A 71072-nucleotide genomic window follows, 5' to 3' on the forward strand; every position below is an offset into this window, starting at 1 on the left:
AAGATACTCTTAGATATTATTATAATTTCCTAATTTCTTTGATTATACAATACTGTACACCTATATTTGTCTCTGAGTATATCTCTCTCTGAAGCTCTCTTTCTCGATCACATATATCTTAAGGCCCTTATAGTAGTTCAGAGTACAATCTGAATGTGGTGGTACACACCTGCAGGTAGTCCCACTCAGAAGACTGAGATAGTTGAGTTGCTTGAGAACACAAGCTCACGAACAGCGTGATCAACATAATAGTACTGCTCCATCTAAAAGAAAAAGAGCCAGGCAGTGGTAGTGCACGCCTTTATTTTTATTTTTTTGATTTTTCAAGACAGGGTTTCTCCATAGCTTTTTGGTTCCTGTCCTGGAACTAGTTCTTTTTTTTTTTTTTTTTTTTTTTTGGTTTTTCGAGACAGGGTTTCTCTGTGGTTTTTTGGAGCCTGTCCTGCCTGTCCTGGAACTAGCTCTGTAGACCAGGCTGGTCTCGAACTCACAGAGATCCGCCTGCCTCTGCCTCCCAAGTGCTGGGATTAAAGGCGTGCGCCATCACCGCCCGGCCTGGAACTAGTTCTTGTAGACCAGGCTGACCTCGAACTCACAGAGATCCGCTTGCCTCTGCCTCCCGAGTGCTGGGATTAAAGGCGTGCGCCTGGAGACAGAGGCAGGCGGATCCCTGTCTTGAAAAACAAACAAAAAGAAGAAACAGCTGGAGAGAGGTGCCTCAGTTAAGCACACTGACTGCTCTTGCAGAGAACTCAGATTCGATTCCCACATCCACGTGACAACACACAACTGTTTGTAACTCCAGTTCCAGGGAATCCAGTGCCCTCCAAAGACACAAACCTATCTATATTCAGGCAAAACATCTGAATACATAAAATAAAATAATGATAATAATAAATTTTTAAGAATTTTCCATGGTAGAGAGATAGTAAATGGTTCACAAATCATGGAGAAGAGGGGGATAGAGGTGAGAAGGAAATGGAGTCTAGAGGTATTTGGGAGTTGGGCATGGTGGCTCCTGTCTGTAAACACAGTACTTGGGAGTTAGAGGCAGGAGGATCAGGAGTTTATCAAGATCATCCTTGGATATATAGCAAGTGAGACCGCATGTTAAACAAATAAACAAGCAAACAGCCCCAATCAAAGATCAAATAAACAATGACAAAAGATACTGTATACCTATTTTGGAATTTTACAGACCAAAATTAAAAGGAGGCCTAGGGGTTGGTAGTGAGTTTGGGGCCGAGCATCTGTTTAGTGTGTATGAGACCCTATGTTCAGGGCCCTAGGTTTCATTCCTACCACTAAAGCACAGTGGCGTTCTCATGCACTTTATCTACAGAATATATGGGGGTGTTATTGGGAGCCCAGCCAAGACCTCAAGTTATTGCTCTGCACACATTCTACTCCAGCCCTCTCTCCCAGGTGCCTGGGTGAGGCCAAGCCAGCTTTCAGCACAAGGCCAGATCCCTGTTGCTTCCAAATTCTGAAGCCTTCAGTGCCCAGTCTTTGATTGGTCCCCAATAAGACTTGAATCTTGGAAAGGAACTTATTTCCTAAACACTTTTCTGTGTGAGGAACAACATCCGAAACTTTCATAGGTAGAATTTTAGGGGACAAAGATAGTTGTAGGTTTGAATCCTGGCTCTGTCACTTTCTAGTTATGTGACTTGCGCTTGAGTTTCCTTCTCTTCATCTGCAAGACAGAGATAATACTACTTCATAGCACCTGGCCCTTAAAGAAAGGCAGACATCATTACCGCTAATTTTCCGAAGTAATGAAATTGTTATTTAAGTTCTTTTTTTTTTAAAGATTTATTTATTTATTATGTATACAACATTCTGCCTCCATGTATGCCCACACACCAGAGGAGGGCACCAGATCTCATTACAGATGGTTGTGAGCCACCATGTGGTTGCTGGGAATTGAACTCAGGACCTCTAGAAGAGCAGACAGTGCTCTTAACCACTGAGCCATCTCTCCAGCCCCCTATTTAAGTTCTTTTTATGAACAAGAAAATCAAGAATCAGGAACGTGTGGTACTCGGCAGATCTCCGTGAGTGAATACCTTCTGCTCCAGGAAGGCATGCCTTTGTGTTTCCACATGCTCACAAACTTCCTGGTGTGTAGTATGATTTTCACAAATAGGAATTCGTGGACACAGTCTCACTGACTTAAAAGAGTGTGCAGTTTCCTTTTGCCCAGTGATGTGTCTGGGCTAAGGGCATTAGAGAAGACTGTGGGAAGACTGGGTGGTGCTGAGACCAAAAGCCTGATGTTCTTTACCACTTATTGAGCTCCTCCAGGTAGAAAAGTCAAACTGTCTTTAGCTGAGGAACAGCAAACTCGCCAACCTTAATTTGACTCATGTTTCTCCGGCCTAGTTCCTCTTTATAGTGTCATTATACACTGTATCTTGCTTTATAGCTCAGGTTGGCCTAAAACTCAAAATCCTCCTTATTTAGCCTCCTAGGTGATAGAATTGCTGGCAGAGCCACTTTTAAAAAAGTTTTTTTTAACCACTTGAATCTTTTTTTTTTTTTTTTTTTTTGATTTTCAAGACAGGGTTTCTCTGTAGCTTTGGTGCCTGTTCTGGAACTAGCTCTTGTAGACCAGGCTGGCCTCGAACTCACAGAGATCCGCCTGCCTCTACCTCTCGAGTGTGGGGATTAAAGGCGTGCGCCACCACCGCCTGGCTAACCACTTGAATCTTTAAAACCTTTTAAATACACTTGTTCATCTTTCTGAGTGCATATATACCACACATTGAGTTGTGCATGTTGAGGTCAGCGGAAAACTTATGGGAGTTGGTTCTTTCTTTCCATCTTGTGGGCCCTGGGGTATTGAACTCAGGTTGTCAGGCTTGGTGGCAATTGCTTTTACTGAGCCATCTCTCTGCTCTGGAATCTTTTTTTAAAATCACATTTATTAATTATTTGTGTGCATTTTGTGTCTGGGCATGTTTGTGCCACACTATGCATATAGAGGTCAGTTCTGTCCTTCTGCCACATGGGTCCTGGGGATCAAAATTGAGTTATTGGGATCAAAATTGAGTTATTAGGCTTGATAGGAAGTGCCATGACACCATCTCACCAGCCTTGAACCTTTAAAAAAAATTTGGACTATTTATTTATTATTTTTATTTTACATGTGTGAGTGTTTTGCCTGCCTGCATGTATGTGCACTGTGTGCATGCCTGGTGCCCTCAGAAGCCAGAAGAGGGCACCAGATCTTCCTGAAATTGGAGTTGAGGATGTTTGTGAACTGCCATGTGGGTGCTGAAAATAGAACCCAGATCGCTGCAAGAACAGCAAGTGTTCTCAATTGCTGAGCCATCTCGCCAGCCCCCCGCCCATCCTTGAATCTTAATATTACCTTAAATACTTATCCTTACTTGACTTATGAGTAAATTTACCAAAGCAGGGCAAATGATTGGAAAAACATTTGACCAGGAATCTGCAACTTCTGCAACACTGGCAAGTTATTAAATCTTCCTAGAACTTGATTCCTCTTCCACAGAATGGAAATTTGACTTACATCTTTCCCAAGGCTATTGCCGGGTGTATTGGCTCATGCCTGTAATCACATCTCTTAGGTGGCAGAGGATCTTTCTGAGTTTGAGGCCAGCCATATTTGTATAGTGAGTTTCAGGCCAGCTAGGGCTATGTAGTCAGACCCAGTCTCAAAAACTAAACAAAGCCGGGCGGTGGTGGCGCACGCCTTTAATCCCAGCACTTGGGAGGCAGAGGCAGGTGGATCTCTGTGAGTTCGAGACCAGCCTGGTCTACAAGAGCTAGTTCCAGGACAGGCTCCAAAACCACAGAGAAACCCTGTCTCGAAAAACCAAAAAAACAAAACAAAACAAAACAAAACAAAAAAACCAAAAAACTAAACAAATCCCCAAACAACAAATGAAAAAAATATGAAATGTTAGCTGGGCAGAAGGGTTATTCTTTTTGTTTTGAGACAGGCTCTTGAAGCTCTGGCTGGCCTGGAACTTGGTGTGTAGTCCAGGTTGGCCTGAGAAATCAGTTCTTCTTCCTCAATTTAGGATTGCTGTCAGGAGCCATCACACTTCGACAACAGTGAGATCTTCATTGAGCTTTACTTTGTAATGACGTGCTGATTCTAAGAAACAAAAGATAAAAGTGGGTGGTGGTGGTGCACACCTTTAATCCCAGTACTTGGGAGGCAGAGGCAGGCAGATCTCAGTTGGAGGCCAGCCTGGTCTACAAAGTGAGTTCCAGAACAGCCAGTGCTGCTACACAGAGAAACCCAGTCTCAAAAAACAAAACAAAACAAAACAAAACAAAAAAAAAACAACTACCAAATAACTGGGGGACTGCTATGCACCAGGTACTGTAGGCAGGCATTTTCATCTTCATTTCAGCTTCAGGTAGGACTAGAAATAGCAGAGCTAGAGAGATGAGAAGGCAGGTCTGTGGGACTGCAGGGTGCACTTCCCGCTCAGTACCCTACTCCTTCTGCTAGGATGACCGAAGCTTAGTCCTGAAGTAGAATCTACTTAGTTTGTCTCTGTATATAATTAGGAGCAGTTCACAAGAGGAGGAACAACACTCCTCCTCCTCTTCAGACACTTTCAAGCTATGGTAGAGGCTTTATAGTATACAAGAAATGTTGCAGAGAGTGTAATTATTTTCAGTCAATATGAGCTACCAGTTATAAAACGCATTCATTTTTCTTTTGTTTACTCAACATGTATTGCTTACTATACAAGGTACAAAGGGTCTCTGTGCTTAATTAATTCAGTCCGATGTGAGAATATAAATTTAGTTAGCATGTGCACAGGTCCTCAAACAGTGGACACACAATCTGTGCATATAGGTACAGACCTGATGAATAATTTAGATGATCACCAAATACAGATATATGTCACCCCCTCCCAAGAACTTTTTTGTTTGTGGTGTTATGATTTGAATCCAGGGCCCTGCATATGCTAGACAAATGTCTACCACTGAGCTGAAGTTCCAAAGTACTGGTTCAATACATAGTTGTCACCAATGAACCTATGGAGAAACAGCTTAGGGAACCTGCACACGGTACATGTACATGTAGCAGGTACCACAATAATTATAACCTCTATGTATGTAAATGTTTGAAAAGCAGTACACTACAGGCTCACAAATTGGCAAATTGGCAAACAGGTGTTTTGCACAGACGTCACTGGTAGGTGATGGATAAAATGCATAAAATATAAAAACGGGTTGGGGAGATGGTTCAGTGGTTAAGAGCCCTTGCTACTCTTGCAGAGGAACTACATTCCATTTCCAGCACCCATGTGGTGGGTCTCAATCATCCATAACTCCAGTTCCAGGGAATTGGATGTCCTCTTCTGACCTCCACTGGTACCAGGCACACATGTGGTGCATAGACATGGAATAAACAAAAATGTAAACATCCAGGCCTTTTTTTTTTTGGTAGCAGTAGTTGCCACGAAAGTATATACACACATACACACTTAGTGTTTATACATTTACAATGCATACAGAACAGCTGAAAGCATTAATTAAAATGCTGATGGCCAATGATACTGGGGTAAGCATAATGTATTTTTACTCTAAGCGGGACCAAAGCGTCTAAAAATCCACATTCTCTATGGAGTAAGGAGTTTCCTGTTTTCCTTTAAAAACAAAACAACAACAACAAAAAACCCAGAGGTGTAAGTCAGCTAAGTCTTCCCCAAGCAGCGGGCACACAGAATGCGGGGTGTGGGTGTGTGTGTGTGTGGGGGGGGGAAGACGGGAGGGGGCGGAGATTCCTAGAAAACGCCGCCTTGCGTGGCGTGGTTCTCACAGAAAGACCTGGGAGAAGAAGCAAAGGACATAGGGGAGGAGCTGAAAGCCTGCTTGCGAACTAGGGTGTGTGCGTGCGCGTGCGCGAATGGTTGCGAGCTCGCATGGGCGCGTACCAGTTCGTGGGCCACTATCTATGAATACGAGCTCCTCTTCCGGTTTGTCTAGAGACTGCGCATGCGCATCACTGGCCTTTAAACGTGCACCGCCGGTCCATCCGGTAAAAGGATCCGGCCTACAAATTACGAGTTTGTTCCTCCGCCACCGAGAGGAACTATTTTCTCTCAGTCTGGTAAATACTTTTAACTAACCACCTTCAAATAAGGAGCATATACCACCCGATTTATCTCAGTCACCACATAATGAAAGCTTCTTAGGGTTTATTCTCGCTCAAAGTAGACAAAAGTCGGAGAGACACCTCGCGGAGGGATCCGATTTGTTGTGGTGAGGTGCAGAGGTTGGGGGAGGAGACGCTGACAAACCAAGATGGCGGTGGCGGCGATGAAACCTGCGGCGACCGGGACTTAACTGTAGTAGCAAAGGCTGCAGTAGTCGGTAGGCAGCGGCAGGGTGTGGAAGAAACGGAACAGGATTAAGGGTCGGTAATAGAAACCTCAGCCTGAGACTTTTAGAGTACGGCACCCGCCCCCCTAGGCCCTGACGGGCGGTGGCCGTCCTGCTTAGGGCCTAGACTCCGAGAAGTGCCTCGGTTTCAGACAGCGGCGGCGCCATGAGTCCTTAAGGGCGGTCTGAGCCCTCCCGATCTCTGGCCCAGCCCTCGGGCCCACCATGGAGCTGGGGTCCGACGATTTCCTACCGCCGCCGGAGTGCCCGGTGTTCGAGCCTAGCTGGGCCGAGTTCCGAGACCCTCTTGGCTACATCGCGAAAATCAGACCCATCGCCGAGAAGTCCGGCATTTGCAAGATCCGCCCACCTGCGGTAAGGCCGGGAGCTGATGGTCGCCAGCGGCGAGCTTGTGGGTGGATCCGGGTAGCCCGTGGTTAAGTCCCGAGCGGAGGGCAGCAGGTGTGGGAAGATGGATTGACTGGGATCTTGTGGGTGCCTTGCTCATCGTAGAAAGGGTGCTGGAGTTAGGGGTTCTCCCGTTTTGTGGCATGCCAGAGACCTGGGGTCTCAGCCCACTCCCACCCACCCTGCTCTTGAGATGCTAGTGGGCTGGGGAGAGTTCGCTGGGAGGCACGGAAAATACATCTGGTAGTTTGTGTCCTCTACATCAAGACTATGCTCAGTAATGACTACTGTGTCATTTTCTTTAAGGCAGGCTGTGTGGTGTAGTGGAAAGATCACACTCTTAAATTCAGGGAGACAGAATTTAAAACTACTTAGAAGGTTAACATCTGTATGACCTTGGGCATGTAAGGTAATCTCTGAGCCTGTGAAATTGTGTACTGGGGAATAATGAGATTAAACTAGGTAACATAGTACACTCTGGTAAGTGGTAATTACCATGACTCTGGAGGTGCTTGATGTGGTCATTGGTTTGCTCCTGTGTGTGTTGACTCATGTTTACTCACACCCTGTCAGGCCAATTCATCTATGATAATATCCTGGCCTGATGGGTCAGTGAGGAAATCATTCTCACACTGGGTGCTTTTTCTGGCTCCTCAGAGATGGGTTTAGGAATTGGTTCCGTTTTCTAGTTGAAGGCAATGTCAGAACTTGTGCAGGGTTTCTGCAGACTTTCTATGAAGAAATTTAGACCAGTTAGCTTGGTATGTCCCTTCTCAGAAGATTTCTACTCTACCTCTGGCCCAGAATGTTGGTGATCCTATAAGATAAGGCTTTCTTGGGTCCCCAGAAACAGAGCAGAGCTATGGAAATCTCTCTTGGTTCCCAAACGTCAGCAAAAAGGACCATATCTTTGGTACTAGTCCTGACTTGACCAGAAGTTTTCCAAAGGCTAGGACAGGCTGCTGCGTCGCTGACACTGGAGGAGAGGAGAGATGGAGATCAGTGTTTAGTGGCCACATGGGATTTGATGGGTTGGATTGAGTTCTCTTGCAGCACTGTTTTTCTGAGGAGGTTATCCAGGATGTGGAGCCTCATTCCCACCTGAGAAGACCACCACAGGTCTCCTTATCTGACCTCATGTTTTTGGTGCCCTTCCATTGGCTGGCTTTAGATGGGTCCTCTAGGGTCTAGGAAGAGTTAGGTAAGCTAATTTTTTCCTTGTTGGAGCCTGGCTACAGTGTCTGAGGATGCTTTTCTCTGGTGAGTTAGTCACAACTGGTAGTAACAGGCCTGGAAGGTCAACAGAAAGGAAAGGTTGGACGCCTGATCGCAATGAGGAAAATTCTTTGAAGTAGTCTGGAGAGGCACCTTTGACCTAGGGATAGTTGAGATCTGAATTTCCCTTTTTCTCCCTCGGGCTTTTGGGCAGGTTGGCCTTAGATAGGTGCGATTACCCTGCTTTGGGGGACCAGGATGGGAAAGAATGACAAGCCCATGGTGTGTGTATGTAGTAGTCATGTGTGTCCGTGTGTGTCCAGAAAGGACTGTCCTTTGGTAGGTTTTTTTTTTTTCTGCTCCAATAGCTTGCTTCTTTCCAGTCCAAGAGACCTGACTCTGTTTTTGTTGTTGACGGTTTTGTGTGTGGCCCCCCCCCCCCCCCCCCCCCCGGCTTAAAACACCTTTAGGCCCTAAAGCACCTGGCTCACACAAGTGATGCTTGAGTTCAGGATGCAAATCTGTGTGCGAGTAGGTATTGGAGTTTGTCTTAGAGGGGTGGTTTTAGGTTTGAATTTCAGAGCATATGACTGCTACACTTGGTATAGATGTATGGGCCATATGGGAGCTTCATAGCTTCTTGAATTAGATAGCCATCCTGTTTGTCACCACACTCTAAATGCCTTCATCCTGAGCATTTTGTACGGGTATGGGACTGAAGATGAGAGGTTTGCTGGACCTTCCCCATCTCTCTGTTGTAGCTCCTGCTTTAGGATTTCAGTTCTGCAATCTCCTGTCAGGTGCTTGATGTTGCACTGATTCTTTAGAATTTGGCTGAGCAGGAAAAAGGGATACCTGGAGTTTTGTGTTTGAGCACCTTTCTGTCTGGGTTATCTGTGCTGATGGGAGTGTGGTGGACGGTAAGAGAGTATGGGGAGCTCCACTGGGCTTAAGCTATACCATTATTAGCCTAAATTTTTTTTCTCTCCTGCTTTACTCAGCCTCAGGTGCTTTCTCTCTCTACTACTGTGGGTTGGGGAAGAACATGTATACTTGCAAATAAGAATCCTCTGGCTCCTTTTCTAAGAGGGCGAGCATGCATGCAGAAGAGATCAACAGCCTCTTTTCCCATTCCTTTACCCTCCTTTCATATGTATGCACTTGTGTATGGATGCTGGTAGCTTGGTGTAGTGCAAAGAACCATTGATCAGAGGACATGGATTCTAGTGTTGGTTCTATTGCTAACTAGCATGTAGTTTCTTCTCCCCAGTTGTAAAATGAAGGCATGGATCTAGGTTATTCTAGGGTCTTTTGTCTTTTTTTTTTTAAACCACTTCCTACACAACAGAGCTCCAGGAAAGAGAGGACTGTCTGGGGAAGTATTGATGAGTCTGTTGAGAAGGGGAGTCTTTAGCTGTCCTTTGGGTAGAACAGAAAAAGCTTCAACTTGGCATGGTAAAGCTTTCCCTGCTTTCATTAATTTTTCTTGGTTTCCCTTCTGTAAATCCTTGCATTCTTTACCACAACTATTGGGCTTCCCACTTCCAGACTTCCTTCCCTGTCTCTTATACCATGCAAGTATATGAGAGAGAACCCACAGGCAGCCTTTCAAACCTGGTGAGTGAGTAAGAGATGCAGATGCATGTTCCTTTGTCTTTCCTGCAGTGTCTTCTATGACTGAGAGAACAGACATTGACAGCCTAAACTATTAGTCCCTGCCAGAACCAGAGCTGAGCTACCCTGTATGGGTATTCACTGATGGGGTCAGACTTAGAGATCAAATGTCTTGTTAGTAAGTCAGGGCCAGAATTCATATCCCCACCTTACAGATAAGAAAACAGACTGAGAAAGAAAGGTAATAAGATTTCATAGCTAGTAACTAGTAGAGCTACATTGTGAACCCAGGTCTTTTGACTTCAGGTCCTGTGTGGTTGCCAGAACTCTGGGTTATATGTCCTGCCTAGGGAAGGGTGGTGATGCGGGTGTATAGAAGGTTTGTGGTTAACTGTTTTGAGCTTTTTATAATTCTCAAAATCCTAACACTTTACTGTTGGGAAAGACTTAGAAGTTTACAAGGGTGTGTACATGAGGCCTTGCATATGGGCTTGAGGGGTCCTTATGCCCTGTTATAAGTCTTGGGGAGAGTTGGAAGTGGATCCATTTATATGTTTGCCAGGTTAATGGATCTGAGGTGTCAAGAAATTTTAAGAAATATTAATGGAGCACTGAGCGGGTTTAGGTTCCCTCTGGTCATACATTAAAGTGGGATAACCCAAGTTCCTTTCCTCTTTCTATTCTAGGATTGGCAGCCACCCTTTGCTGTGGAAGTGGACAACTTCAGATTTACGCCCCGAATCCAGAGGTTGAATGAACTGGAGGTGAGATTTGGAGAGGGTTTAAGTGTGCCCAGGACAAAAAAGAGGCTTTGGAGTTCCAGATGTAAGGGCAAAGACAATTCACTTTTTTTTTTTTTAAATTTGGCTTTTTTTTTTTAAATATTTTTTTACTTATTATGTATACAATGTTCTGTCTGTATGCCTGAAGGCCAGTTGAGGGCGCCAGACGTCTTTACAGATGATTGTGAGCCACCATGTGGTTGCTGGGAATTGAACTCAGGACCTTTGGAAGAGCAGGCAATGCTCTTAACCACTGAGCCATCTCTCCAGCCCTTAAATTTGGCTTTTTGAGACAATTTCTCTTTGTAGCCCTGGGTGTCCTAGAACTTCTATGTACACCAAGCTGGCCTTGAACTCATAGAAATTTGCCTGCTTCTTGGCCTCCACCCTCACCCCCATGCTGGGATTAAAAGCGTGTGAGACCAAAGGCTGGAGATGTTCCTTTCCCATAAAACTTTTCTACTTATGAATTTTTCCTGTTAATACCTGTCCTACCTACCTGGGTCAACAAAAGGTAGCTGTGTGGCTGGCTGAAACCTCTTCCTTGATCAGCTCAATGTGGCCTCATATATCTAATTTATTCATGGCTTTGTGCTTCCTACCTTCCTTTTTTGATACTTAGAAGAGTGGAAGAGCAAAAACAGCACAAGAACTGGTCTGTGTAGAGGCTGGAATTGTTAGAGACATGGACAGGGGTCAGGCAGGTAGCCTTTTCCCTCCCTTTTGTTCTGTACAGGACATCTGGGCCCCTAGGACAGGTGGTATTTTTCATTGGAGCTTGAGAATGCCCTGGGATGGTGAGAGTGGGTGTCCTAAAGCTGGTTTCAGGCACGCACGGTCCTGGAGTTTTCCATAGAAGATACAAGTTAGATGCATGTTCCCTTCCCACTCCTCCTCCTCCAGTAATATGTGTCTTTGAGCCTTTTTCAGTATTCTAGTGGAGTATTGGGCCCAGCTGAATACCGCTACCCCCAAATTGCTTTTTTTAAGACCATAATTCTTCAGCATTGGCACTATTAACAATTTGGATCAGATCTATCTGTCTGTCTGTCTGTCTATCTATCTATCTATCTATCTAATCTTGGTCATGGGGTAGTTGTATGTGGATATACATGGAGCATAAAATTGTTCTCCATTGAGAATTACTGCCCTAAACTCAGTCTAGATATTGTTCAAGTCAGAACCAGAGTTAATCTCTTGTGAGTAGTGTGAGTTCCTTAGAGAAATAAAATCTGACCAGGTCTTTGGCTGGTATAGCTGTGGACAGGTATTACCTAGCACTGAACAAGCGTAGGTCTTCTAGAGTTTTCCTGCTAGTTAATAAGGGAAGGAGCAGAGGCGAGGCCAAGTTTATAAAGGTAAGGGGTGGGTTCGTATGGATGGTGTTCTTAATCCCATTAGGATTTTCACTGCCAAGGAACTTTAGTTCATTTCTTACCTTGGGTACACCTTAGTTCTTCTCTACCTAGGATTCAGAGGACTGACTAGAAAAGGGCCTCTGTCTCAAGTGATTTGTTTTTGTTTTTTGAGACAGGGTTTCTTTGTAGCTTTGGGGCCTGTCCCAGAACTAGCTCTTGTAGACCAGGATGGCCTCGAACTCTCAGAGATCTGCCTACCTCTGCCCCACCCCCAGTGCTGGGATTAAAGGTGTGCGCCACCACTGCTGGGCATTTCTGAAGTTTCTAGAGGGTCTTAACCGTTCTTCTTAATTAAGTCCATATCTCTGGGGTAAGTGTACTATTTTCCTTTTCCCATTTTTTGTTTTCAAAACAGTGTCTCAAGTAACCCAGGCAGGCCTCAAATCTGCTATGTAATGGAGTCTGGAGTTTAACTCCTCATCTTCCTGCCTCTGCCTTTCAAGTGCTGGATTACAGGTGTGAGCTACCAAACCTGGCACTTATTTTCTAATAAAAATATATGGGGTGCAGTGAGTGGTGCGCATTTGCTCAATCAGCAAATCAGTGGAGAGAAGGCTAAGCTTAGAGTTACTTGATTACTTATGTATCTTAGTTCTTGTTGTGTGACTTAACTCTTTTCTGGCCCTATTTCTTCATCTGTATAAGACATAATAATACACAAATAACCTTGTCAAGAGAATGAGACAAAGACTATTATGACCTTTTGGAAAATGAGAAAAAAGTGGGGCCAAGCACTGTCTTAAGCCCAGAGCTCATTTCACTCGAAGTCTACTCTGTTCCCTTTCTCCCCTAAGTTTGAGCCAGAAAATGGGACACTGCAGAGTGTGGGGGGTGGGATGGAGTGTTGGTGGTAATGGATGGGTGGTGGTAGGAGGTGGCTGGTGTTTTTGAGCCATTTCTTCTTTAGGCCCAGACAAGAGTGAAACTGAACTATTTGGACCAGATTGCCAAATTCTGGGAGATCCAGGGCTCATCCTTAAAGATTCCCAATGTAGAACGACGCATCTTGGACCTCTATAGCCTCAGCAAAGTAAGAACAGGTTTTTCTCTATCTCAATAAACCCTTGCTATGCTAGGACCCCTTCTGGTTTGGATCTTGGGTCTCTGGGCTGTATGGAAGGGGTGGACTGGTAGCACAGCAGAATATTTTCTCACCTCTTACAGCAGTTTGAGATGGGGAGAAGCGAGAGGCTGCAGTTGTCTTTCTTATCTTTCTGTAGGCCTGCTGCTGGATGTTCACATCCATCATGGCCCTTTTTGCTCTTCCTTGCAGATTGTGGTGGAAGAAGGTGGTTATGAAACTATCTGTAAGGATCGTCGGTGGGCTCGTGTGGCCCAGCGCCTCAACTACCCACCTGGCAAAAACATCGGTTCCCTGCTACGCTCTCACTATGAACGCATTGTTTATCCCTATGAAATGTATCAGTCTGGAGCCAACCTTGTGGTAAGGATGCCAGGCTATGGTGGAGTAAAAAAAGTCTTTATCCTCAGGCACATATTGGTACACTTCTTTTTTTTTGTTTGTTTGTTTATATTTGACACAGGGTCTTGGTATGTGGCAGGCTGGCCTAGAAGTCACCATGCAGCTAGCCCACTTACCATGTAGCTCAGACTACACTTAAAACTCCTCCGCTGGGAAGTCCAGAGGTGACTAATAAGTCCTCCTACTTCAGTCCCCCAACTAGATTTCAACTGCCATGCCCTTGCTGTCTTAGAATCTTCTTCTTCTTCTTCTTCTTCTTTTTTTTTAAAAATTATTTATTTTTATTTTATGTGCATTGGTGTTTTGCCTGCATATATGTCTGTGTGAAGGTGTTGGATCTCCTGGAACTGGAGTTACAGACAGTTATGAACTGCCATGTGGGTGATGGGAATTGAACCCAGGTCTCCTGGAAGAACAGCCAGTGAACCACTGAGCCATCTCTCCAAACCCTTAGATTCTTTTTTATTTTCTTTTGAAGCAGGGTCCTCTTATAGCCCAAGCTGGTCTCAAATTTGTAGGCAAGGATGAGTTTGAACTCTTAATCCCCCTGCTTCCACCTTTCAGGTCACTGAAATTACAGGCATGCACTACCATACTAAGTTTAAGCAATACTGGGGATCAATCTCTGGCAATATATATCCATGTTATATATAATTTACCAATTGAGTTGTGTCTCCACATCCTTACCTTGAACTTTATAAATTACATTTAAAATTATGGTATGTACATACATGCACATGGAGGTCAGAGGATGATTTTCAGGATTTCATTCTCTTCTTCCACCGTGTGGGTCCATGGGATTGAACTGAGATTATTCTCAGTCTTGACAGCAGGTACCCACTGATACATCTTGCTTGTCCCTTGGCCTTGAACTCTTGATCCTCTTTTTCTCAGCCACTCAAGTGCTAGGATTACAAATGTATATCACCATATAACTTATATTTTATATATAACATATATCTTAGCTTTTTTTTTTAAGATTTATTTTTGTATATGGTTGTGTATACTGTTGTTCTGTCTTCATGCCAGAAGAGGGCACCAGATATTATAGATGGCTGTGCGCCACCATGTGGTTGCTAGGAGTTGAACTCCGGACATTTGGGAGAGCAACCTCTGAGTCTTCTCTCCAGCCCCCATACTAATACTCTTAATAGGACTGGTTCCATGTACTGGAGACTGGGAAACTAGACCTTACTCTTTCCTAGTGGTACCTTTTTTTTTTTTTTTTTTGCCTTTTTATAGTTTTTATGTTATCTATTGTCAAGTCCTATAGTTAGTTATCTGCTGAACCCCTGAGTTGAGTACAGCTGCGGGGGTGGGGTGGGGGGAGCCTTGTCAGTGGCAGGAAGATGATTCATTGGGTTAAGGTGCTTCCTTCCAAGCCTAGTGACCTGAGTTTGACCTGGAATGCACATGGTAGAAAGAGAACTGACTCTCTGACCTTCACATACTAACTGTGGCTTGGATGCTACACATACAAGGGAATGTTAAAAAAGAAAAGGAAAAGGAATTCTGAAAGTATGTAAGGTGTCAGTGATAAAGACCAGTTGAACTGGGGCTATTAGTTTGGTCAGGAGTCTAGGCTACAACTTTGGCCATTGGGTGAAGGTGAAAGGACAATCTTGCTTAGGGGACTGAAATTCCATGCTCTGGACCTAACTCTTCACTTATCCCTAGCAGTGTAACACACGCCCGTTTGATAATGAGGAAAAAGACAAGGAATATAAACCCCATAGCATCCCTCTTCGACAGTCTGTACAGCCTTCCAAGTTCAACAGTTATGGACGACGGGCAAAGAGACTACAGCCTGATGTGAGTACTTTTCTTATTGCCACTTAACAGGGGCTTTTGAGTAGGAAGAATGCTGCTTGCTGACTGAAGCTATGCATTCTTTTGTGCTCTTAAGTATAAAAAGAGTGTACTTTTTTTTTTTTTTTTTTTTTTTTTTGAGACAGGGTTTCTCTGTAGCTTTGGAACGTGTCCTGGAACTCACTCTGTAGATCAGGCTGGCCTTGAACTGACAGAGATCCTCCACCCGTCTCTCCCTCCCAGGTGCTGGAATTAAAGGTGCATTAGTACTACATGGCCTGTACTGTAGGTTTTTATATGTCTGCTCTTTGTGCCTGGTTTCTTCCTTTCTTCGAAGTCTTCTTATTTCTATACCCTACCTTCAGGCGGAGAAGATTACGTACTTTTGGGGGGGGGTGGCATGAAGGAGACAACAGAGAACAGTATATACATTATGTGTTCATTGAGGAATTTTTTGTTTGGTTGTGAAAGACCCCCAGTGCTGGGGAGACTCTCACTCAAGTCTCAGGATAACACGACCCCCCCAGTAACTCACGAGAGACTGTCCTTGCTGCAATCACATGAGGCTTTATTCAATGAGACAGGAACCAGTGCACTGGGGCTTTTGTTTCCTGTCCTGGAACTAGTTCTTCTAGACCAGGCCGTGCTCGAGCTCACAGAGATCCGCCTGCCTCTGCCTCCCGAGTGCTAGGATTAAAGGCGTGCGCCACCACCGCCCGGCTTGGAGAAGGGGTTTTTATAGGAAGAAACCACAAGGCGGGGGTGGGGGGGTGTGGGGGGCAAGGGACACATGGACCCGGGACTCCCTGTTTCTCAAGATTACTATCTAATTTTATCTTCAGCTAGTTCCTGAAACACAGTCACTGAACTGGCTAATCCTGGATTTCTGATTCTTCTCTTCCTGCTTAGATTTTCTTCCTGCTGGGGGGGGGTCTGGATTTATCCAGGTCTTTCAGTTGGGGTCCCCCCCCCCCAGACAGGGTTTTCCTGTAGCTTTGGAGCCTGTCCTGGAACTAACTCTTGTAGATAGACCAGGCTGGTCTCGAACTCACAGAGATCCTCCTGCCTCTGCCTCCCAAGTGCTGGGATTAAAGGCGTGCACCACCACCGCCTGGCTCTCACTGAGAAATATTAATTTAGCAGGCCATATTAATCTCAATTTTTTTTTTTTTTTGAGACAGGGTCTTACTTTGTAGCTTTGACCAGCCTAAAACTTGCTGTGTAGACCTGGATGGCCTCAGACTCTCAGAGATCTACCTGTCTCTACCTCCCAGGTGCTGGGTTAAAGGCATGTACCTCCTACATATAGCAATAATGCTACTTTTTATTTTTTTTGAAAGTTTTTAAATGTTTTTAATTGAAATTGACTTATTTACACAATTTTTCCCTTTCCTTCCTTCATCTTCTCCCAGGTATCTTCCTTCAAACTATGACCCCTCTCAAGTTGATAACCTCTTTTTCTTTGATTATATTTTTTGTGTATGTTCATGCATATATGCAATAAATATACATATAAATATATGATCTCAAAGCTGGTCACTTTGCATTGGAAAGTCAGATAAAGGGGCTCATCCCTGGGAGAAGCTAATTCTTGCAATCAGCATTTGCCTGTAGTTTTTGTGGGCCAGCCATGATAATCTAAGTCTGGGGAGAAAGGAAGTTCTTTACTTCCTCCAACCATTATCACCTGGGACTCTGGCCATGGATGAATTTAAATGGAGTCTAGAGTCTCAATAGTTTACCCTGAGACAATGCCTGGCAGGCTGAGATTACCTGATCCCCACTCAAGAGCAGACCATTCAAAGGAAATTCCTGGCATTCCAAGCATTGTAAATAGAAACACCTGCCAGTACTTCACCAGGACACCCCTAGACAAATGTCAGTCAGGGGTCCTGGACCTCAGAGACCCCTCACCTCCACCTTTACTATTATAAAATCCCAATTCTAATTGAGCTCGGGGCTCTCCAGATATTCTAATACATTGGACATGGGAGAGACCGAGTTTGCAAACTTGGTTAAAATAAAGGCTCTTTGCTTTTACATATGGGACTCGGTCTCCTTTGTTGGCTTTCATGGGGACCCACAGATTTGGGCTTAATATAGTTCTTTGTCTAGGAGTGGAACACCATGGAATTCGCCCCCTCCCCCATGTTAACATGTTTATTAATATTACCATTCTGGTCTTAAGCAGTCTTTTTTGCTTTGTTTGTTTGTTTTTGTTTTTTTGGGGTTTTTTTTTTGGTTTTTCAAGACAGGGTTTCTCTGTGGCTTTGGAGCCTGTCCTGGAACTAGCTCTGTAGACCCGGCTGGTCTCGAACTCACAGAGATCTGCCTGCCTCTGCCTCCCAAGTGCTGGGATTAAAAGCATGCACTACCACACCTGGCTTATGCAGCCATTTTTAGGAGAGACTTTCACAGCAGATTTCCTATTGTTCTGGCTCTTAGAATCTTTCCAGCCCTCCTTCATAATATTCCCTGAGCTGTAGATGCAAGAACTATGATGGAGATTTATCCACTGGGGCTGGGCTCCCCACAGTCCATTGACCTTTCTTCATTATGTCCAGTTGTGGTTTTCTGTGATGGTTTTCATTTGCTGTAAAGAGAGGCTTCCTTGATAAGGGATGAATAGCTTCTTTGAATAACTATTTGAGAAAAGTGGTTCGAGTACCACTCTGCTTCTTCAAATATGTTATCCTTAAGTTATGAGATAGAAATTAATATTATTATTTTATGGTTGGCAACACTGAGAGTCTGCCTTTAATTCCTTTTTGGTTTTCTTTTAAATTTTTTTTTTTTTAAAGCACATCAAACACGCCTAGACATTATTATATGTCACAAACCTACAGACCCCTCAGTAAACCCTCCTTGGGGCCCGGCCCCAGCAATTTAAAACTGAAGACCTGGACTTTTTTTCTTTTTAGAGTTTTATGTATGTGGGTGTTTAGTTACATGTGTGTTTATATACCATGTGTGTGCCTGGTGCCTGTTGATTCCAGGAGAGAGTGTTAGATTCCTTGGAACTGGGGTTGTAGATGGATTGTTAGCTGCTATTTGGATGCTGAGGATTGATCCTAAGTTCTCTGGAGGAGCAGCCAGTGCTCTTCACTGAGTCATCTCTCCAACCCCTAGATTTGTTTTTTAATTATGTGTATGCACATGTGTTTTTTTGTGGAGGCATATGAACATGTGAGTATAATTGCCCACAGAGGCCAGAAGGAAGAGTCTTGATTCTTTGGAGCTGGAGTTACAGGTGATTGTGAGCTGCCTGCATGGGTCTCTAGCTCCTGAAATTTTTATATTTGAAAATTTTATATATATACAGTATATCTTGATCATATATACCTTTCAACCCCCCACTTCTTCTAGGATACTTATCATATCTCCCAACTTCATATCTTCCTTTTATACTTTTTAATTAATTGATGTTTTTTGATCTTCTGAGTTCTTCTTTTGGTTCTTCGAGACAGGGTTTCTGAAGCTTTGGAGCCTGTCCTGGAACTCTAGCTCTTGTAGACCAGGCTGGCCTCGAACTCACGGAGATCTGCCTGCCTCTGCCTCCCTAGTGCTGGGAGTAAAGGCGTGCACCACCACCGCCCGGCTTGAATTCTGTAAAATTTGTGTTGCTCATTTACACAGGGGTGCGTGGTCATCCACCAGGGCATGAAGAACCTACCAGTTGCCTCTCTCCTTTCCTTGGCAACTGTCAACTACTAATAGCTTCTCAGATAGAGATGGGACCTCATAAATCCCTAAATTTTTTCATTATTATTATTATTAGATTTGGGGTGTGTGTATGTTTGTGCGTGTACATATCTGTATATTCCTGCTTTGGCAAACATACACTAAAGGGCAATTTACTGGTGTTGGTTTTTCCCTTCTACCACCTGGGTCCCAGAGGTTCAGGCTTGATGGCAAGTAAGCGCCTTAACCTTCTGAGTCATTTTGTTGGCCCTTTAAAATTAAGACTTAGAGCCAGACAGTGACTCGCGCTTTTAATCCCAGCACTTAGGAGGTAGAGGCAGATGGATTTCTGTGAGTTCGAGGCCAGCCTGGTCTACATAGTGAGTTCCAGGACAGCCAGGACTGTTGCACAGAGAAACCCTGTCTTGAAAAACCAAAAAAAACAAAACAAACAAACTTAGGACTTATCCCTTGTCTTCAAAGAGTAACTCTGAATTCTTGCTGTGGCCCATCTGTGCATGAGTTCTTGGCACAAACTGTGTGTGTGTGTGTGTGTGTGTGTGTGTGTGTGTGTGTGTGTAGATACAGATATATAGACTATAGATATAGTCTGAACTTTTAGTGTTTGGCAGCCTGTTCCAGATAGTATTCTTTTTTTAAAAAAATATTTATTTCTTTATTATGTATACAGTAGTCTGTCTGCAGGCCAGAAGAGGGAACCAGACCTCATTACAGATGGTTGTGAGCCACCATGTGGTTGCCGGGAATTGAACTCAAGACCTTTGGAAGAGGAGGCAATGCTCTTAACCACTGAGCCATCTCTCCAGCCCCCAGATAGTATTCTTTTTTTTTTTCAAAGATTTATTTATTATGTATACAACATTCTGCCTCCATGTATGCCCATACACCAGAAGAGGGCGCCAGATCTCATTACAGATGGTTGTGAGCCACCATGTGGTTGCTGGGAATTGAACTCAGGACCTCTGGAAGAACAGCCAGTGCTCTTAACCACTGAGCCATCTTTCCAGCCCCCAGATAATATTCTTGATTCATTTTGTTTCCTGCTTTCTTTGTAGCCGGAACCCACAGAGGAAGACATTGAGAAAAATCCAGAACTAAAGAAGCTACAGATATATGGAGCAGGTCCCAAGATGATGGGGCTAGGTCTTATGGCCAAGGATAAGACTCTTCGGAAAAAAGGTAAGGCCTAAGATACTGGGGATGATTTCAGGACTGTTAATGTCTCAGAATTAAATTTGGAACCACTTTTCTCTCTACAGATAAGGAAGGACTTGAGTGTCCCCCCACTGTGGTGGTAAAGGAAGAATTAGGTGGGGATGTGAAGATGGAATCAGCCTCACCCAAGACCTTCCTAGAAGGCAAGGAGGAACTGAGTCATAGTCCCGAGCCCTGCACCAAGATGACCATGAGGCTGCGAAGGAACCACAGCAATGCCCAGTTTGTAAGGACCCAGCCCTGACTTCCTAGAGCTCTGCTTCTCATCCCTTCAGTGAGCATTTCTCCAGCGTGGCACTGGACTAGGTTGCATTAAGTAGAAAAGTGGGTCTAGAGAGCCCTGTCTGCAGGTAGCTTACTTAAGTGGGGAAAACAAGGCCAGCTAATTTGGAACAAAGAACAAGAGTACACAGCTACTGTCCACAAAGTGCTAGAAGGGTCCAGAGATGACTCTTACTGTCCAGTGCTTCAGGATAAAGGCTAAAATCTTCATTATCGTCATTGTCATGCATGGTCCAGTCCCTGTTGACCTCTAACCTCATTGCCCTGCGCTGCCTACCTCACTTCTCTGCTATAGCTGTTCTGAACTACTTGTAGGTATATTCATTTTTTTTTATTAAAGAGATGAGCCCTTATTTCTTTTGTAATCCTGCATTCCTTGCACATATTGTTCCTTCTGCCTCAAGGAATTTCTCTTTGTGCTCTGCTTCAGTTGCCAAACACTAGTTTCCTTTCAAGTTTCAGTTAGCTTCAAATGTCCCCTTCAGGGGGGCTGGAGAGAGGATTCAGAGGTTAAGAGCACTGGCAGGGGTTCTGAGTTCAATTCTCACAGCCATCTATAATGAGATCTGGTGCTCTCTTCTGGGGAATAGGCATACATGCAGACGGAACACTGTATACATAATAAATAAATCTTAAAAAAAACCTGTCTCCTTCAGAATGAAGTACTCCCTGGAAGTCCTCCCTCACCTCTAAGTAATATGAGTGCTATTTCCTTCTCTAGGTTCCCATAATATTTCTTACTGGCTACCATGGCAGTTTTTAGTTTTTATGAACATTCTAGTACTATGTGCCCTTTGAAGGCAATTACCAGCTCTTCCACATCTCTGTGCCATAGAATGCAATGCTTATTGAATGAATAAAATGAGAGGATTGAAGACTAATAAGACTGCTCTCGCGGGGCAGTGGTGATGTGAACCTTTAATTGTAGGAGGCAGAGGCAGGCAGATCTCTGAATTCAAGGCCAGCAGTCTATAGAGCTAGTTGTAAGATAGCCAAGGCTACACAGAGAAACCCTGTCTAGAAAAAACAAAAAGAAAAAGACTACTTTCTCATCTGTACTTTTTTTTATTTTATTTTATTTTTTTTTAAATATAAAAATGTCGTTTATTTCCCTTATTTACTAAATGATTAACTATAAAGATCCAATTTTGCCTTGCAGTTTAAGGAGTTCCTTTTTTGCCATGTTTATTTTTATAGTCAAATGCTAAAGCCAGCTCCTTATGCACTTTATTCCATACGACTGTAGACTCTGTGTCTAGGGACATCTCCCTCACGGTCCTGAGGCTCAGGGATACAGACGGCCACCATCTTCATATGTTCGAGTAATAGCGATCACGGTTCTGAAAGTCCCTGTGAGCATATCTGGCATACGTCTTAGTATGGGGGATCCTGCCAAGAGGCTCACGGTCGTTGAAACAGGACTCAAAAACGTCATCCACAGCCTTCTGGGCCTCTTCTCTGCTGATGTTCCGCACAGCCACAATTGAAAGAACAGCCCTGCCCCGCACACAAGTCTGGTGGTGTAGTCTTAATCCAAAACGTAACCTGAAGATTTCATTCAGGAGTGAGCAGTCTCCGCTGAGGCTTGCAGCTCGAATCTCTGAGCATGCCAAATGTCTGACATCCGTAAACCAGTGGACATGAGCCCGACAATGATCGAAGGCGTGAATGAGTTCGTGGGTAACAACTCTGCTCATGTGAGCCTGATTTCGGATATTATTCTGGCACAAAACAATCTGAGACGCTGAGGCATCGAACCCTCCGCTGACGTTTGCGTCACAGTCCTCGCAGGAGAAGTGTCTCCCTTTGTTAACAGGGCAACCTGAGTGTTTCATAACATCAAGGAGAACTTTGACGTACGGGTTCGTCTCTAGCGTCTTCTGGAGCATGAGCGGGCAGCTCTGGTCCCGGGTAAAGAAGCCGGAGAGGAAGCCCTCCTGGGGCTTCCCGTGAGCCGGCGGCTCGGGCGAGCCCTGGCCGGAGTCGCGTCGCTGCAGCAGCGGCTCCCCCTCCGCTGGGCCTGGCCCGCCACCGCCCAGAGCCCCAGCCATGCGGCCCGCAGGCCTGGGCGCCTCCTGCTCGTTCCCCTCAGCCGACCCGGGACACCGCTTCCGCTGCTGCCTAGCGAGCCCTCAACCCCCCGGCACCGGAGAGTCGCGGCTTGCAGCCTTTTTATTTTTCGAGACAGGGTTTCTCCGTAACTTTTTGGTTCCTGTCCTGGAACTAGCTCTTGTAGACCAGGCTGGCCTTGATCTCACAGAGATCCACCTGCCTCTGCCTCCCGAGTGCTGGGATTAAAGGCTTGCACCACCACCACCCGGCTCTCATCTCTTCTTGTTTGGAGGAAATAGTGCATGCATGCAGACCTGGTATAGGGCTGTGAACAACCAAGCCATCAAACACCTCTGACTTCCAATGGAGAACTCTCTGGAATAGCATATTGTCTGGAGGGGCCTGTGTTTGAAGGCTGGGCAGGGCCTGTATTGATATAACTCGTTGCTTCTCTCTGGCAGATTGAGTCATATGTGTGCCGAATGTGTTCCCGAGGAGATGAAGATGACAAACTTTTGCTGTGTGATGGTTGTGATGACAATTACCACATCTTTTGCCTGCTGCCTCCTTTGCCTGAGATCTCGAAAGGTGTCTGGAGGTGTCCAAAATGTGTCATGGCGGTAAGGCCTCTCCAGTCCACGTGAGATACCTTATTTTCCTATGTGTAATCTAAGGGGAGGCTCCTTCCTTAGCTATAGTATTATCTTTTGGGACTTTAGAGTGAGACGAGGCTTTGCGGAGCTTTGTGAGAAAGAGGAAGAGAAAATGTAATTTATACTCTTGTCCTGTGGGAGTTACCAGACTACCTATGGGGTGTTATGATTAGATGGACTGTGTGTGATGATGAACTATGTGTCTCAACATTTAAGCAGATGTTAAAACATATTAGAAACCCTGAGTTGGGGCTGGAAAGGTGGCTCAGAGGTTAAGAGCACTGCCTGCTCTTCCAGAGGTCCTGAGTTCAATTCCCAGCAACCACATGGCAGCTCACAAACATCTAGAATGAGATCCGCTGCCCTCTTCTGGCGTCTAGGCACACATGCAGGCAGAACACTATACATAATAAATAATTCTTTAAAGAAAAGTAAAAAGAAACTCTGAGTTGTAGTAGTTGACCAGATAGGAAAGGTGGCTTTTTGTTTGCTTGTTTGGTTTGTCATTTTGTTGATACAGTATCTCACTCTATAGCACAGACTGGCCTCAGACTCAGATCAATTCTCCTTCCTTAGTCTTCCAGAACCTGGGATTATGGGTATGAGCTACCATGCCCAGATCAAGGAAAATTAAGAGTAGTGATTACGGAAGATCTCAAGAATGAGCATTAAATGACAGAATTAACTATCTATAGATAGATCATTTAGCTCAAAGCTAGGGCTTTGATCGTGCTAAGGAAGTACTTTCTACCACTGAGCTCTGTCTCCAGCCTGTGTCCTATTATTTAATTTATGTTTTGAACTCACTTTGTGGCCCAGGCAGGCCTTAAACTTGTAGTCCTCCTTCAGCCTCCCAAGTTAACTGGAATTGTGGGCTTGCACTATCAGTCCTGGCTAGAAAATAAAATAAAATCAATGTCCTTTTGATTCTCAAGTATTTTCTTTTCTCCATCATATATATAATTACCTTTAAGACACTTAAAAAGTCTTGTTCTATACTTTATAAAGACTTTTATACCTCATACCCTTTCTGTAGTAAATGAATTAAAGATACAAAGTTTTCATCAAATAAGTATAATGATTACTTGCTTTCCTTCTGTTAGGGTATTTAGATTTGGCTGTAGAAGAGGTTCATTGGTGTTTCAGATAGGGAAACAGGATTTTGCAGGAACAGAGATATTCCGGAGAGAAAGTGCCTAGGGCTTGTGGGTGTAGTGTAGTAAGGAAGAGACAGCAGCAGTGAGGGTTAAGTACCCAGGATGTCTGACAGATTCATTTCATGTCATTCCTACCTTCATCCATATTCTCCATGCTCATCTATATTTCCCTCTGGGTTTCTGGAGGTCATACATTGGTGGTCCTGCCTTATTCTAGACAAGACAGGTGTGCACATGCATACATACAAAGGATGAAAAAGGACTAGGATACTGTACTGGTTCCAGCCTAGGCATTAAGGAAAAGTTTTCCTGAGCAATCTGCATCAAGTCACATTTTTATTGGAGAGATAATATAGCAACAGAAGAGCATGTTGAAGTTAGAGCTCATGGTTTACTTTAGATAGTAAAGTCCTAGGAGAAGATCATGAACTGTAGTGATGAGGGAGGACTGTTTACAGGCTAGGAGACTGACACTGAGTTTCTGTGTTTTATTTTCTTTTTTTGGGTGGGGGGAATAGTGGTTGTGTTACTGGGGTTCAAAATTAGGTTTTATGCACACTAGGAAAGTAATCTCCCACAGAGCTAAATCCTTAGCCCGCCCGCCCACCCTTCCTTCCTTCCTTCCTTCCTTCCTTCCTTCCTTCCTATTTTTAGAGAAAAAAAAAGAAAACAATCTTTTTTCATTATACATACCAATCCAAGTTCCCACTCCCTCCCTTCCTTAGTCCTTTTCTTGTTTTATTTGTTTGTTTGAGACAGGATCTCTCTATGCAGACCAGGCAGTCCTCATAAAAATCTTCCTGCTTCTGCCTCCCGTGTGCTGGGATCAAAAGCATATACTACCACACCCAGCAACTTTTTTATTGTTCTGGTTTTTTGAGACAGAGTCTTGTTGTATAGTCCAGGCTGGTTTGTAAAAATCATGTACACCTGGATGGCATCTAACTTAGATCCACCTGTTTGTGTTTCCTGATTGCTGTAAGCACTTGGTTTCTCAAAATCAGTTAAGTAGCCCAGGTCACAATGTCTTTGTCTTGGGTTTCCCAAGTACTAGAATTAAGATGTGAGCCAGAGTACCTTCAAGTTGGCTTTTGTTTGTTGGAGACAAGATTTTCTTAAGAAGTATCTTGCTACATTTTTCAAACTAATCTTGGGTTTGTGGGCCTCAAGTGATTGATCCTTTTGCCTTGGGGTCTCAGTAGCTAGGATTATAGGCTTATATGACAGTACTTGATTTGGAGTTTGGTTGTTTGTTTCAGTGTTGAAGTGATCCAACCAAGAGTTTCATATTCTGGGCAAGTGTTCTAAAAGTTGTATTTTGAAGGCAGTAAAAATAAGGAGGAAAGGGGCTAAGAGTATAGCTCAATGTTAGCGTGTCAAACCCTAGCACCCAAAAAAGAAACAATAAAAGTAGTATTAGAAGACATTCCCATGGAGATTGAACTCTATGTTAGTCACTTTCCAGTACTTGAGAGAAACAGTTTACTATTTATTTAGTTATGTTTATTTTATATGTATGAGTGTTTTGCCTGTGTGTACCTTGCACCGTGTACATGTCTGGTGCCCACAGAGGTCAGAAGAGGATTGTGAATCCCCTGGAACTGGAGTTGCAGATGGTTGGGAACACTATGTGGGTGTTAGAAACTGAACCTGTATCTTTTGCAGGAGCAGCAAGTACTCTAACTGCTGAGCCATCTCTCCAGACCCTGAGAGAACCAGTTTAAAGATTTTAGCTTACAGTTTTAGAGATTCAGTCCATCATGGTGGGGAAGTGCTTAGGGTACAACTAACATTATGAGAGCTAGAAAGCAGAGAGAAAGACTGTGTTGGGCTGGGCAAAGATACTGCCTCCGAGAACCCAACTCCTGACCTACTTCTCTTAAAGTCTGTAGAGCTTTCCAAAATAACACCACTATCTTGGGAGCAATTATTTAATGCATGAACTTTCTGGGGAGGACCCTTCATACCCAAACCCGAACAGGGAGCAGAAGTGTGACAGAAATGCTGTGTGACATGAGTAGATTTGATAAGTTGAGGTGGTAAGAAGGAAAAAGTAGCACTGTAAAGTAAGGTTTGTCTCAGGAGACTTGAAGGCATACCTAGGGCTGGTCTCCCTCCCTGCTCCTATCCCATATTTTCAGTCCACTTTAGATGATTTTCTCTTTGCCTCTATTTTTATAACTTTTTCTGTCTCCCTTGGGTTTTAGGAGTGTAAGCGGCCCCCTGAAGCCTTTGGCTTTGAGCAGGCTACCCGGGAATATACTCTGCAGAGCTTTGGGGAGATGGCTGACTCCTTTAAAGCTGACTACTTCAACATGCCTGTACATGTAGGTGATGGAGGGCTGGGACTATTTTCATGGGCATTGGTACTGTACCTCCCCTAAGTTAATGTGACAGGATAAAATGGGCTCTGATTATCTACTATCTTTGTTTACCCAGATGGTACCCACAGAACTTGTAGAGAAAGAGTTCTGGCGGCTGGTGAATAGCATTGAGGAAGATGTGACTGTTGAGTATGGGGCTGACATCCATTCCAAAGAATTTGGCAGCGGTTTCCCTGTCAGTGACAGTAAGCGGCATCTAACTCCAGAAGAAGAGGTGAGTGGGTTATTATTATGGTTGTATATGTCAGTTGTGTGAGCTTGGCCAAGTCATTTAGTTTCTGAAAGACCCGTGTCTTTCAGGGATAATTATACCTGCCTTAAGTAGTTGCTTTGAGATTAGATGAAGTGCTATATATAAAGAACACAGCCTAGCTGGGCAATGGTGGCGTATGCCTTTAATCCCAGCACTTAGGAGGCAGAGGCAGGCGGATCTCTGTGAGTTCGATACCAGCCTGGTCTACAGAGTTAGTTCCAGGACAGGCTCCAAAGCCACAGAGAAACCCTGTCTCGAAAAAACCAGAAAAAAAAAAAAAGAACACAGCCTAGATAGCATCTGAAATGTGTATGTATGAGATGCTTTTTTCCCCCCTGCAAACCCCATTTCCTAATTTGTAATATGGGGTTATACCTACTGTGCAAATTTGTTGTAAGGATTATGTGAGAAGTAGGAAAATGACCTAAGAAGTACTGGGCGCTTCCATATCTGTTCAGTAAATAGGATTTATATGCATAGGTAGAATTGAGAGTCCAGGTTTGACTGAGGGAAGAATGTGTTTGGGTTCAGGGCTTTGCTTTTGTTTTTGTTGTTTTGTATTTTCCTTTGTTGGGTTTGTTTTTTTGATTTTGTTTGTTTGTTTGTTTTTGTTTTTGGCTTGTTAGGTTTTAATTTTCTTTTAAAGATTTTATTATGTATATGACAGAAGAGGGCACCAGATCTCATTACAGATGGTTGTGAGCCACCATGTGGTTGCTGGGAATTGAACTCAGGACCTTTGGAAGAGCAGGCAATGCTCTTAACCACTGAGCCATCTCTCCAGCCCCCTATGTTTTAATTTAAACTTGAAAAATTGGTGCATAAAAATACTAAAAATATGAATATTAAAATATTGGGGCTGGAGAGGTTACTCACTAGTTAAGAGCACTTGCTGATTTTTCAGAAAACCCAAATTCCATCCTAGTGCCCACATTGGGCAGCTCACACCTGCCTGTAACTCAAACTCCAGGGATCCAACATTCTTTTCTGGCCTCCAGGGGTACTTAGGTGATACATATGCATACACTTACTTAAAAGTAAAAACTAATCTTGCTGGGTTATGGTGGCCACACCTTTAATTCCAGCACTTGGGAGGCAGAATATAAAAGCAAGTAACTTAAAATTTAAGTTCTTGTTGAATGTGATCACTCGCTCTCAGCACTTAAAAGACTCAGGCATTGTTACTGTGACTTTGGTGTTGGACTGAGCTACAGAGTGAGATCCTGTCTTAAACTAAACAAATGGAGCTGAGGAGGTGGCTTAGTTGGTAAAGTTACTGCTGTGCAAGTGTGAGGACCTGAGTTTGGATCTCCAACAACCGCATAAAATTAGATGAAGTGCTATATATAAAGAACACAGCCTAGGTAGTATCTGAAGTGTGTATGTATGAGATGCTTTGTCACCCTCATGAATCCTAACACCCTCATGTCCCATGCATGGTGTGCCAGTGAGTACCCAGGAATGTAAGCAAGGGATAGGAATGATATACTGATGACTTTTGTGGTAGTAATTATAGATGTGCCAGCTTGCCTCTGAAACTCTAGTGCTGAGTAACAGTGACTAGAGACAGGGAGATCAGCATACTCAGTTTAGCCAAGTGGTAGCCTCTGGAATCAGTGAGAAACCCTGTCTAAAAATTAAAATGAAGAGTGATAGACGAAGATACCTCTGACCTCCACGTGTATGATCATACATGTGCACCTACAAAAACATACACTCACAATACACTACATGCACACACACAAAGTAAATAAAACAAAAAAAATGCTGGGTTTGGTAATTTAGGCCTATAATCCCAGCTACTCAAGAGATTGGGCCAAGAGGATTACAAACTCAAGGCCTACTGGTGCAGCTTAGTAAAACCCTATCTCAAAATCAGAAGTAGAAAAGACTCAGGATATAGTGGCCGAACATTTGCCCCGACTTTGTGAAGCCCAAGGTTTAATCCTCAGTACTGGAGGGGAAAACTCAGTTCCGTAGCATAATCCTCATCCTTCTGTACAAATACTTGATCTGACAGGAGTATGCTAAGAGTGGTTGGAACCTGAACGTGATGCCTGTATTGGAGCAGTCTGTATTGTGCCACATCAATGCGGATATATCTGGCATGAAGGTACCCTGGCTCTATGTAGGCATGGTCTTCTCAGCCTTTTGCTGGCATATTGAGGATCACTGGAGTTACTCCATTAACTACCTCCACTGGTAAGTGGGGCCATGGTGAGCGGGGAGGCAGTCAGGATGGGCTCTCTACATAACCATGTATATGACCATTCTGTATTGCCTTTAACTTGAGCAGGGGTGAGCCAAAAACCTGGTATGGGGTCCCATCGCTTGCAGCAGAACACTTGGAAGAAGTGATGAAGAAGCTGACACCTGAGCTTTTTGATAGCCAGCCTGATCTCCTTCACCAGCTTGTCACCCTCATGAATCCTAACACCCTCATGTCCCATGGTGTGCCGGTGAGTACCCAGGAATGTAAGCAAGGGATAGGAATGATACACTGATGACTTTTGTGGTAGTATCACTGCCTTTTCTTATTCCTGTTCTACCTTGATGGGGCTGTAGGTTTGATTGCTCTGAGGTCCATGGTCATCATGGTTGGTTAAATATACAATGTGATAAAGTTCTCTGGGCCATGTGTTTGGGGGAAGTACCTTAGGGATGCCTCATCATATCTAGGTTCCAGTTAGTGGCAAAGGGAAATGAAGGAAGGACAGAACTAGAAAGTGTTGCTTTTGTCTTTAATTTTATTTGTTTTTATGTGTGTGCCTGCGTATCTCTGTGGAGGCCAGAGAAAAGGTGTTAAATCCCCTATAACAGGAGCTGTAGGTAGTTATGAGCCACTATGTGAGTGTTAGGAACCAAACTCAGATCTTCTGCAACAGCAGCAAGTACCCTTATCCGCTGAGCCATGTTTCCGAAACAAGAAATAAAGGAAGGAAGGAAAAAAGAGAGAGAAAAAAAATACTGGAAAATGGGATTCTTATTCTGCGTTGTCAAATACTACCAACAGATTGGAGGTCATGTTTTTTGAAAGAAGGTATTAAATATCAGGACAGTTACTGAATGTATGTGCATAAATTATTTTTAATTAATTAATTGTTTTGGGGAATTTGGAGATGGTCTCTCTATATAGCCCTGGTTGTTCCAAAACATTTATGTAGGTCTGGTTGCCCTTGAACTCACAGATCTACCTACCTCTGCCTCTTGAGTGCTGGAATTAAAGGTGTGTGCTGCCATGCTTGTCCATTTTTTTTTTTTTTTTTGAGATAGGAACTTATTATGTAGCCTTGGCTAGCTAGAGCTGCTGTGTAGACTAGGCGGTCCTTGAACTCAGAGAGATCTGCCTGCCTCTACCTCCTGAGTATCGGGATTAAAGACATGTGCCATCACACTCAGCTTGTCTGTTACATTTTTATACTGATAACCTGGGGTAATAGTTATGTGTTTTACGTATTGAAAGGGTATAAGTTGAACCTAGGGTCCTGGGTCTGTCCTCTTTCTCTGGATAATTCTTTCATCCTGTAAAACTTTCTGCTGGGTAAATAAACTGGCTAAGAACTATTTTATATCAGGAATTTTTAGCATTTAGTAGCCTCGGTCATTGTTTTTGGTGTAGATTTTTGTTTTGGTTTTTGAGACAGGATTTCTCTGTCTGACAGTCCTGGCTGTTCTGGAACATGCTTTGTTGACCAGACTGACTTGAACTCACTAAGCTCCACAGGCCTCTGCCTCTCAAGTACTGTTGTACAAGTTGTGTGTCACCACTGCCTGACCTTTGATGTAGATTTTTTTTTAATTTATTTATTATGTGTCGGGGTCCAAAGCCCCAACATAAAAACTACTTTTCCCCCTAACTGGACCGATATGGAGGTGCAGGAAATAATGAGACACTGTTCATACAGCAATATCAGAAGGGCATCTCAGGCTTCATTCATTCCTGAATATCTACCTGTGTTTATTCCTTAAACGTTTTATTCCCCCCAGGTAAACCAAGGTGGAAACTCATTAATATTCTTTTTCCGGGATGTAGGAGTGCCAGTACCAGCACACCTGTAACTTAGTCACCAGCTTGGAATTCACACCTCTTCCCAGGCGATCTACATAATAACAAAGAGAAGGAGCAGTCCAACCTGAGCCTTTTGTTAGGTGGCTAAGGGTGTCTGGCAGGATAGCAGCTGCCCTTGGAAGCTAAGCATGGCCAGAGAACCTAGCTGTAAATATCTCATATGAAATATGGGCCTACAATTATGTATATAGTGTTCTGTCTGCATGTATGCCTGCAGGCCAGAAGAGGGTACCAGATCTCACTACAATTCCCATATGGTTGCTGGGAATTGAACTCAGCAGGACCTCTAGAAGAGCAGCCAGTGCCCTTAACCATTGATCCATCTCTCCAGCCCACTGGTGTAGATCTTAAAGAATTAGTGTATCCTCTATCTTTACTTTAGCTCTAATTCTGTTATTACTCCCCCCCCCCCGCCACCCCCCTCCAAGACGGAATAGTTTTTCTGTGTAGCTCTGGCTGTGTTGGAATTTGAACTGTAGACCAGGCTGGCCTCAAACTCAGAGATATGCCTGCTTTTTGCTCCCAAGTGCTGGTGTAAATTTTTTTAAAAAATATTTTCTATGGTTTATTTAACTTTATTTTATGTGCATTGGTGTGAAGGTGTCAGATCCCCTGCAACTGGATCTTCAGACAGTTGTGAGCTGCCATGTGGGTGCTGGGAACTGAACCCGGATCCTCTGGAAGAGCAGTCAGTACTCTCAACCACTGAGCCATCTCTCCAGCCCCCTAATTTTTATTTCAGACAAACTCGTGTAGCCCAAGATAACCTTCACTGCCTAATACTCCTACCTCCCAGGTGCAGGGATTATAGAGATGTGCCACTTTGCTTGGACTCCGTTCTACTATTCGTCCTATTCTTTTCCACCTGCTCTGTGGTAGATAGTTGGTAAATCTCAAATTAATGTGATAGGTATTGTGGTAGCTATAGTAGGATATGGTAGATAATTGGAAAACCTCAAGTATGTCTTTTTGGTTTTTCAAGACAAGGTTTCTCTGTAGTTTTAGTGCCTGTCCTGGAACTAGCCCTTGTAGACCAGGCTGGCCTCGAACTCAGAGATCTGCCTGCCTCTGCCTCCCCATTAAAGGTGTGCACCACCACCGCCCAACCATCTTCTTGAGGTATCTTAGGACATTTGTAGAGAAGAGCTTTCCCACGTGAATTTTTTTACCTTATTTTCATATATGTTTGAATGATATTTTTTAACTTTTAATGACATTTAACCAAGAATCAGAATATCTAGGGAACTAGACATGAAAAAGGACATTCTACAACAATAGTACAGATATTATTCTTCTACTTGGGACTTTCCTTTTTCTTCTTTACCTGACCCTACTTAAAGATTCCGGGACTCTTAAGTGGTAAAGAAGGACTGGAGATATAGTTTAGTGTTTGGGTTTATGGTATACATGAAATACCACACCACCAAACAAAATGATTGTGGGCCCTTCATTTCTGCTGATTCACAAGTAGTTATTGCGTCTAACCTTTCCTCAGACTTTTTCCTTCCTCATCCATAGCATATTCTTTGTCTAAAATATAAAGGAAAACTATAGAGTAAAAGAGGATTCGCTTAAGGATTAGGGCAACTAAGATATAGAGTGGGACAGGAGTCAGAGCTGACCCCTTTTAACCTCTTTTTAAAAAATTATCACAGACATTCAAACATGCACATTATTATTTTTTCTTTTTTTTCCTTTGGTTTTTTGAGACAAGGTTTCTCTGTAGTTTTAGTGCCTGTCGTGGAACTAGCTCTTGTAGCCCACACTGGCCTCGAACTCACAGAGATCCTCCTGCCTCTGCCTCCTGAGTGCTGGGATTAAAGGTATGTGCCACCACTGCCCAGCTCATACACATTATTTCAACTTCCACAGTATTTTTCTTGTTCATGGTTTACCAGCTTCTCTGACCAGCTCTTGCTTCACTGCTGTCTCTGACCATCCTGCCCTTCTAGACTGAATAGTTCTCAGTATCTCTAGGCTCTTTGGATTGTCAATATACGTTCCAGTCCAAATTACCTGTGAGCTTCATGTTCCTACTTGGCAGGCTACAGTTTAGTAAGTAAGCTATGTTTAGGTCCTTGTGTCATGTCATGTCATGTGTATCACATATACCCCCCCCCACTGTGCTCCCTTTGTGAAATGCCATTTCTTTTAAGGAAGCATACCTCCTTTCCAAAAAAATGGGAAATAGGTCATTTCCTAATCCCTACATCCTAAACATTTGCTATATGTCCATGTTACTTTTTTTATGTAAAGTTTGATGAAGCAGTAAACTGTGTGAATTTTATAATCTCTTATATGTATGATCTAGAACTGTACTGTCCAATTTGATAGCCATTAGTCACCTGTGGCCACTGAGCATTTCAAATATGTCTAGTCCCAGATGAAATCTACCAACTATAAAATGAATGTTGAAATTGAGACTTAGGTTTAAACAAAGAATGTAAAATATTTCACGAACACTTTTATATAACACCTACACGCTTCAACATTCTGGGTTTGTCACATAACAAAATAAAGTTATTTTGCTTGGGTTTTTTTTTCTTTCTTTTCTGATGTGGCTACTAAAAAATTTACAAGTGACCAGGCTTCACTTGAAATTATGTCCCTATAATCTGAGCTGCTTGACAAGCTGAGTCAGAAGGATCCTAAGTTCAAGGCCTACAGCTTGGTAGAATATTTGTCTAGCAAGGCCCTGGATCCAGTCAGAACTTAGTACTAGAAAAGGAAGAACTATTTTTTTCTAAGCACCTTTGAGCCTGGTATATTTCTCTTGGACAGTGCTGTTCAGTATTTTTTTTAATATTTTTAATGGTTTATTTAACTTTATTTTATGTGCATTCGTGTGAAGGTGTCAGATCCACTGCAACTGTATCTTCAGACAGTTGTGAGCTGCCATGTGGGTGCTGGGAATTGAACCCGGATCCTCTGGAAGAGCAGTCAGTACTCTTAACCACTGAGCTATCTCTCCAGCCCCTCAAGTATGGTTTTATGACTGCCATTGTCTTTCTTCAAACCAGCTTTATTGCAATATGGTTTTTACATTCTGTAAAATTCATCCATTTTAATTATATAATCTTGATGTCCCTACAGAGATTTGCTGTCGTCACTGCAATCCAATTTTAAAACATTTTGCCACGCCGGGCAATGGTGACGCACGCCTTTAATCCCAGCACTTGGGAGGCAGAGGCAGGCAGATCTCTGTGAGTTCGAGACGAGCCTGGTCTACAGAGCTAGTTCCAGGACAGGCTCCAAAGCCACAGAGAAACCCTGTCTCGAAAAACCAAAAAAACAAAAAAACCAAAAAACATTTTGCCACCCCAGAAAAACCCATTATACTTATTTACAGTCACTCTCCATTCTAGCCTGTAGGGACTAGGCATCCATTCATTTTATTTTCTTGTTCTATATTTGCCTTTCTTGTTAGTTCATACAAGCAGAATACTGCTTGGTCTTTCATGGGAGGCTTCTCTCAATGTGTTTTCAAGGTTCATCCATGTTGCAGCATGTATCTGAAGTTCATTCTCTTTATGGCTCAATAATATTCACTTCATTCTGAGTTTAAATTTTTTGTTGTTGTTATTTATTCATATTTCTCATTTTCAGGCCTGTGAGATGTCTCAATGGGTCTTACCACCCGGCCTAGAGAACTGAGTTTGATTCCCAGAGCCCACATGATGGAAGAAAAGAACCGTTACTCCTTTTTAATAGCTGTAGAATAGAATAACTACTTCTTGTTTGTTTTGTTGTTGAGATAGCATAGTGTAAGTTGAGATAGTCCAGGCTATCCTTAAATTTGTCAGGTGGCTTCAAACTTATGATCTCCTACCTCAGCCTTCCAGATGCTGGGATTGTAGGCATGTTAACTCCACATCCGGATAGAGGTGCCTTGTTTAAACCACCATCTAGGAAACAGTAAAGTAACATTAGCAAAGTGAGCTTCAGAGGAAATCAGGAGCATTATTTTCCTGGGTCTGCTATCTGGGGCTTCTCTGGAACTTGGCTTTTGCATCCATGAAATTAGAAAGTCTGAGAATAGGGGGCTGGAGAGATGGCTCAGAGGTTAAGAGCACTGACTGCTCTTCCAGAGGTCCTGAGTTCAATTCCCAGCAACCACATGGTGGCTCACAACCATCTGTAATGAGATCTGGTGCCCTCTTCTGGTCTGCAGCATATATGTAGGGAAAACGCTGTATACATAATAAATAAATCTTTAAAAAAAAAAAAAAGAAAGTCTGAGAATAGATTGTTCAACAGATATTGCTTGATTGTTCTTTCTGTGTGCAAGGCCACTGGTTACCACCCTAAAGATCAATAAAGTGATTCCTGCCCTGGGAGTGTACCCATTAGTGGAAGACAGAGAACAGCAAACAATTAAAATAAGTTATAAGACATTATAGAACAACAGACTGAGTCATTTAGGACTAGGGTATCTGGACCAGGTTTATAAAGTATTTAATATGTTTAATTTGTTTCCAGGACAGGCTCCAAAACCACAGAGAAACCCTGTCTCGAAAAAAAAAAAAAAACAAGTTTCACAAAAGTTTTAAAGATGAACATTCAATATTCAATGCCCAATGCATAGTCCTTCATAAAAGAGTAAGAATTTGCCTGCCAGACTCATGGCTTCTTTACCCATGTAGTCATGGAGTTTATTTCAGAGGGGCTTGGGTGAGGCATACCATGTTCAGAGTTAGATTTTTTTTTTTTAAATAGAACATTTCTGGTGATTGCTGATGGAAGCTATAGCAATAGTAAAAGCAAGAAATGTTTTAAGATTTACTGCTTTAAGAATAATAAATAGGGCTGGAGAGATGGCTCAGTGGTTAAGAGCATTGCCTGCTCTTCCAAAGGTCCTGAGTTCAATTCCCGGCAACCACATGGTGGCTCACAACCATCTGTAATGAGGTCTGGCGCCCTCTTCTGGCCTTCAGGCATACAGACAGAATATTGTATACATAATAAATAAATAAATATTTTTTAAAAAAGAATAATAAATAATAGAATGAAAGATAAAAATGAGAAAAGGTAGAAAAAAAGTTATAGAATATATAGTAAGTTTAACATTCAAATAATAGAAGTTACAAAGAATAGACAGAATGGTAGAATCATTAATAAAATTGTTGAGTTTTTTTAAGGGTTATTTATTTATTATGTATTCAGTGTTCTGTCTGTATTTGTGCCTGCAGGCTAGAAGAAGGCACCAGATCTCATTACAGATGGTTTTGAGCTACCATGTGGTTGCTAGGAATTGAACTCAGGACCTCTGGAAGACCTGAGCCATCTCTCCAGCCCCCAAATTGTTGAAATTTTGAAAAATGAGATTATTCTTATTTTATATGAATTGCCTGCATGTATATCATCTGTGCACTATATGCATTACGGGTACCTGTGAAGGCCAAAAGAGGGTGTGGGGTTGCAGAAATTTATTAGTCACCATGTGAGTGTTGGTTATTGAATGTGGTTCCTCTTGAAAAGTAATCAGTGCTCGTAACCACTGATCAATCTCTCTAGCCCTAAAGAAAATTTTCTTGAAGGATTGTTTCTTGAATCAAAGTAGCCTACCTAATATACAAATAAGACAGATCCACACCAAGATATATTTTTGTCAGACACTGAGCATTGTATAAGCATCTTGAAAAAGAATTTTAATTCAGTATTCTTTTAACAGTACTGAAATCTAAAAGACTTCAGAAAGAGTCCCAAATGAGCTGGACATGGTAATACATACTTGTAATCTCAGTAGTTGTGAGAATCAAGTAGAATTGCCTCAAGTTCAAGGCTACCCTGGACTGCATAACGAATAAATACTTGGCCAGCCAGGCTAGGGTAGTAAGACTGTCTTAAACAACAAACCCTTCTAAATGATTTTCATTTTGGAATTCTATATGCAATCAAGTGTAAGAGACTAAACACCTCTCTTCCAAATAAGCTGTTTCTGACCATGTTCAAACACAGCAAAGGAATAAGTCAGCAAAGAGAAGAGCATAGGTTCTAGGAAATGAGATCTAGGGAAGATAAATGGTTCAGATGAAAAAGATTAGAAATCTGCATGATCCCAGCACTGGAGTGGCTGAAGCAGGAGTTTTAGTTCAAGGCTAACCTGTGCTATGTATGTAGTAATATCCTCGTATCCAAAAGCAAAACCCCCCAAAAAAACAAAGCTGAGAGACTTACAGAAAGGCAAAAAATGCGTAGAAAAGATGTTTGGGCTTCTACCAGAAAGTTAGGGCTCAAGTTATTATATGTATACAAAACTAAGCAAATTCAGAAAGTGCTATCTATCCTCTGGAGCTGGAGTTATATTTGGTTATGAGCCACTAATTTGGGCACTCTTTTTTTTTTTGAGGCAGGAATTAAATGTATATACCACCATGCCTGGCTGACAATGCTATTTTTTTTTTAATGTCTAAATGGTCTTTTAAAACCTATGAAACGCTTCACAAATTTGTATGTCATCCTTGCACAGGGGCTATTAATCTCTGTTCGTTCCAATTTTTTAGTGTGTGTGCTGCCAGAGCAAGCACAATAATCCAGGTCCATATTATTATTATTATTATTATTATTATTATTATTATTTTTTGAGACTTTTCTCTTTGTAGCCCGACTGTACTGGTGCTGGGATTAAATGTGTGTGCCATCACTGCCCAGCTCAGATCCATATTATTTAGAGTGCTTAAGGTTAATATTTGAAAGTCAGAAGAGATGAATATGGTTGGCCCTGGGAAAGAGAATAACAGCACCTGCTGGTTTTGTAATCAATATCATAGAAGCATTTGACTCCCAAAACCATGTAATAAAACAAATGAATATTAATGTGAAATCATGGTCATCTTAGTGGAAAGTGTTTCTTATAATTGTATTAAAATATTAACAGGAAAGTTGAAGTGAAGTGATTTGATGCATATATTTCCTACCTCTTGTGACTCAATGGATGCCTGGGATTTTGTTGTCATACTCTGTTCCTTGAAGCTTTCCTTTGTCTCCTTTAGGATCCCACTCTTAGGTTAGGTTGCTGACAACTGGAAAGCCTTGATTTATCTCAATGGTTTTAGCCTTTTTTTTTTTTCAACCCTTAGGTTGTTCGAACAAATCAGTGTGCAGGAGAATTCGTCATCACTTTTCCTCGTGCTTACCACAGTGGTTTCAACCAAGGCTACAACTTCGCTGAGGCAGTCAACTTTTGCACTGCTGACTGGGTGAGTCTGGAGTGTGGCGGCTGGTAGGGAGAAGTAGAAAGTTATAGGGAAGCCAAAGTACAGCTTCCTTCAGACTTGGCCAAGTTCAGCTTTGAACCTGTTCACAGCTGCCTGCTGGACGCCAGTGCATTGAGCACTACCGCCGGCTGCGAAGATACTGTGTTTTTTCTCATGAGGAGCTTATTTGCAAGATGGCTGCCTGCCCCGAGAAGCTGGATCTGAACCTAGCAGCAGCTGTACATAAAGAGATGTTCATTATGGTGCAGGAGGAGCGTCGTCTACGAAAGGCACTACTGGAAAAGGTGAGTGGTGGTGCTTTTCATCAGCCTGGTAAAGGTTGGGAAAGACAAGGTTAACTTCCAGTATAGATGTAACCTTTATTCTTAGAGTGTAATGAAAAAAGAGCTTGGTACACCTGACTTGAAAGCCACATTCTATTTTTAGTGTTTCAGTGCCTGACAACCATATACAGGTTAGTTTGCTTCCCTGAGGGTAAACTTCCTCATCTGAAAAAGTGGAAATTCTTTTTGTCTTTTTAGTTTGTTTGTGAGTTATGGATATTTGTTCAGTAATTGCAGGCTATAGTTATAGTTGCTATTACCCTTATACAAATGACCCACTAAAATAGGCAGGCATATGAAACCCCTGTTGCTGATCATTTTGATCAAATTACTTAAAATTAAGTAATATTCTCACTTTCGCACTCTGTAAAATGGTAATAAATTCCTAAGCTTCAGTGTGTTTGTTTTTAAGACAACAGACTTTCTCTGCATAACAGCCCTGGCTGTCCTGGAACTCTCTAGACCAGGTTGGCATCTAACCCAGAGATCCCTGTCTCTACCTCCCAAGTGAAAAGGTTTGGATCACCACTTCCAGCTCAACCTGGTATTTGTAATGGTAGTTGTAAAGCTTGAGTGAATTGATATTTGTAAAAGAATCTATTATTACTATTTCAGTGTAGTAGCTGCTAATTTAGTAGTAATAATGCATGAAGAAAATGAAGTATGGAATGTTTTTTAGGAAATTCTATTTTATTTACTTACTGAGACGGTATTTTTGGATCCTTCTTCACAATCTCCTGAGTCCTGAAATTAATAGGTCTGCCCCGCCATACCTAGCTATTTTCTTGAATTTCCTTTTTAAAATTTGTTGTTGTTGTTATTGTAATTTATGGTGGAATGTAATGGTGCGTGCACACCTTTTATTCCAGTGCCAGAGGCAGGCAGATCTCTATGAATTTGAGAGCAGCCTGGTCTATATAGTCCAAGGCTACATAGTAAGCTCCTGTCTCAAAGGGGGAACGAGTTCTATTTATTTTTATTTGTATGGGCATTTTATTTGTATGTGTATTTTGCCTACACATTTGTGAGTGTATTGTGTGCATGCAGTATTCATGGAGGCCAAAAGAGGGGTGTTAGATCCCCAGGAACTGAAATTATAGTTGTGAGCCGCCTTATGGGTACTGGGGACTGGACCCAGGTTCTCTGCAACAGCAACAAGTGCTCTTAACTGCTGAGCCATCTCTCCAGCACCCTTAGCTATTTTCTCAATTTCTAATGTTCCGTTAACTTGACTAAAATAATGTCGAATAGAAAGTGATCCTACTTCAATAGATTCTCCATAAACATGTGTCAGTTGTGTGTGGATGTAATGAAGATCCTCTTGAGATGATGTAGGAAGTTTAGTATTATAGCTTAGTGGCAGAGTGCTTCCTAGCATGTGGAACACACTGGGTTTGATCACCAGCATTACAAAAGAAAGAAAAGATCACAAAAGAATGATGGTCCTAAGGGATCCTGAGAGGCCTGTTTTTGGGGATAATGCATTTTTTAGTGTAAAGTTCATATACAGGCTGGCTATGGTAGTGCATGCCTATAATCTAAGCATTCAGTAAGCAGGGAGAAGAGGATTACCCTAAGTTTCAGGCCAGTCCAGGCTAAGTAGCGAGGCTTGTCTTAAGATATACACATATAGATATATACTCATAACTTTGTGTGAGTGTTAGATATAGGCCAAGTTTCAGCTATAGTAATATTAGAAGCCTGGGCCTTCTCATTTGTTGTTAGTAAATAAATCGTTTGGCTTTTTCATGGACTTACTCTATTATTCAATGATGGTCCCATGCTATACCACAATATGAAAAGAAACAAAATCAAGATTGAAAGAAAAGAGGCTACCTTCCCATTTGGACAGAATTTTGTACATTTGGCACTTAACTCAGAGATGGGTTCTGGACCACCACCCCCCCAATCTTGAGATCTTTTAGATATGATATGTGTTTTTGAATATTTTTATGGAGATGACTTAGTATGTCTATATGTCTGTGATCTGAAGAAATCTAGGGGCTTCACCCTTCCAACATTCTCTAGCTTTGAATTCAAAATTATCTGCAGTCAAATCCTTACTTTGACAAGCTGCTGGCTTTCTCTGTTATCCTTTAGTAAATGAGATATCCTTATGAGATGCATATTCTTACCTAAAAACTAGAACTAATAATAATGTTTGTTGAGTACTTCATAATTCATAGTGTTAATATATTAAGTCCTTAATTGAAATATTTAGAACAATTGAACAAGAATGATAGTTATTGCAGACAAGAGAAACAAACAGATTGAGAAAGATTTAAATAACTTTTTATGAAGATTGGGGGATCACAGCCACATTAGCAGCAGTTTGATTTTAAAGTTGGTATGTAAGACAAAACTTATTGGAGCCAGCATTTCTTCTTAAAATTCCTAAAATTGCTCGTAATTTTGTCTTTTAGTGACTTCAGTATATTTGCATATTTGACTTTTCTTCATTTTACGCATGGATTGCTTTATTTTTATATATTAAAAAACCATGTAATTGTGTTTCTGTAAGTTCTATTGGTGCATAGTGTTTCCATTTACTAAGCAGTAGTGTCTGGAACATAGTGAATGTAAGTGACTAAACCCAGCATTGTTTCCTAGGACAAACCTTACATTTCCACCTCTCTGCTGCTCAGGTCCACATTCTTTATCTCTCTCACTTACAGGCCTTTTAGTCTAATCTAGGCAGTGGTGAGCCTGGGGAGGTCAGAGGACAACTTTTTGGGAGTCTATTTTCTCCTTCTACCTAAAAACATGGTTCTGGGAATTGAATTCAGATTTCCAGACTCATATAACAAGTGCCTTTGCTTGCTCAGTCATCATCTCCCTTGCCCTTGGTTTTGTGAGACTACATCTTGCTGGCATCGAGTTCACAGTAATCCTTCTGCCTCAGCCTTCTGAAGGCTGAATTACAAGCATTTGTCATGTTGCCTAGCTCCTAATCTGAATCTTACCCAGATTTTTCTATCTTTATGCTTTTTTTTTGGGGGGGGGGGTCTTAAAATCCACATTGATCTGATCAATCCTGATCATTCTGAACCTGCTTTGAGATTGTGGACCTGACAGAGGGCAAATGTGATGTGAAATTTGGCTTTCCCAGTGTTCATGACCATCATCATAAATTTAAATTACTCTATGATAGCTGAGGTGGGGGTTTCTGCCATCCTCTCTGGTTCTGAATAATGTATGGGTTGTATACCCCCAGGGTATCACTGAGGCTGAGCGAGAAGCTTTTGAGCAGCTTCCAGATGATGAACGTCAGTGCATAAAGTGCAAGACCACATGTTTCCTATCTGCCCTGGCTTGCTATGACTGTCCAGATGGCCTTGTCTGCCTTTCTCACATCAATGACCTCTGCAAGTGCTCCAGTAGCCGACAGTACCTTCGGTAAGTATAGGGCCTACCTGAAGGAAGTAGGAGGGTGCAAAGTTGGGCTAAAATGTGCTTTTTCTGGTCCTTTTCCAGGTACCGATACACCTTGGATGAGCTCCCTGCCATGCTGCATAAACTGAAAGTTCGAGCTGAATCCTTTGACACGTGGGCTAACAAAGTACGAGTGGCTCTGGAGGTGGAAGATGGGCGGAAGCGCAGTGAGTGATTGCTGGGGTAGGGTGGTGGGGGTGGGGTTGGAGGGACTCTACAGACAAGTTCTATTCCTCTTTTCTTTTGTATCCCTGACCTTTTCCTTCTGCCTTTACATATGCTGTATACTCCTTGCTGCTCTCATTCTTCCTCCAGGCCTTGAAGAACTGAGAGCACTGGAATCTGAGGCCCGAGAGCGAAGGTTTCCTAACAGTGAGCTGCTACAGCGACTGAAGAGCTGCCTGAGTGAGGCAGAGGCTTGTGTGTCTCGGGCTCTGGGACTGGTCAGTGGCCAGGAAGCTGGGTATGTTGGTATGAGGTGTTGCAGCACAGATAGCTTCTGCCACTGAAAAGTATGTTACAATGGGTGGGGTCCAAATAGACTTAAGTCCGTGGAGTATTATCAGGAAATTGCCAAATATGAGCTGGCCTGGGAAGTACTGCGGAGTACAAGGAAGACAGGCAGCTTTTCATAAAGGAGAGCCTTAGCAATAAGAAAACTTAGAAGTATTTATTTTATCAGTGTCTAGAAGATTTGAGAGGTAGGTTAAGGGAGTTTGTGGGCAGGGAAGAGTGTGGGAGGTTTAGGGACTGGAATAGGACACAGACAAGAAAACCTGAACAAGTTGCAGTAGAGGGTGGATTTGTAAGGGCTGGTGATGTAACTTAATGCTTACCTAGTATATGAGGCCCTGGATTCTATCTCTGACTCCATGTGGGTCTGTTGAGGATGTAAAGTCTGGCTTTTGTTACCATTGGTTAGTTTATAAGCGCTTTCATCCTCTAGCTGTTTTCCTTCCTCTCTCCTTCTATCCCTTCATCCCGTGAATATGCTTAGATTTAAAAACTCTCCCTGTAACCTGGTCAGTTGTGGAAACATTGAGGTACAAAGATCAAAGTAGAATAGATATGGTGAGGAATGGTTTTGGCACAAATGGAAGGAGGGACCTGGGTTTGGATCTGAAATCTCACACATGAAACTCCATAGCCCCGACAGGGTGGCTGGTCTACAGATGACCCTGGCAGAGCTACGGGCTTTTCTGGGCCAGATGAACAACCTGCCTTGTGCCATGCACCAGATTGGGGATGTCAAGGTGAGGAGAGGTGGGCTTAGGTAAGACAGAGTGCATGTGTGAGGAAATAGTGGGAAGTATGAGCAAGTTTTTAGATTTGGGACTTGAAACAGGGATGTGAGTCTAAGATGCTGAGTCAAGAGAGGGCTTGCTCAAGGAAGTAAAAAGAAAAGTAATAAGGGTGTTTGTTGGGCCTGAAACAGTGATTAAGGTTTATAAAAAAATAAAAGGATGGAGAGGACAGGGGACCCCAGAGTGAGCAAGAGGGTTTATATAGCATAGTACTTCTTAGGGTAGAGGATCTGTTAGTGCTTTGAGAACAGAACCCCATGTAAAGATAAAGTAAAAGTACAGATTTTTTGATCAATCATGTATAAAATTGCCTATGAATGTCCATTTTAATACACCCCCCAGGGCATCGTAATGAGCAGTTAAGTGTTAACAGGAACTGCTGTTTTAGATTTCAGAGAACCAGAGTTCAGTCCATGGTAGATTTTTTTTTTTTTCTCAGAGGTTGTGTTGGGAGATGCTGGAGCAAGGCTATATATATAGTGGGACCTCTTAAGTGGCCTCAACTGAAGGATTCGTTCTTCACCCTCTATTTTGGTAGGGTATTCTGGAACAGGTGGAAGCCTATCAGTCTGAGGCCCGTGAGGCCCTGGTCTCACAACCCTCCAGTCCAGGGCTGCTTCAGACCCTGTTGGAGAGAGGGCAGCAACTGGGGGTGGAGGTACCTGAAGCCCAGCAGCTCCAGCGGCAAGTGGAACAGGCACGGTGGCTGGATGAGGTAAAACGCACGCTGGCTCCCTCTGCCCGAAGGGGTACCCTGGCCATCATGCGGGGACTGTTGGTTGCGGGCGCCAGTGTAGCCCCTAGCCCTGCTGTGGATAAGGCCCAGGCAGAGCTTCAGGAGCTGCTGACCATCGCTGAACGCTGGGAAGAGAAAGCCCACCTCTGCCTGGAGGCCAGGTAAGTTCAGCCCTTCCCTTCCCTGCCATTCTTTACCTTCAAAATTTAGTAGAGAATCTGAAGAGAATGGCTGTGGGTGGCCTTGGGCATCACACCTACCCCCATTGAGTTTCTCTGCTCTTTTGTTCCTTGTCTCGTTTTTTTTCTTTTGAAGTCTGTATACGTAGAGGCAGAGGTAGGCTGATGGAAAAGCTGAGAACAGATGTGGGTGTGTAGCCCAGTACCAGTAGGCCAGCATGTATACATGCTCAGAAGCACAGGAAACAAGTGGATGAGTGAATATAGGTAAAAAGCTACCATACATATGGGGTGTCTGATAGACTTCAGTTACAGGATACGCAAGTGGTTAGTATGTGAGCTTTTAACAGGCTGACAGAGTATCAGACATGGGTGCAAGAACTATGGCAGAAGCCTGGCAACTGTTTTTACCAACATAAAATCACAGAAGTGTAACAAGGGGGAATAACAAGAGCCCAGCTGTATATAGCTACTGATCAGACTGGACTCTGATCCATAGGCTATGTGCCAAACTGGCCTGCTCCCCCGCCCTTTCTTTTGTTGTTGTTTTTAGGCAGAAGCATCCACCAGCCACACTTGAGGCCATAATCCATGAAGCAGAAAACATCCCTGTTCACCTTCCCAATATCCAGTCTCTCAAGGAGGCTCTTGCTAAGGCTCGGGCATGGATTGCTGATGTGGATGAGATCCAAGTAAGGACCTCCCCATCCACACTTAGACCTTCCATGTAGCTGGAAGGGATGACATACAAGGTTGTGCTGTGTTTGCATGTCTAGAGAGGAATGAGGCCCCACATATTGTGAGGAGGCAATTGTTCATGAGAGAGGCCTGAAGGAAGTAGGGTTCTGGTCAGGGTGAGGACGGTAGAACATGTGAGTACAAAAGGATAGGTACCTGGAAAGGAAGACCACAAAAGCATAGCTAGCCCGGTACCTCTGAAGACTGACTGACTGCTTTGACCGACCCAGTTAGTAGATACAGGTGTCATGCATGGTAGAGGGTATTTCTGAGGACAGCGTCAGTTGTTTCTACTTAGACAGAGCATCTTCCTATCGTAGGTCAGACATGGAGAATTAGTAGATAATTGCAAGTTCATCTTGCCTTTCTCTCTCGCCTGTGCTTAGAATGGTGACCACTACCCCTGCTTGGATGACTTGGAGGGCCTAGTAGCTGTGGGTCGGGACCTCCCTGTGGGGCTGGAGGAACTGAGACAGCTAGAACTGCAGGTACTGACAGCACACTCCTGGAGAGAGAAGGCCTCCAAGACCTTCCTCAAGAAGAACTCCTGCTACACATTATTGGAGGTGAGGCCTGACGCATTTACCTATATTCTATTTTGCCTAGACTGGCTGTTTCGAGGTAGTTTATGTGAGAATAAGAGTTTTTGAGGGGGCACAGGGGAGGGGAGAAGATATGGGAGGTAGGGAAGCCTGGTCATTTGCCTCTGTCTGCCTGCCTCAGGTGCTCTGCCCATGTGCAGACGCCGGCTCAGACAGCACCAAACGCAGCCGGTGGATGGAGAAGGAGCTGGGGTTGTACAAATCTGACACAGAGCTGTTGGGGCTGTCTGCGCAGGACCTCAGGGACCCAGGCTCTGTGGTAAGAAGCTTAGATACAGATGGGAAAAGAGCCTGGTGATGATTGTCTGAACCTTGTGACCGTGGGCAGACCACTTGCTCCCTGAGCTCAGTTTTCCTGCTTTGGGAGTGGGGTGTTGAGGAGGCCAGAGAGCAATGGAATCAGGTTGTTTATGTTGTTCCCCTTTCCCGGGCACGGCAGATCGTGGCCTTCAAAGAGGGGGAGCAGAAGGAGAAGGAAGGGATCCTGCAGCTTCGTCGCACCAACTCAGCCAAGCCAAGTCCACTGGCATCATTGACCACACCCTCCTCTACAGCCTCTATCTGCGTGTGTGGGCAAGTGCCAGCTGGGGTGGGAGCTCTGCAGTGTGACCTGTGTCAGGACTGGTTCCATGGGCGGTGTGTGACAGTACCCCGCCTCCTCGGCTCCCAGAGGCCCAGTCTTACCTCATCCCCACTGCTGGCCTGGTGGGAATGGGACACCAAATTCTTGTGCCCTCTTTGTATGCGCTCACGGCGCCCACGCTTGGAAACCATCCTGGCACTGCTGGTAGCCCTACAGAGACTGCCTGTACGGCTCCCTGAGGGTGAGGCACTACAGTGTCTCACAGAGAGAGCCATCAGCTGGCAAGGCCGTGCCAGACAGGTTTTGGCCTCTGAGGAAGTGACTGCTCTGTTGGGACGGCTGGCTGAACTCCGCCAACAGCTACAGGCTGAATCCAAGCCTGAGGAATCCCTTGCTTACTCTTCAGACGCTGGAGAGGGCGCTGGCAATATGCCGAAGGTGAGCTTCTTAGCCCAGCTCTTAGCCTCAAATTTCTGTCCCCTGACTTGTACATAGGTTTCAGCTCTATCCCTGTGCTCCAGTTTTAACACTTTGGCCCAGCCTTTTTGTTCCATCCTATATCTGTCCATACTCGTAGACCCTGCTCTCTGCTGGTGCCCCATGCTTGCCCTTCCTCCAGGAGGTAGAGTCTCTGAGGTTTGGTGTGGGTGAAGGAAGAGTAGGGCCTGGCTCTTCAGTTCAGTTACCCCCTGCCTTTTCCTGATCTTGATATTTGATAGGTGCAGGGGCTGTTGGAGAATGGGGACAGTGTGACCAGTCCTGAAAAGGTAGCCACAGAGGAGGGCTCAGGTAAGAGAGGTAGGTCTAGCTGTAGTATGAGTGGGGTGTTGAATGGCTATTACCAGTGTGGCCCCCAATGTCCTCAGCTCTGTTCTAGTTGGTATAGGATAAGACCAAGGACAGCCTCTAATCCAGCCTACGCCCACAATTTTCAGATCTGGAACTGCTATCCTCACTATTACCACAGCTGACTGGCCCTGTGTTAGAACTGCCTGAGGCAACCCGAGCCCCGCTAGAGGAACTTATGATGGAGGGGGATCTACTTGAGGTGACCCTAGATGAGAATCAAAGCATTTGGCAGCTGCTGCAGGCTGGACAGCCTCCAGACTTGGAGAGAGTCCACACACTTCTGGAGGTAAGGAATAGGAGTCATTGACATGGCCAGGTCAGGCCAAGTAGGCAGAGAGCTCTCAGGGCCCTGACTACTTGCCTGTGCTTGTCTTTTGAGATGGGTGGGGGCAATGATAGGATCTTGTTATGTAGCGCCGAATGGCCTGGTAACTTAACTTGTTATATAGTCCAGACTGACCCTTTCCTTAGCATTGGAAGTGCTGGGATTACAGTCATGCACCACCTACCAGGCATCTCTTTAAAGCTGGCTTTTGGCCTTTTGTGTTCACAGCTGGAGAAGGCAGAGCGCCATGGGAGTCGGACGCGAGGCCAAGCCCTAGAGAGGAGGCGGAGAAGGAAGGTGGATCGGGGTGGGGAGGCTGATGATCCAGCCAGAGACGAGCTAGAGCCAAAGAGGGTACGGAGCTCAGAACCAGAAGCCGAGGAAGTCCAGGAGGAAGAAGAACTGGAGGAGGAGTCTGGGGGTGAGGTCCCTCCTGTACCCTTCCCCACCAATGGCAGCCCCAGCACCCAGGAGGACCAGGATGGCTTAGAACCAGTGTTAGAGGCTGGTTCAGACACCTCAGCCCCTTTCTCTACTCTGACTTCCCGGCTGTTGATGTCCTGCCCACAGCAGCCATCTCGGCAACAATTGTGACAGTGGCTGAGCCTAGCACAGACCCCAGCAAAGATCCTTCCTTGGCCTCAAGGATCCTTTCTGACCATCAAGCCTGCTTCTTGGAGGTGGGCGGGTAGGTGGAGAGATTCCCCCCTCACCACCATCCCTAAGACCGTGACTTTTATATTCTGACTCCAAGGTATTGTTCAGACCTCAGCTCCTGGGGGCTGGCCCCTGGAGTCCTGCGTCCCTGGTAACCTCTAACCAGCATTCCCAGACACCAGAGGCAGATAGACACAGGTGGGCAGGGGATCGACTGGGGCTAGGCCAGCACCATTCCAGAGACAAATGCAGGGCACATGCAAACTGGGGGACCTCTCCCTTCTCCCCAGTTCCGGCCCTGGTCAGGCCATGCTACACTAACCTCCCCAGCCACACACTCTTTTGCCTCCTGCCTCCTTTTTACTCCCCTCTCCCCTCATCTTTTCCCTTCCCCTTACTGTTCTACCCAGGAGGAGGAAACTTCACATAGCTGTCCTCACTTTTTTATTTGAAATAAATTTTGTTGGGGTTGAACAGGGCTGCCTATGGTCTGAAGGCTTTTGGTGCTTGTCCACACACCCACCTCAACCCTTCCTGCCCATCCTCCCCGTCTCCTCCTCCTGGGTTCATGCTGTAATAAAAGAAGATTGTTGGTGTGTAATTAATTTGTTCAAAAGGAGAAGAAAAAGCAAAACAAGAAACTTTGTTCCAACTAAAGCCTATTTTAATTTTATTTTATTATTTTCCTCGTTAGAAATAAAACCCTTAGGAATGTTTTTTGGAAACATGTTTCTGAAGTGCATTTCTCTTCAAAAGGAGAGTAGACCCTTCCTCGCCTATTAATGGAGCAGCTGCAGTGCTAGTGGTAGTGCCAGGGCCGAGTCCAGGGAGTCAGGGCTCTGAATCGGAACCTTCCCAGCCTCTCTCTAACCTTGGAAAAGATCTCTTCCTCCCCCCAGCCATTTCCCTGTCTTCAGACTGGTGGGCACTGGTCCCTCTTGGGAATTTGCACAGCAGCTTCCCCTAGCTTTGTGCTCTTGTTTTCCTGTTCTGAGGGGACTTTTTCTTCATGGCTTTATTATTGAAGTATAGTTTCCATGCTATAAAGTTGGGCTGTTTTAAATATGTTATTTGGTGAGTCAGACTATCCTTAATGTTTCTCTGTTAGTTTCTTTCTGCCCCTAATGAATGTGTGGTTAATTTGTAATTTCTGTGTCACTGTTAAATTGCTCTATTGAGATGAAATTTGAGTACCATACAGTTCATCCAATTCAGTATACAATTCAGTGACTTTTAGTATATTTCAGTCATTGAATGAACCTTCACTGCAAAAAAATTTTAGAATGTTTTTATGACTATTAGAAGAAACCCCACATTCCCTAGGTGTTCCCTCCCCACTCCCATTTGTCTCTTCTGGACATTTTATATAAATGAAATTATACAATATATGATCCTTTTGTGTCTGGCTTCTTTGACTTGGCATAGTAGCTTCAGGCCTATTAATAGTCCTACAATATAGATTTCACCCTTCTGAACCTGAAAAATGAAGGGACTGTACTTGATTAGGGACTGCCCTCTTGAAGTATGTTTATACACGTTTTTTTGTGGGTATCTGTATGCATTTCCCCCCAGATAAGACCCATCATATTTATAAGGGGGCCTTAACACTCCAAAGACTAAGAAGCATTCTTTTGTGGTTCTGAGTGTTCTCTAACACTCTATGAAATAGAGGAGGAAGCAAAAGCTTGGAGGCCCTGAACTAGCTTCCAGGCATCTCTGACTTCTCCAAGGTTTTTCCTCTTCTCAAGGTTGTATAAGGTGTTCTAGGCTAAAGTCAAGTCTTGATCCCCCTAGCTCAGGAACTCAGCATACCGGCACTCTTACTGTGCCCTTTCTCATTTTATGTTCAGAAAGATCACTTTGGTCCATTTCTCCCCTTTCCAGGATTTCCACTTGCTAAAAATCTAGCGTTAAAGAGATATCTCACCCTCTTTTGGTGACTCTCTGGTGGGAGCATAGCTTAGACCTGCCTCATCTGGTCTTATAGTCTCTGTTGAAAGGTGAACCAGTCAACAGTAAATACCCTTGCCCTGGGTCTATTTTGATCCTAAGTTGCAATCAAGGGGAAAAGGCTGGCCTTTGCCTACCCATTGACATTAATCATGGGTTCCAATGAGGATTGGAGGTAGCAAAAGAGACACCTGGGACAAATACCCAAAGGAGCTTTATCTTGACATTTAACTACCACTCTACCAAGCAACCAGGCACTAGAAGAGGCGGCCAAAAGAGGAACTACTTCCCACGGCAGTTCCTAGGCCAAGGTAGTGGTTCCTTGTGTTATGGACCTATCCCTCACCAATTTTCAGACAGCTTTTCTCAGCTTAGCACTTTCTGCCTTATCCTTCTCATACACCTGCCCCTTTCAGTGTACATGTAGCTGTCATTGATGCAAAACTGTCTTAGGGTTTCTATTACTGTGATAGAAGACCTTGACTAAAAGCAGCTTGGGAAAGAAAGGGTTGATTTCATCTTACAACCGGCCATCCAGAGAAGTAGGCAGGAACTGACACAGGCTGTAGAGTACTACTGACTGGCTCAACCTGCTTTCATATAGCACCCAAGACCACCAGCCCAGGGTGGCACATCCCACAGTGAACTGGGCCCTTCAATATCAGTCATCAATCAAGGAAATGCACCATGGGCTTGCCTAAAGGCCAGTCTTTTGGGAGTATTTTCTCAATTGAGGTTTCCCTCCTCTCTCAAGAGAGCACAAAATGAGTGGGAAAGGTTTACCTCAGAGTCATTTAGTTTACAGATACCACCTTGCTGCTACATCCAACCAGACAGTTCCATTCCTGTCAGGATAGCACCTGAGTATTCGGGGGATGGAAAGAGATACTGCCTCTACTAAAGACAGATTATTCTCACCCTCTACCCCTTCTCTTTGAGACACAGTCCCTCTGTGTAGCCCTGACTATCCTGGAGCTTGTTATGTAGACCAGGCTGGCCTTGAACTCACAGAGATCTGTCTGCTGTCTCCTGAGTGCTTGGATTGAAGGTGTGCCACCACATCCAGCATCTAAATTCCTCTCTTGTCCCAACTGTCCATTTCTTCCTGCCTCTAGCTATTCAGTGCCTCCATTGTGCCTTAAATCATAGCTGAAACACCATAGGTTTAGTGAGTCTCTTCCCCCCTACCTGAGAGTTCCTAGAGGAAAAAAAGCAAGAACCAGGCCTGAGTCCTCTGCTACTTCAAGGCTGGGGATGGGGGTGGCAGTCTTGCATAGCTGATTGAGAAAGATCTACAAGCAGCAGTTGCAACCCTGACATTGCATGTGAATTCTGTTCCTTCTGTGCTGTATGATGTCCACTGTTCCAGGGTGACACTCTGGAAGTGGGGCCTGAGTCTGGGCCTTGGTCATCAGAGCCCTAAAGGAGAAACATTAATCATGTGTCCTAGAAGACCAGAAATTACAGTGACGAGAGAAACAAAGTAGAGAATCTTTGTCTCTGGGGCACTTAAATCCTGGGTACTAAGCTCCATGTAAGAGATTTTGGCAAAGTTCTTAGATCCCTGGGAGCATAGGCTGTGACCTGTGATTCTTTTTTTTTAACCCCCCCCCCCTAGGTTTTTGAGACAGGGTTTCACTGTGTAACAGACTGGCCTCAAACTCACAGAGGTCTGCCTGCCTCTGCCTCCTGAGTGCTGGGATTAAAGGTGTGTGCCACCACCACCTGGTTAGGATTGTGTTTCTTAATCTTCTTTAAATCCAAAGCCCTACTCTTCATATCAGAAGGGTTCTAAATAACTGGTGTGCCACCAGAATATTGTTCATGGTGGAACTTTATTGTTAGTAAAACTGGAAACTCAGCAATGTTGGCTTGATAGGTAAAAGCCCATGTGGCTAAGGTTCTGAATAATTCCTGTGCCTGTGTTAGGTATGTATTGCTCTAAGACAATAGCTTGCCTGGCACATATCTCTAAAACCAAACCTTTGGAGGTCGGAGCAGGAAGATTCCAAGTTGGAAACTATGCCAAGTTGTACAGTGGGTCCCTGTCTCAAAAACAGCTAAAACTCTTAGAAGCAACGTTTATCTCATATATCCGTGGGCTAGAGATCTGGATACAATTTAGCTGAGTTATTAGGGTCATTCACAGGCATCAATCAAGGTATGAGCACTGCAGTCATTTCCAGGTTTATTTCTGGAAAAATCTACTTAGAACTTGTGTCATTGGATGTTGGCAGGATTTAGTTTCTTACTGGCTGTTGGACAGAATTCACTTAGTCCCTTGCATGTAAGTGGATCTTTTCACAAGACAGCTCACAACATGGCAGCTTGCTTCTTGAGATCAATTAAAATGGGCAAGAGACAGAAATGAGTCTTTATAATCTAATCTCAGAAGTGACATTCCATTGATTTTTGCAGTTGACAATATTCATTAAAAGCCAGTAGGAGGGAAAGGGGGAGTCTAGACTATATTCAGAAGGAAGCAATTAAGACTAGATGCTAGAGGGTGGCATTCCTTGAGGGGTCATCTTGGAGATGAACTACCATGGTTCATTCTCTGGTCATATGTCTTCCACATATAAAATATATTTATTCCTTAAATTCTCTTAAATCCCATTACAGCATTCCCCTAAGGTGCTAAATATGAATTGCCTTGGGCATAATCCCAAGTACTGTTTTTCTCTATGGGTAGAACTGTGAAACTTATAAACACAAGTTCCCGGTTCCTAATAGATATGGTGGGAAAGGCACATAGAAGCATTCCAGTGCAGAAAAGGTGGTTGGAAGCAGGAGTCAAACCCAGCGGGGCAAATGAAGTTTCTTCATTGATTCCAAGACCTGGAGATGAGTTTTCATCCTCCTGGCTCTGCTCTCTGGGCTTTTGGTCCCACCTGTGCTTCCTTTTTCATAAGCAGTAGCACATGTTTGCACCTGAGATTTTTTATTTTTTTTTATTTTTATTTATTTATTTTTTTTTTGCTGTTCCTTGCCAGGATTTCGGAGGGCCAATGGCTTGTAGTGTCCATGTAATCATTTGCCGTTCAAGACAAAGGGCTTAGAAGGCTTTTGGCATGTAGAATATTATAGCAGGAACTATAACCAGATTGGCCTTCAGGGCAGCCCTTACTTAGATCTCACGCCTGCCATCATGGTCACATTGTTCAGGAATCTGTTAAGAGTAAAGATGACAGTATAAAGATTGACCACATCTCCAGAATGCAGTATCTCTTCTGAGATTTTCCTCACTAGTGGTGCTTGTTTATGTGGGTCATGAAAATTCTCACGGTGTGTTCATTCCAAGATGGATGACCATCCATATAGGCCTTTTCCCGCAAATATCTTTTCAGCATTTCAGTCTTGTTCTTTCTAAATGCCTGACTGTATAAGCAGACATGAATCAGCTGACAGCTCTCTAGCTGACCGATTATGTAATGGTGTTTTTCCTACTGGGAGGATTTCCTTCTCACTTTTTTTCAGTCAGCCCTAAATGGAGCTATAACTCTGAAACTAGCCACTCCTGGCCATGCTAGCATGTTGTGCAGAGCATCTCTGTAAGCCAAGCTTTAATACTGTATCCCTTAGTTGTCTGGCCTTTAGGGGCCCCCAAGAATACTTGGATGACATTTTCTCAGATGAGAACAGGATGACAATGTAGCAGGTGTGAGCTTCCAGAACTGCATGTGACTTATTGGACCTGGTACAACAGTTAACACATTGCTGTTTGATGTCATATGCTCAGATGTTCATTCAAAAAAACAGGTCTGCTTTTCTATTTTTATTTTTCTTTGCTTCTGAGATCTTGCTACTTGCAGTTTTATCCTCCATTTTTGTTTGTTTTGTCTTATAAATATGTTGTATCTTGGGCCAGTGAGATGGCCCGATGGGTAAAAGCTCTTGCTTCTCAAGACTGGTGACCTGATTTCAATCCTAGGGATCCATGTGGTATGAGAGAATCAACTTGTGCAAGTTATCGTGATCTCTGTGTGTGAGCATACACATACATAGATGTAATAAAAATAATTTTAAAATGTTGTATCTCTTTATTTTCTGTTAATTCCCAGAAGTTCTTAGTCTGATCTTTCAACTCACTAATTGTTTTTCTGCTATGCCCCTTGTATTTGTTTTTTAAAATATAATATTTTTATTTATTCTTTGAGAATTTCATAAATGTATGCAATATATTTTGATTATATCCACCTCTACTACCACTTCTAACCTCCCCAAATATATCCACCTCCAAACTTCGCATCTTTTTTATTTTATGTGTATGTGTGTGCTTTATGTATGTGCACCACATGTATGTAGGAGCCCTTGGAGGTCAGAAAAGTCATCTGATCCTCCAGAACTGGAGCTACAGATGGTTGTGAGCCACTATGTGAATGCTGAGACTTGAAACCGGGTCCCCTGCAAGAGTAGTAAGTGCTCTTAACTGTTGAGCCATCCCTTAAGCCCTGTCTTTAAATTATACTTTTGAGTGCAGTTAGTGCTGCCTGTATGTGCATGGATGTGGGGCCCCAGCCATTGGAGCATGAGCTTCCTACAACTGGCCATACCAAAAAATGACTCTTCCTCCCCTAGCGGGGCCCTTCTTTTCTTTATATTATGTATATTGTGTGCATTTAAATAAAGTATCCACAAACTGGAAAAATCTCCTGGGCCAATAAAATGACTTAGAACAAAACTTCATTTATAATATGATCCCACTCTAGTTGGTGGACCATAATGATAGTCTGGACCAGCAGAGAATAGCACAAGTAGGACTTAAATTTTCAGGCTGCCATAAGTTTTGGTGCTAGGAAAACCGTACTGAATTAACCATTACTACAGATCTACACGGGTCAATAAATTCTGGTTACCGCAATGGTTCTGCTTTCCATTAAAGAAACCAAACTCAATCTGCCTCTGGAGGTGATCTTATAGTCTCCACTGAAATCATCAAAACATGGCATTGTAGTCTTTATCATCTACATCCTAGTCATTCGAAAGAGGAAATGACCAAGGGAGAGGTTTTTAGAAAGTCAGACACTGGGCATACCTACCCAATTGCAGAAGACACTAAAGTGTAGTCTGAATTTATCCTCAGGAAAAAGGAAAATGACTTAATGGCTACCAGGCCAGTCTCAGCTACACTTTATACTCTCCACAGTTCTTGTGAAAGGGATGGTAATGTAGTGAGTGAGTTGAGTGGTTTTCTATAGCTAATCAACTCTAAGATTCTTTTGCCTTAAACATTTGCATTTCTCTACGTTGTTCACAGAAGTCCTGGTATCTTAACTTCATTTTACAAACTTACTGTTACAGACAGTTGGACAATTGTAAGCTGTCAAATGGGTGCTGGGAAATGAACCCAGGTCCTCTGCAAGAGCATTAAGTGCTCTTAGCCGCTGAGCCATTTCTTCAACCCTATCTTTTTAAAACAACCAACTGAGTGTAATTAGTGCTGCCTGGATGTGCATGGGTGTAGGGCCAACTACTGGAGTATGGGCAACCTACAAGTGGCCATACCACCAAAGGAAAAATGACTGCCCATCCCCCACCCCCGTAGGGCCCTTCTCCTCTTTTATGCCACGTATATTGTATATATTTAAATAATGTATCCAGAAACTGGAAAAATACCCGGGCCAATAAAATGACTCATTAACTTGTTAAGTGTAAGTTTTGAATAACCAATAAAACAACTTTTAGAAATACTCATAGCGCTGGGCATGGTGGCACACGCCTTTAATCCCAGAACTCAGGGAGCAGAGGCAGGTGGATCTCTGAGTTTGAGGCCAATCTGGTCTATAGTGAATTCCAGGACAACAAGATACATAGTGACACCCTGTCTAAATAAAACAAAAGGCCCAAGAAACTGGGCGGTGGTGGCGCACGCCTTTAATCCCAGCACTGGGGAGGCAGAGGTAGGGGGAAATCTCTGTAAGTTCGAGGCCAGCCTAGTCTACAAGAGTTAGTTCCAGGGACAGTCTCCAAGGTTACAGAGAAACCCTGTGTCAAAAAACCAAACCAAAAAAAAAAAAAAAAAAAAAAACAGTTTAAATAGGCCTGGATCTAGCGGGGAGAGACTGGGACTTCCCACAGGGCAGGGTTCCCTGCCCTTTCTCAAGCAGGGAGAGGGAGGGAGGAGGGTGAGTGGAGGAGCAAGAGGGGAATGGGAGGAGGGGAGGAAGTGTAAATTTATGAATGGAAAAATAAAACAAAAAACAGTTTTTAAAAAGGCCCAAGAAATAAGAGATACTCATAGCTGCTTCAACTAATACAGTATAGTTAGGATTAAATGTATAATGTATATAGGATTTCTAATGTCTATTTCCATATTTAAAAGGTATCAAAAACATAAAGATATCACAAGAAAAGATGGCTACAAAACATCTTTAATGAATATAAAAACAAAATCTTCAGTCACATCCAGCAACAATGACAAGTAGAAACGCCGTAGTGATTTGTTATAAGAAAATGACATTAATAGAACAAAGGGAAAAAACATGAGCACCTCAGTTCATAACAGAAAATACATTTCAGATGAGGAAAGATGTAAAAAAAAACATTCCAAAAAGTTGCAGGATGCAAATCAGTTTTTACACGTTAATAATGATTCAAAATGAAATTGAAAGCAATTCCATTTCCAGTAGCATCTGAAAGAACAAATGCCTAGGAGTACACTTAATTATGGAGGAGAAAGACATAGTGAAAAAATTAAAGATCTGGAGAGAGAATTCAGTGGGTAAGAGCTGGCTGCTCTTCCCAGAGGACCCAGTCTCTGCACCTCATGGCAGTTCACAACTGTCTGTAACTCCATTTCTGGGGATCTGGTGCCCTCTTCTGGCCTCCAAGGGCACCAAACATGCAAGTGTACAGGCATACATGCAGAAAGAACATTCATACAAAAAGCATCTTCTGAAAAATATTTAAAGGTTCTTGAGATAAATTAAAATACCTAAAGAAATGAAAAGATACTCATATTCATGGATTGAAAGACAATGTTAAAATGTAATACTAGCCAAAGTGAGCCACAAATTCAATGTAGTCCTATGAAAATTCAAACAGCTTTTATAAGAAATAGAAAAATCCAGGGGCTAGAGAGATGGCTCAGAGGTTAAGAGCACTGGCTGCACTTCCAAAGGTCCTGAGTTTAATTCCCAGCAACCACATGGTGGCTCACAACCATCTGTAATGAGATATGGTACCCTCTTCGGGCCTGCAGGGACATATGCATGCAGACCACTGTATACTTTTTTTTTAAAGATTTATTTATTTTATTTATTTATTTATTTTGTTCACACCATTCTGTCTGCATGAGTGCCTACAGGCCAGAAGAGGGCACCAGATTTCTTTACAGATGGTTGTGAGCCACCATGTGGTTGCTGGGAATTGAACTCAGGTCCTCTGGAAGAATAATCAGTGTTCTTAACCTCTGAGCCATCTCTCCAGCCCCACTGTATACTTAATAAATAAATAAATCTTAAAAAAAAGAAGGGCTGGAGAGATGGCTCAGTGGTTAAGAGCACTGCTTGCTCTTCCAAAGGTCCCAAGTTCAATTCCCAGCAACCACATGGTGGCTCACAACCATCTGTAATGAGATCTGGTGCCCTCTTCTGGCCTGCAGGCAGAGCACTGAGAATACTGTATACATAAGAAAAAAAAAAAGAAATAGAAAACCCAGTCCTTAAATTCACATGGACTTGCAAAGGATCAATATAATAAATAGCCAAAATAATTTTCAAAAAGAACAAATGATGCTGGAGATTGAAGTCATCTAAATTCTCCCAGCAGCCAACCAGTTAGTTTCTGACTATACAGTAAGGAAGAAAATAGTCTCCCTCACATAGGATGCTGAAAATTTCCACATGCGAAATAATGAAGTTGGAACCAGGCAGTGGTGGTGCACACCTTTAATCTCAGCACTTACAGGCAGAGGCAGGTGGATCTCTGTGGGTTCAAGGCCAACCTGGTATACAAGAGCTAATTCCAGAGCAGACTCCAAAGCTACAGAGAAATTGTCTTTTGTTTGTTTATTTATTTATTTGGGTTTTTTTTTTCAGAGTGAGGTTGAATATTTATTCAGGGGGTTGTGGAGGGGAAAGGGTAAAGGGAGGACAGAGAGAGAGGAGGAGGAAGAGAAAGAGACAGAGAAGGGGGAAGCAGAGAAGTGGGGAGAGAGGCAGAAGAGAAGCCTTTATTTGGTTTTTTGAGACAGGATGGATGGGGGTGAGGAGTGGGGGGGTGGCAGGGGCGTGGCTTCTCTCTTAAAGGGACAGGGTGACCATTACATGCATAGATTTAATTTTTTGAAGGGCAAACAATTTGAATAGGTATTTCTCCAAAGAAGATATGAAAAATATCAAGAAGCACATTAAAAGATTCTTAGTGTCATCTGGGTAGTGGTGGCGCACGCTTTTAATTCCAGTACTCAGAGGCAGAGGCAGGCAGATCTCAGTGAGTTTGAGGCCAGGCTGGTCTACAAGAGCTAGTTCCAGGACAGCTAGGGCTGTTACACAGAGAAATTCTGTCTTGAAAAGCCAAAAAAAGAAAAAAAATTCTTAGTGCTACACACACACACACATACTTTTTTTTCTGAGATGAAGTCTCTGTGTAGCTCAGATTGCCCTGGAGCTTGCTGTGTGTATCCAAGGCTGGCCTTAGACTTGGATCTTTCTGGTTCAGTCTTCCAAATGTTGGGATTACAGGCATACACCTAGTTCAATATACATTGGCCACTCTCCTGATGATATTCAAAAACAACAATAACCAACCAACCAACAATAACAACAAAAAAACACACCGCTACTTTTTTTAAAAAGGTTAATTTATTATGTATACAGTGTTGTGCCTGCACACCAGAAGAAGACATCAGATCTTATTATAGATGGTTGTGAGCCACCATGTGGTTGTTGGGAATTGACCTCTGGAAGAGCAGCCAGTGTTCTTAACCCCTGAGCCATCTCTCCAGCCCCTATACCACTACTTTTTTTTTATTTAAACTTTTTTTTTACTTATTTATTTAACTTTATTATGTTTGTTGGTGTGAAGGTGTCAGATCTCATGGAACTGCATTTTCAGACAGTTGTGAGCTGCCATGTGGGTGCTGGGAATCGAACCCGGGTCCTCTGGAAGAGCAGTCAGTGCTCTTAACCGCTGAGCCATCTCTCCAGCCCCTATACCACTACTTTTAATGTTGCAACACTAGAGGGACAGCACAGGAAGGCTTCTCCCTGCTAATTTGAAAAATGAGCCAAACAGTTTGCAATAACCACAGGGGGTACGTGACATAAATTACAGGCCTACTTGGGACATTAGAGGAGGTGCTCCCTATCTAGCATGGATGAAGATAACTGCTGGAGTTCCCCAAGGCTTGTGATAATAAAAGGACCAGCATAAGCTATTTGAAAGCTGTTGGACAAGACAATGTCTTCTGGGGCTGGAGTTGTCCTTCCATAGTAAGTGGCTACAGTGTTGGTTCCTTTAGGCATCCATGGGGTTTTCAAAGCAAAGAGGCTGAGGCGTGTGTAAAGTATCCAGCTGCCAAAGAGTTTGGCTGCCTCTGTTTTCCATAGCCAGGTATAAGGGAAGGAAGGACCTCTCAAACAGCTTGATCTCAAAAGTATTAACAATTCACAAAATGTTAAACATTAAAGGTTTTTAGAATGAAAGACTCAACACTCCTAATAGCATTTAACAGTATTGCTAGTGTTTAACAATGCTTACCAGCAAACGCAAGGGTTCCAGGAAGAGGTGGGGCTGTCACAGATGACCCCTGAAAAATATTCTAAATGAAGTAATCCAGATTCCAAGGACAAAATGTGATTTCATTTAAGTGATATTATTTGATCTTGCAAATTCACAAAGGCAGAAAATAGGTTAGAGGTTACCAGAGCCTGGGAATATGGTGGGAAAATTGCAGTTTATGTTTGAGGGTTTCTGTTTGGAGGGATGAAAAGTTTTAGAACTAGATAAAATGATGAGTGCAAAACTTTTTTAATATAACTATTGCCACATAGTTGTACAATCAAAAATGGTTAAAATGACACACACACACACACACACATACACACACACACACACAATGCTGGGCTCAAGCTAATATTATGTTTCTTCTGATTTGGAATCAGTTTCCACCCATGCCACTGAGGTTCCTCTCAATCCGTCATTATTTGTGTGTATATGTGTACGTTTTCTCCCTTGTGGTTTGGATTCTACTTCTGAGACATTCAAGACTCAGTCTAATAATGAGTCTGACGATTGAGAAAGATTGTCAAATCTATTTTGTTTTCTTTTTCTTTATTCTTTTCTCATACAATGCATCCTGACCTCAATCTCCCATCTCTCCCCCCTATCCAGTGTGCCGCTTCCCTTCTCCCCCAGATTCACTGTTCCTCCATTTTCGTTCAGAAAAGAACAGGCCTCCCAGGAATATCAACCAAAAACAGCATAACAAGATGCGATAAGACTAGGCATAAGACCTCAGATCAAGGCTGGATAAGGCAACTCAGTAAGAGGAAAAGGGTACTATGAGTAGGCTAAAGAGTCAGAGACACCCCCCACTCTCTCTGTTAAGCATCCTTCAAATTTTAAAGATTTACTGAAGCCTTCTCTTAAATTATGATTATTACAGTATCAAAATTGTTTTCTTCTCCCTATTTTTACTTTTTCTTTCTTAAGCTCTGCATAAGGATCATGCTTAACCTTTTTTTTACATTTATTTACTTTATTATGTATACAATATTCTGTCTGTGTGTATACCTGCAGGCCAGAAGAGGGCACCAGACCTCATTACAGATGGTTGTGAGCCACCATGTGGTTGCTGGGAATTGAACTCAGGACCTTTGGAAGAGCAGCAAGTGCTCTTAACCGCTGAGCCATCTCTCCAGCCCATGCTTAAACTTTTTTGTATGTGATAAAGATGTTTCTTAGCTGGATGGTAGTAGTGCACACCATTAATCCCAGCAGTTGGGAGGCAGAGGCAGGTGGATCTCTGTGTTCGAGGCCAGCCTGGTCTACGGAGTGAATTCCAGGATAACCAGGGTTACACAGAGATACCCTATCTTGGAAAAACAAAACCAGCTGGGCATTAGTGGCTCTTGCTTTTAATCCCAGCACTTGGGAGGCAGAGACAGGTGGAGCTCTGTGAGTTGGAGGCCAGTCTAGACGTTCTAGAGTGAATTTCAGGACGGGCTCTAAATAAAGCAACACAGAGAAACCCTGTCAAAAAAAAAAAAAAACAAACAAAGAGATGCTTCTTATATCTCCAATTAACTAATGATGACCCTAAAAGTGTTTTTTGCTTGTTTGTTTGTTTTTGAGATAGAGTCCCGCCATGTAACTCCAACTGTCCCGGAACTCATTTTGTAGAGCAGGCTGGCCTCCAACTCATAGAGATCCACCTGCCTCTGGTTCCCAAGTGCTGAGATTAAAGGTGTGCACCACCATACCTGTCTCATTGTTTTTGGTATTTAAGGAGTTCATAAGCCTGCATTTAGTGTGCTTGGATCAATCAAATTCATCCCTAATTATCCCCCTCCAATTACTCTCCTATTTCTCCACCACCTTCCCTTCCCAACTTCATACACTATGTTTTGGAATCCACTTTGTCCACTCAGTATAGCTTGTATGGGCATAGGTGTGGGAGCATCTGCTGGAGCATGGGGAGCAGCTTTAAGACACAGTCTTGGAAAAACAAACAACCAAAACGATTCTCATTCTGACATCAGCTGGCAATTGCTAATAGCTTCTCAGCTAGGGCTGGGGCTTCATGAGCCCTTCTCCTTCTGTGCTGAGATTTTTGCTAATTTGGTCTTGCTTAGGTCTTTAGCATGTAGTCGCAGCAGCTTTCGGTCTATATGTTCGATCACTGCTGTTCCTGGCAAATCCTGTTTTGCTGCTGCCAATCACTCCTCTTGTTCTTGCAGTCTTTCTCCCCTCTCTTCCATGCTGATCCCTGAGCCTTGAGGGAAGGGGTGTGATATACATTCCCATGTAGAGCTGAGCACGCCACAGATTCTTCTTCTCTACACAGGTCTCTCTAAGTCACAGCTACTGCAGAAAAGATTTTCTCTGATGAGGGATGAAAAATGCCCTAATCTATGGGTATAAAGTTAAGGACTTAGGAGGAAGCTTATTATTATGCTCATCTAGGAGAATAACAACAGCATTAGGTTCTCCCTTAGGACTTAGGTTTCCTTTTTTTCTTCTTCTTCTTCTCAGGAGAACAGGTATCTAAAAGGGAGCAACAGGGAAAGAGGAAGAGGGGGGGGGGGGTGTTCTATAAAGTATCCAAACCAGAGCAGACTTCAGGCATTAGGGCCCCTCCCATACAAAGAGATAAATCTGTTAGTTTCCTTTTCTCTGCAGTTTTGCTTGTATTTCCTGGATGCTCAATTCTTTGTCCATCCCAGGAAATGAGCTAAGAGATCTCCCAGACAACCCCCAGGACCCCCATTACATTTCTCTCATCTAGGATTTGAGAAGACCTCTACCCAGGTCTACACCTGACTGAAAAATTTGGAGGACTCGGAAGTGGTCATGAAGGGCTTTAACTGTTTGTCTAGAATCCACATGGCTACTTCTGAAGTACTACGTAGGAGCATAAGGACACATGCTCACCCCACACATGTCTTTATGTTCCCCCCATGTCCCTGTGGTAGTGCGAAGCTCTCTGCTGGCCTTGCAGAAGACACTGAGCTGTGGAGGTTTCTGGGCTGCTGGGTGAGTGGAGAAGATGACAGCGAGAGTACTGGCTGGGAGGCTGCAGGCCAGAGCTCACACAGGCCCTGGCTTCCACCAGCAGCACTGCAACAATCAGCCCGGGTAGTTAGAGGAGCCTTAAGAGCTTCTTTTCCCCAGCCGTGTGCCTCTATGGAAGGGTACATAAATTTGCAGCACATCAGACAAAACTGCTCTAGTAACCACTAGATGGGGAGGCTGAAGACGAGGGCACTGCTGGGTCTTAAGGTTGGCTCTTTCTGTCCAGCATAGCTAAGTCTGTTTTTCTCTCATTGAGATACAATGTGTTTTTTCTCCTTGCCACCTGCTCTTGTTTCTGTCCCATGTTGGTCTGGGTCCTGCTGCTTTTGTTGTCTTTTCCAGGGGTTGTAACATAAACAGACCAAGGAAAAGAGTGTCCCATAGTCTCCAGATTATGGGTACATGTGGCAAATTATTCACCCTGAGTGCTTACAGATGATAAATTTGAGGAAGCAGGGTCAAAGGAGATGTTTACTCTATAGAGTTTTGTTTTGTTTTAGATGGTGGATAATTCATTAAGGTCACAAGGTACAACCTTCTAAGTAGTTGGTCACCCCAGATCTAGCCAGAAAGGGTGTGATGGCTAATCCTGGTTGACAGCTTGAATACATCTTGTAATTCACTAAAACCCCAAATGAGGGCACAGATCTGAGAGAATTGCGCTTAATTTGAAGTGGCAAGATCCACTCCTAATCTGAATCTTTCAAGTACACCTTGAATCCAGATCTTTTGAGCTGGGAAAACCCACCTTTAACCTGGGCCGTGCCTTCTGGGGAAGTCTACATCAGAACATGGAAAAGGCCCAGCAGTGACACCACAAGCCTTTAATCCCAGGATTGAAGGTGGAGGCAGGAGGAACTCTGAGTTTGAGGCCAGCCTGGTCTACAGAGTGAGTTCCAGGACAACCAGAGGCTACACCTGTCTCAAAAAACTAAGACGAGAGAGAGAGAGAGAGAGAGAGAGAGAGAGAGAGAGAGAGAGAGATTGTATAAGCATTGTATAAGTTCTGTTACTCTAGAGATTCCTAATACAGGCCTCAGGTTAGAAAGTGATAAGAGCAGATACTTCTGTTGACTTCATCCTCCTTGACCATGGGTACTCACTGCTACTCACTCTTTTATTATTATTATTAATTAAATTTATTTGTTTATTTTATGTCCTGACCGCATTTTTACTCCCCCCCCCCCCCATCTCCCCTCTATCCCTCATCTCAATCTACTCCTCTGTTTCTGTGCAGGAAGGGGCAGGCCTCCCATGGGTGTCAACAAAGCATGGCACATCATGTTGAGGGAGGATTAAACCTTTGTCCATCCTTTAGTGGGTCTCCAGCAACTCTGTTACAGGAGGGCTGGAAGAGGCACTGTCCTCCTTTTAGAGGGTGACTCCATTTGAATCCCTCTTACATACGCATATGTGCATATTGTAGGAAGCTTCTACAGCAGCAGGGTCTCTGCATGGCTTTTTGAAATGTCTTTAATATTATTAATCCCTCCCTATAACCCTCTTCTACACTGCCATTCCATTTAACCCCCTGGTTCTATTATTCCCTCTTGTCCTTTCGTATTACCTGCACTCTGTCCCCCTTTCCTTGAAATAAATGCATGCATATCTTTTAAAACCTTAGTATTGGGGCTTTGTTGAGATGGTCTTAATTGTTTAGCTTGGACTGTCCTTAGATTCTTGTCAATCTTTGAACTTCAGCCTGCCCTATGCCAAAATTACAGGCTGTAGCACGAATATTAAAAACCCAGAGACAGATATTGGGGTTCAACCTGAAGATCAGAAGAGCAAAACAGCCAGCCACTGGCTCTTACCTCTACCTCAGTCCAAAATGGCAATTCTGCCTCCAGGAACCTCAGAATGAGACTGTGTCTGAGAGCTGTCTCCTCCTGTTTTATATTCTTTTCTAGGGCTGGGATTAAAGGCTGCAGCCCACTATCACCCTGTTTCTATGTCAAACTAGTGTGGTTACTGGGATTAAAGACCATTGCTTGGTCTGTAAGGTTGACTAGAGTGGCTGTTTTACTTTCTGATCTTCAGGCAAGCTTTATTTATTTATTTATATATTTTTAAAGATTTATTTATTTATTATGTATTCAGTGTTCTGCCTGCATGTATCCCTGCAGGCCAGAAGAGGGCACCAAATCTCATTACAGATGGCTATGGTTGCTGGGAGATGCTCAGAATCTTTGGAAGAGCAGGCAAAGCTCTTAACCACTGAGCCATCTCTCCAGCCCGAAAGCTTTATTTATAAAAATACAAATGAAATGCCACTACAACAGCCATGAGCTACTATGCCAAATTTAAATTTTATTTTTTATCGTTACATTTTCTTTTGTGTGCCTGTGTGTGGGCATGTATGTCATAATGAGTATGCGGAAGTCGGAGGACAACTTGTGGGGCTGGTTTTCACCTTCTACCACACAGGTCCTGGGGATTGCACTCATTTCGTCAGCCTTTACCCACTGAGCCATCTCGCTGATGCTTTAATTTTTAAAATTCTCTCATATATTACATCCCGACTAGTTTCCCCTCCCTCTTTCCTCCCAGTCCCTCCCCTGACCTCCCCTCTCCCCCAGATCCACTTCTCTTCTATTTCCCTTCAGAAAAGGGCAGGTCTCCCAGGGAGAGCAACCAAAGATGGCGTATCAAGTTGCAATAAGACTAGACACCCCCACTCCCTTATATTAAGGTTGGATGAGGCAACCTAGTAGGAGAAAAAGGGTCTCCAAAACAGGTGAAAGAGTCAGAGACTCTCCACAAGAAAACGACAGAATCAACTAACCAGGCTCAAAGGGGCTCAGAGACTGAAACAACATTTATGTTTTTTTAAAGCAGGATTGTGTTAGGTGTGGTGGTGCATACCTGTAATCCCAGAATTTAGGAGGCCAAAGTATGAGAGCCATAAATTTGAGGCCAGTCAGAGATACATAGCAAGAACCTCATGCAAAAGTTTGAAAACAAATAATTGAATAACTAAAGCAGTTTTGGGTTCACAGCAAATTGAGGTAAGCTTTACAAAGTACAGAGTGTCCATGCACTTCCTGTTCCCACAGAGGCACCATCTCTCCCACTATCTCAATCTCACAGTGGTACATATTCTTTTTTTTTTTTGTTTTTTTTTTTTTTTTGGTTTTTCGAGACAGGGTTTCTCTGTGGCTTTGGAGCCTGTCCTGGAACTAGCTCTTGTAGACCAGGCTAAACTCACAGAGATCCGCCTGCCTCTGCCTCCCAAGTGCCGGGATTAAAGGAGTGCGCCACCATCGCCTGGCAGTGGTACATATTCTTAAAATCCAGTTATCTACACTGGCATGTAAACCAAGTCCGTAGAATGCATTAAGAGTTTGCTCATGCCGGGCGGCGGTGGAGCACGCCTTTAATCCCAGCACTTGGGAGGCAGAGGCAGGCGGATCTCTGTGAGTTCGAGACCAGCCTGGTCTACAAGAGCTAGTTCCAGGACAGGCTCCAAAACCACAGAGAAACCCTTTCTCGAAAAACCAAAAAAGAGTTTGCTCTTGCCAGGCAGTGGTGGTGCACAACCTCTAATCCTAGCACTGGGGAGGCAGAGGCAGGAGGGTCTCTAGAGTTCAGGACAACCAGGGCTACACAGAGAAACCCCGTCTCACTCTCCACCCCCAAAAGAATTTTCTCTTGGTGTCGTCCATTCAATGGGTTTTGACAAACTTACATTAATATTTTCATCATTATAGCATCATACAGAATAATTCCATTGCCCTAAAAGTCCTGTGTTCCACCAACCCATCTCTCTCTCCTTTCCACCAAATCCTCGGCCAATCCTTTCATCTTTTCATCTTTTTATTGTCCTCATAGTTTTTTTTTCCAGAACACCATTTAGAATTTTGTATGTAAAAATAAAAAAATTAAAAAAGAATTTAGTATGTAGTCTCTTAAGACTGATGTCACTTAGCAATATGCATTTAAAGTTGCTCCATGTCTCTTTATAACTAGATAGCTTGTTTCTTTTTTTTAATCAAAAAACCAATACTTTCTTGGATGGATATGCCATAATTTCTTTATCCACTTACCTAGTGAAGAATTTTTTCATGGCTTCAAAGTGTGTTTACTTTTGTGTCGTTGCTCCTGCATGGTACCTGTGGTGATTTAGCGCTTGCTATGTATCCCAGGTTGGCCTCAAAATTGTAATTCTTTCTCCATCTCATCTCCTGAGTGCTAGGATTAAAGGTATATGCCATCAGGCCTGAGTTTGAACAATTGCGATACGGCTTCTATAAACATCTGTGTGCAGATTTTCCTGTGGATCTAAGTTTTAACTCACAAGTTAATTATCAAGAAATGGAACTGCTGGATAGTCACAGTAAGAGGATGTTTCTTTTGGGGACACTTTCCCAAAGTGATGGTACTGTTTTACTATTCGTACCAGCGACAGAGGACCTAAGTTCTGGTTGTGCCACATCTTCAGTGTTTGGCGGAAGCACTTTGGATTTCAGTTATTTCAGTAGGTATATAGTGGTATGTCATTGTTCTCTTAATTTACATTTCACTGATGGTATATGTGGTTACGCAGAGCATCTTTAAAAATGTTTAAATTTATTGTTTAGAGGTCGCTAATAATACTAATACGATTACATTCTGACAGCAATCAGATGCACAGACTGTAGAACTCAGGGAAGTTCTACACAGGCAGAGTAGCCATTTGAAAGGGAAGCTGTGGAGCTTCATGATGGATTTTAGACTTTCACTATCAAATATGTTTTTATGCAGTTATCCATCACAAAATTCATGACGAGTGAGAACTAGAAAACAGTTAACTTACATAACTCATGTCTATTACCTTCATCCAGTCCTTCCTGTCTCCTAATATGGGGAATTTTTGCTTTCTTCTCTACATGTTTTTTATATACTTTAAAAAAGGATTTTATGTTTTTTTTTCTTCTTGGTAATAAGCTTTTTTTTTTATTGAGAAAAGGAGAAAAAAAAACAAGTTTCCACCTCCTCCCAGCCTCCCATTTCCCTCCCCCTCCTCCCACCCTTCTCCTCCTCCCCCCACTCCTTTCCCCCTCCCTCTCCAGTCCAAAGAGCAGTCAGGGTTCCCTGCCCTGTGGTAAGTCCTAGGTCCTCCCCCCTCCGTCCATATCTAGGAAGGTGAACATCCAAACTGACTAGGCACCCACAAAGCCAGCACATTAAGTAGGATCAAAACCCCGTGCCATTGTCCTTGGCGTCTCATCAGCCCTCATTGTTCGCCATGTTCAGAGAGTCCAGTTTTATCCCATGCTTTTTCAGTCACAGTCCAGCTGGCCTTGGTGAGCTCCCAGTAGATCAGCTCCACTGTCTCAGTGGGTGGGTGCACCCCTCGTGGTCCCGACTTCTTTGCTCATGTTCTCCCTCCTTCTGCTCCTCGTTGGGACCTTGGGAGCTCAGTCCAGTGCTCCAGTGTGGGTCTCTGTCTCTATCTCCATCCATCACCAGATAAAGGTTCTATGATGATATGCAAGATATTCGTCAGTATTGCTCTAGGATAGGGTCATTTCAGGTTCCCTATCCTCAGCTGCCCAAGGAACTAACTGGGGACATCAGCTTGGGCACCTGGGAGCCCCTCTAGGGTCAAGTCTCCTGCCCACCCTAAAGTGGCTCCCTTAACTAAGAATTGTGGTTCCGTGCTCCCCTGTCCAACCTTCCTTTATCCCAATCCTCCTGTTTCCCCAAGTCCCCCCCTCCTTCCCTTCTAACTTTTCTCTCCCCATCTCACCTTACCCCCATCCCACCCCACCCCCAAGATCCCAATTTTCTCCCCGGCAATTTTGTCTACTTCCCTTAGCCAAGAGGATATCTATATGTTTTTCCTTGGGTTCACCTTCTTACTTAGCTTCTTTAGGTTCACCTATTGTAGACTCCGTGACCCTTATTTATGGCTAGAAACCAATTATGAGTGAGTACATCCCATGTTCATCTTTTTGGGTCTGGGATACCTCACTCAGGATAGTGTTTTCTATTTCCATCCATTTGCATGCAAAATTCGAGAAGTCATTGTTTTTTACCGCAGCGTAGTACTCTAATGTGTATATATTCCATACTTTCTTCATCCATTCTTCCATTGAAGGACATCTAGGTTGTTTCCAGGTTCTGGCTATTACAAATAATACTGCTATGAACATAGTTGAACAAATGCTTTTGTAGTATGATAGGGCATCTCTTGGGTATATTCCCAAGAGTGGTATTGCTGGGTCCAGGGGTAGGTTGATCCCGAATTTCCTGAGAAACCGAAACACTGACTTCCACAGTGGTTGCACAAGATTGCATTCCCACCAGCAATGGATGAGGGTACCCCTTCCTCCACAGCCTCTCCAGCAAAGGCTATCCTTGGTGTTTTTGACTTTAGCCATTCTGACAGGTGTAAGATGATATCTCAAAGTTGTTTTGATTTGCATTTCCCTGATTGCTAAGGAAGTTGAGCACGACCTTAAGTGTCTTTTGGCCATTTGAACTTCTTCTGTTGAGAATTCTCTGTTCAGTTCAGTGCCCCATTTTTTAATTGGGTTAATTAGCATTTTAAAGTCTAGTTTCTTGAGTTCTCTATATATTTTGGAGATCAGACCTTTGTCTGTTGCGGGGTTAGTGAAGATCTTCTCCCAGTCAGTAGGTTGCCTTTGTGTCTTAGTGACAGTGTCCTTTGCTTTACAGAAGCTTCTCAGTTTTAGTAGGTCCCATTTATTCAATGTTACCCTTAATGTCTGTGCTGCTGGGGTTACACATAGGAAGCGATCTCCTGTGCCCATTTGTTGTAGGGTATTTCCCACTTTCTCTTCTATCAGGTTCAGTGTGTTCGGGCTGATATTGAGGTCTTTAATCCATTTGGACTTGAGTTTTGTGCACGGTGATAGATATGGGTCTATTTTCATTCTTCTACAGGTTGACATCCAGTTGTGCCAGCACCATTTGTTGAAGATGCTTTCTTTCTTCCATTGTATGCTTTTGGCTCCTTTATCAAAAATGAGGTGTTCATAGGTTTGTGGGTTAAAATTCGGGTCTTCTATACGATTCCATTGGTCGACTTCTCTGTTTTTATGCCAGTACCACACTGTTTTCATCACTGTAGCTCTGTAATAGAGTTTGAAGTCAGGGATGGTAATGCCTCCAGAAGATCCTTTATTGTATAGGATTGTTTTGGCTATCCTGGGTTTTTTGTTTTTCCATATAAAGTTCATTATTGTCCTCTCCAGATCTGTGAAGAATTTTGATGGGATCTTGATGGGGATTGCATTGAATCTATAAATTGCCTTTGGTAGAATTGCCATTTTTACTATGTTGATCCTCCCAATCCAAGAAGGATTTTATGTTTTATTTTATTTTTATTACCTGTTTGTTTCAAACAGGATCTCATTATTTAGCCCTGGATAGCCTGGGGCCTTGCTGAGCAGACTAGGCTGGCCTCGAACTCAGACATCTGCCTGTCTCTGCTTCCCTAATATTGGGAGTAAAGGTGTACACCAGCACACCCAGTAACTTATTTTTTTTCTAATTATGTATGTATGTGTGTCTCATGGGTTTGTGAATGCATGTGCAGGTATGTGGAGATCAGGAGAGGCCCTCAGCTCCCCTGGAGCTGGAGTTGCAGGTAGTTCTGAGACACCTGAGCTGTGTGTGGGAATCAAACTGAGGTATTCTGGGATGGCTCAGAGAAGAAAGGCGCTTACCATACCTGAGGACCTGAATTCAAATCCAGGGACTCACATGGTTGAAGGACAGAACCAACTCCTGCAGGTTTTCCTCTGACCTTCATCCACGTGTGAGCGTGCGTGCACACACAACACAACTGTAATGATAAAATATTTTAATTATTTTAAAAAACGTGGGGCTAGAGAGATGGCTCAGCAGTTAATACCAGGAGCTTTGAATGAAAGTTTACTTATCAAATCTGTGTATCCATAAATAACATTTTGTTTCTTTGTTTCTTTGTTTTTTTGAGACAGGGTTTCTCTGTATAACAGTCCTAGCTGTCCTGGAACTCACTCTGCAGATGAGGTTGGCCTCGAACTCACAGAGATCTACCTCTCGACTGCTAGGATTAAAGTCGTGCACCACCCGTGTTTCCTTTTGAGGAGAGACAAGTCTCTGGTTAATCATTAAGTTCAGCTCCCTGGGCTGGAGAGACGGCTCAGAGGTTAAGAGCACTGACTGCTCTTCCAGAGGTCCTGAGTTCAATTCCCAGTAACCACATGGTGGCTCACAACCATCTGTAATGAGATCTGGCGCCTTCTTCTGGCCTGCAAGTATACATGCAAGCAGAACACTGTATATGTAATAAATAAATAAATCTTAAAAAAAAACCAAAACCAAAACAACAACAAAAACAGTTCAGCTCCCTAAAACTGTATGATAGCTGAGCCAAGCTGGTCACCAGCAGGACTGGTGTGTGGGGCAGAAGTTGGTTTTTGGGTAACTGTGGTTGGTAAGGGAACAGGTTGCTCCGATTTTGTTTGTAGCTTTCCTACGATCAGCTTTCTTCCTTAGGAGATTGCTGCGAGGGACTACTGTGAACAAAGGCCCCTCTACACCCGGTCCTGCTGCAGCACTGGAGGGGGT

At 43.3% G+C, this 71072-nt stretch overlaps 2 protein-coding genes and 1 non-coding gene across 8 annotated transcripts; 1 reads left to right on the forward strand and 2 right to left on the reverse strand.

Moving 5' to 3' along the window:
* The first annotated feature begins 6268 nt into the window (after positions 1 to 6268).
* LOC121443060 (lysine-specific demethylase 5C-like) lies at positions 6269 to 48420 on the forward strand. 6 transcript variants are annotated; one of them, XM_041644740.1, is made up of 26 exons: positions 6269 to 6753; positions 10302 to 10379; positions 12723 to 12845; positions 13089 to 13259; positions 14976 to 15110; positions 19865 to 19988; positions 20069 to 20250; positions 22820 to 22978; positions 26376 to 26495; positions 26608 to 26766; positions 28826 to 29007; positions 29102 to 29264; positions 37954 to 38073; positions 38181 to 38375; positions 41629 to 41810; positions 41889 to 42013; positions 42162 to 42309; positions 42994 to 43099; positions 43689 to 44047; positions 44619 to 44757; positions 45190 to 45369; positions 45527 to 45664; positions 45845 to 46426; positions 46708 to 46786; positions 46924 to 47123; positions 47391 to 48420. In XM_041644740.1, exons 1-26 carry the CDS (start codon positions 6604 to 6606, stop codon positions 47754 to 47756), a joined length of 4665 nt encoding a protein of 1554 aa, XP_041500674.1. In that variant the 5' UTR covers positions 6269 to 6603; the 3' UTR covers positions 47757 to 48420. The 6 variants fall into 6 exon arrangements, with proteins under 6 accessions (XP_041500674.1, XP_041500677.1, XP_041500676.1 ...); XM_041644743.1 differs by having other exon boundaries at positions 46708 to 46777; XM_041644742.1 differs by having other exon boundaries at positions 46714 to 46786.
* Positions 21460 to 22357, reverse strand: LOC121443061 (mitochondrial inner membrane protease ATP23 homolog). Its single transcript, XM_041644746.1, has one exon. The coding sequence runs from the start codon at positions 22355 to 22357 to the stop codon at positions 21617 to 21619; it is 741 nt and encodes a 246-aa protein (XP_041500680.1). The 3' UTR covers positions 21460 to 21616.
* Positions 37299 to 37401, reverse strand: LOC121443106. Its single transcript, XR_005973632.1, has one exon. It is a non-coding gene; the product is annotated as a U6 spliceosomal RNA (small nuclear RNA).
* Positions 48421 to 71072: the final 22652 nt, after the last annotated feature.

Source organism: Microtus oregoni, unplaced genomic scaffold (genome assembly GCF_018167655.1).
Source record: "Microtus oregoni isolate MIOR12 unplaced genomic scaffold, Mior012 000099F_ref0000060, whole genome shotgun sequence".
NCBI lineage: Eukaryota > Metazoa > Chordata > Mammalia > Rodentia > Cricetidae > Microtus > Microtus oregoni.

Bases quoted from the DNA above. Each gene is read 5' to 3' on its own strand.
- LOC121443061 (XM_041644746.1), bottom strand. From the start codon at position 22,357: ATGGCTGGGGCTCTGGGCGGTGGCGGGCCAGGCCCAGCGGAGGGGGAG.
- LOC121443060 (XM_041644740.1), top strand. From the start codon at position 6,604: ATGGAGCTGGGGTCCGACGATTTCCTACCGCCGCCGGAGTGCCCGGTG. The intron at 29,008-29,101 runs GTAAGTGGGGCC...TAACTTGAGCAG, and splicing joins TCCATTAACTACCTCCACTG to GGGTGAGCCAAAAACCTGGT. The intron at 47,124-47,390 runs GTAAGGAATAGG...TTGTGTTCACAG, and splicing joins GAGTCCACACACTTCTGGAG to CTGGAGAAGGCAGAGCGCCA.